The sequence below is a fragment of the Lathyrus oleraceus genome, chromosome 2, assembly GCF_024323335.1.
Source record: "Lathyrus oleraceus cultivar Zhongwan6 chromosome 2, CAAS_Psat_ZW6_1.0, whole genome shotgun sequence".
NCBI classification, from domain to species: domain Eukaryota; kingdom Viridiplantae; phylum Streptophyta; class Magnoliopsida; order Fabales; family Fabaceae; genus Lathyrus; species Lathyrus oleraceus.
The window spans coordinates 489880889-489952977 of record NC_066580.1 but is presented as its reverse complement, the minus strand read 5'-3'; the positions used below and the strand labels follow the sequence as shown (position 1 = coordinate 489952977).

At 35.7% G+C, this 72089-nt stretch overlaps 5 protein-coding genes across 5 annotated transcripts in view; 2 read left to right on the top strand and 3 right to left on the bottom strand.

Annotated features, from left to right (window-relative positions):
* Positions 1 to 18881: 18881 nt before the first annotated feature.
* On the top strand, positions 18882 to 30633 carry LOC127123921 (uncharacterized). The gene is made up of 19 exons (XM_051054096.1): positions 18882 to 18888; positions 19018 to 19494; positions 20109 to 20167; positions 20249 to 20380; positions 21743 to 21883; positions 22713 to 22769; positions 23317 to 23411; positions 23670 to 23802; positions 24292 to 24468; positions 25891 to 26081; positions 26256 to 26322; positions 27080 to 27213; positions 27630 to 27696; positions 27799 to 27861; positions 27946 to 28187; positions 28272 to 28401; positions 28671 to 28763; positions 29426 to 29611; positions 30094 to 30633. The coding sequence occupies exons 1-19, from the start codon at positions 18882 to 18884 to the stop codon at positions 30385 to 30387; spliced, it is 2745 nt and encodes a 914-aa protein (XP_050910053.1). The 3' UTR covers positions 30388 to 30633.
* Positions 30634 to 30907: 274 nt separating this feature from the next.
* LOC127120878 (ribonuclease MRP protein subunit POP4) lies at positions 30908 to 35378 on the bottom strand. The gene is made up of 9 exons (XM_051051460.1): positions 35215 to 35378; positions 34475 to 34710; positions 33734 to 33769; positions 33556 to 33629; positions 32954 to 33219; positions 32689 to 32757; positions 32516 to 32574; positions 32133 to 32234; positions 30908 to 31146 (listed from the first exon to the last, which is right to left on the bottom strand). Exons 2-9 carry the CDS (start codon positions 34698 to 34700, stop codon positions 31049 to 31051), a joined length of 930 nt encoding a protein of 309 aa, XP_050907417.1. The 5' UTR covers positions 34701 to 34710; positions 35215 to 35378; the 3' UTR covers positions 30908 to 31048.
* Positions 35379 to 46479: 11101 nt separating this feature from the next.
* Positions 46480 to 48114, bottom strand: LOC127120877 (uncharacterized). Its single transcript, XM_051051459.1, has one exon. The coding sequence runs from the start codon at positions 48029 to 48031 to the stop codon at positions 46637 to 46639; it is 1395 nt and encodes a 464-aa protein (XP_050907416.1). The 5' UTR covers positions 48032 to 48114; the 3' UTR covers positions 46480 to 46636.
* Positions 48115 to 64331: 16217 nt separating this feature from the next.
* On the top strand, positions 64332 to 64811 carry LOC127123920 (secreted RxLR effector protein 161-like). The gene has a single exon (XM_051054095.1). The coding sequence runs from the start codon at positions 64332 to 64334 to the stop codon at positions 64809 to 64811; it is 480 nt and encodes a 159-aa protein (XP_050910052.1).
* A 2904-nt stretch (positions 64812 to 67715) lies between these two features.
* LOC127120876 (uncharacterized) overlaps positions 67716 to 72089 on the bottom strand; it is a 4523-nt gene continuing 149 nt past the window's right edge. Inside the window, exons 1-4 of the mRNA XM_051051458.1 lie at positions 71816 to 72089; positions 71337 to 71530; positions 70711 to 70998; positions 67716 to 69157 (exon numbers count right to left, since the gene is read on the bottom strand). The exon at positions 71816 to 72089 is cut by the window's right edge and continues 149 nt beyond it. Of these exons, the coding sequence (XP_050907415.1) occupies positions 67944 to 69157; positions 70711 to 70998; positions 71337 to 71530; positions 71816 to 71991 (1872 nt within the window). The 5' untranslated portion in view covers positions 71992 to 72089 and the 3' untranslated portion in view covers positions 67716 to 67943. The remainder of the gene's footprint in view (positions 69158 to 70710; positions 70999 to 71336; positions 71531 to 71815) is intronic.

The following is a 72089-nucleotide window of genomic DNA, read 5'->3' as shown; positions in this document are numbered from 1 at the left end:
AAATGCCAGAAGATGAAGAGATACCTCTGATTCTGGGAAGACCGTTCTTAGAAACAGGTAGATGCATGATAGACATTGAGGGAGGTACCTTGACCCTAAAGGTATATGATGAAGAGCTCAGAATTGATGTCCGGGATACTATGAAACATAAAGAGGAAATGTGTACAAACCACTCTGTTGAAGTAATTGATCAAATAGTGACTAGCACAATGCAAAGAAAGTTTCCTGAATTACCATTGGAAAGAGTTCTGAGTATGTCAGTCAGAGAGATTGAAGAGAATGATGATGAAAAAGAAAAAGAAGTGCTTGCCATGCTGGATACACAACCTCTTTGGATGAAATCCAAACCACGTCGGTGGGAGGATCTGAGATCTTCACCAGAATTAGAAAATGAAAAGGTAAGTAAACCAGGTATAAATTTTGAATTAAAACAATTGCCTGTAAATCTTAAATATGTCTTTCTAGGATCTGGGACAAATCATCCTGCTATTATCAGTTCTGAGCTAAATGCCATAGATGAGGAAAAGTTAATACAGGTACTAAAGAAGCATAAGAGTGCTATTGGGTGGACTATTGAGGATTTAAAAGGTATTAGCCCCACAGTATGCATGCATAAGATACTGATGGAGGATAATCAGAAACCGGTAGTGCAACCACAGAGGAGGTTAAACCCAGCAATGAAAGAAGTGGTAAGGAAAGAGGTTGTAAAGTTGTTAGATTCGGGAATGATTTACCCCATTTCTGACAGCTCGTGGGTGAGTCCAGTGCATGTGGTACCTAAGAAAGGAGGAACCACAGTAATTCTAAATGAAAAGAATGAATTGATCCTAACTCGCACAGTGACAGGGTGGCGAGTATGCATCGATTACAGAAGACTGAACACTGCAACAAGAAAGGACCATTTTCCTCTCCCGTTTATTGATCAAATGTTAGAAAGACTTGCAGGTCATGAGTATTATTGCTTTCTGGATGGATATTCGGGATACAACCAAATTGCTGTAGCCCCGGAAGATCAAGAAAAAACTGCATTTACATGTCCTTATGGTATTTTCGCTTACAGACGGATGCCATTTGGGCTGTGCAATGCCCCAGCTACTTTTCAGAGATGTATGACATCTATATTCTCCGACATGCTTGAGAAGTATATGGAGGTGTTTATGGATGATTTCTCTGTGTTTGGTTCTTCTTTTGATAATTGTTTAGCTAACTTGTCTCTTGTTTTGCAAAGATGTCAGGAAACTAACCTTATTCTCAATTGGGAGAAATGTCATTTCATGGTGCAGGAAGGAATTGTGCTAGGACACAAAATTTCCCACAAAGGAATTGAAGTGGATAAAGCCAAGGTGGAGGTGATAGCTAACCTCCCACCTCCTGTGAATGAAAAAGGGATAAGGAGTTTCTTGGGTCATGCAGGTTTTTATCGCAGGTTTATCAGAGACTTCTCAAAAGTCGCAAAACTGTTGACTGATTTGCTAGTCAAAGACAAGCAATTTAATTTTGATAAAAACTGCATGGTAGCTTTCGAAACTTTAAAGAGTAAGTTGATCAGTGCACCTGTTGTAATCGCCCCCGATTGGTCCTTGCCTTTCGAAATAATGTGTGATGCAAGTGACCTTGCTGTGGGGGCTGTCCTAGGACAGAGAAAGGACAAATTATTGCATGTGATTTATTATGCTAGTCATGTCCTTAACCCGGCCCAAATGAATTATGCAACTACCGAAAAGGAGTTGTTGGCCGTGGTTTACGCTTTTGACAAATTTAGATCATATTTGCTTGGTTCAAAAGTCATTGTGTATACTGACCATGCTGCTTTAAAGTATTTGTTTGCTAAGCAGGAATCAAAGCCGAGACTTTTGAGATGGATCCTCCTCCTTCAGGAGTTTGATTTGGAAATCAAAGACAAAAAGGGGTGCGAGAACACGGTCGCGGATCACTTATCTCGCATGTCCCCAATCAAAGAAACTGAGGAGGAACATCCTATTCAGGACACATTCGTTGATGAGAAAATACTTGTTGTTCAAGAGATACCATGGTTTGCTGATTATGCAAATTATGTGGTAGGTGGGGTTATACCTGATGACTTTAATTCTCACCAAAAGAAAAAGTTTCTTTATGATTGCAGGTTATACTTATGGGATGATCCATTTCTTTACAAAAAGGGAGTGGATGGTTTGATCAGAAGATGTGTTCCAGAAAGAGAGCAAGCCGACATTCTGAAAGCTTGTCATAATTCTGAGTATGGTGGACATTTCAGTGGAGATAGAACTGCAGCAAAAGTTCTCCAATCAGGTTTGTATTGGCCGTCACTATTCAAGGATGCAAATTCTATAGTCCGAGAATGTGACAGGTGCCAACGAATGGGTAACATTACAAAACGGAATCAGATGCCGCAAAACTCCATGCTAGAAGTGGAGCTGTTTGATGTTTGGGGAATTGATTTTATGGGACCCTTTCCGCCCTCATCTGGTAAGAATTACATATTGGTTGCGGTCGATTATGTGTCAAAGTGGGTAGAAGCTGTGGCATTACCAACAAATGATGCTAAAGTGGTGGTGAAGTTCTTGAGGCATAACATATTCTCTAGGTTTGGGGTACCACGGGCTTTAATTAGTGACCAAGGTACGCATTTTATAAATAAACTCTTGGAGAATCTGTTGAAGAAGTATAATGTCAAACATAAGATAGCCACACCATATCACCCCCAGACGAGTGGGCAAGTGGAAGTATCCAACCGTCAAATAAAGCAAATCTTAGAAAAGACGGTAAGTGCTTCTCGGAAAGATTGGTCAGTAAAGCTGGATGATGCATTGTGGGCATACAGGACTGCATTTAAAACACCAATAGGTATGTCCCCCTATCAATTAGTTTACGGTAAGGCTTGTCATTTACCACTCGAACTCGAGCACAGAGCTTTCTGGGCCTCCAAATTCCTAAACTGTGATCTTTTTAAAGCTGGTGAATCCCGAATTCTTCAACTTCATGAGTTGGAAGAATTCAGGAATCAAGCTTATGAAAATGCCAAAATTTACAAAGAACAAACAAAAAAATGGCATGATCAAAAGATACAGAAGAGGGAATTTCGGGAGGGACAACTTGTACTGCTATTTAATTCCAGGTTGAAGCTGTTCCAAGGAAAATTGAGGTCAAGATGGTCAGGACCATTCGTCATTAACAAAGTACTTCCTTATGGAGCAATAGAACTTAAAAATGAGAAGAATGGCGACACTTTCAAAGTTAATGGTCAGAGGTTAAAGCCATACAACCCCGGCGAAGGGGGGACAATTGAATCCGTTAAACTCCTCTGAGTATGAGGTGTCCCGTCGAGCCATGCGACGTTAAACGAAGCGCTGCTTGGGAGGCAACCCAAGGGAGGTTTGATTCTTTCTTTCGTTTTATTTTTGCCGAGTCAGTTAGTATGTAGAAAAGAAAAAAATTTTAATAGAAAACAAAAAGAAAAAAATTTTGAAAATGAACCTGCCAATACGCGTATGGGTTTATGATACGCGTATTGGTCATCAAAAGTGCATGCCTCTGGTGAAACGCGTAAGATACGCGTATAGACGAAGCATACGCGTATGATACGCGTAAGGGACCAGGCCATACGCGTATCACCTTATGATACGTGATCTGTTACGCAGATCACTTTTTACACGTGTTTTTGCAGCGTATGATACGCGTATGCCAAAGTGATACGCGTAAGGTACGCGTAAGGCAGTCTGATACGCGTATCTGCAGCGTATCTTACGCGTATCTGTTTTATGGGGCTGTATATATATTTTTTGTCCGTACGGACTTCATTTTCTCACTTTTTCATTACGTATTTTCTGCGTATTACTGTGAATTTTCTCTGTTTTCTTCTTTTTCATTCAGTCCACAGAGCAACATCATGTCTCAATCACCGTCCGAGATCAACAACTTCCGTACCACCCACCATGCAGAGCGTTATGAACAAATAAAGGGACGAAACATGGTTGAAGAAAAACATTGGATGTATCAGAATGATACGTATCCAGAGGTCACGAATATCCTAAAGAAGCAGAAGTTGATCTATTTTAATGACAAAATCCAATCTGTTTCACTGGATTTGATCTGGGAGTTTTACGCGAATGCGTTAAGGGTAACATCTGACGAAGACGATCCCACAGGTAATGCAGCATTCGTATCATGGGTCAGGGGCACAGCGATCAAATTTGATGGCAGAACGATCAATAGTGTGCTGAAATGCAAGTTTTATGATTCCGTTTGTCCGTTTAATGAGATGAAACGGTCGGACAAAAACCATTGGCCTTACGCTGACATGAAGAATTCACTGATTAGGCCAGGCCACGATTGGGCACCCACGTCCAAAATCTCTCCTGCAAAGGTTATGGTGGTTGATCTAGCACCGATTCCGAAGGCTTTGGCCTATTTCATTCATCACAATCTGAGTACTAATCGAAGCGGGTCAGAATTAATAGCCGAACGTGCCTTACTGCTCCATCAGATCCTGCGTCAGAAACAAGTGAACATTGGACAAATCATAGCTGCTGATATGGATGACATAGCTCAGTCGCCTAAGAAATCCTTAGGCCATGCGACTGTGATTTACCTGCTGTGCAAAAAAGCGGGTGTCCCAGACTTCTCTGATTCGCTGATGTTGCGACCAGCTGCACCGCTGAACGCCCACTGGATGAAAGAGAGGACGGTCACAGATGATCAGCCCCGACCTCTGAGGCAACCACGAGACAGGGAGGGAAGCACCAGTGCTCCGCAGCAGGAGGCTCAGCCAACTGCAGCAGATACACAGCCACCTCAGCCTCCTCCGATTGATGAGAACTCCAGAGAGTATCGGATGCAGATGTCCCAGTTTTGTTTGATGCAGGACTTCTGTTTTCAGTATGGGCTGTCAGGGAGAGTTCTGACTCATCAGACGGATCTGTGGGGGGAGGCACAGCGCTTCAGAGATAGATTCTCGGGACCGCCTCCAGCCCCTCATTTTGGCCAGTTCACCTATCCTTGGTGGAACCAGCCAGTGCAGATAGGGGGAGAGATTCCGCAGCAGCCACCGCAGCAACAACCGCATCAGACACCACCTCAGCAGCAGCAGTCTCCGTCGGGCCACACAGAGACATTGACGCCTATCTCGGCATTCGCACGAGGGCAGACTATTTTGGACCCGACAGATATGATTAATTTTGATACACACATGCAGGACGGTGGACAGAGTGATTGACTTTGATTGTTGTTTCTGTACTTTTGGTTTTATTTGTGTAATTTTTGTTTTTTTTAGTTATGCAGTTTAATTTCTGGTGCTTTGATGTAACCACCTATTATGGGTTGGCGAATTCTAATGAATGTGATTTGGTTTATCTCAATTTTCCTGTTTATTTCCTTAGATACGTGACTATGTCTGGCTATTGGTTTCGCGATCACTTACACCAACTACTTGGGCATCCTCCCTTTCAGTCCCCTGACGGTAGATACTGTTGTTTATGATTGGACGCACTGGTTAAGATTAACATCAGAACCACGAGCATGAGCTTTGAATTCAGAGGTATGATAGAACAAGTCAGCTTAACCCGTCCTGGTGAGTTCATAAAAAGCCAAACACTTATTATCATATGAGCGATATCAGGTATGTCTTTATCAATCTTGGTTTGCGTACGTTCTTTTGTTATTATTAGCTGTACGAATACACACACTGAGGCATGTTTTTTGTTATCACCTAGAGCCTTTCTAGCCATCCCATTATTATCATTATTATCCATTATTTTACCCCGTTGAGCCTTTAATCATTTATTGTTGATATACCCGTTTTTTTTTTCTAAACCCATGACCCTGGACCTATCTTACCCTGTTCAGAGTATGTGAGAAGTGATTTCATATCTACGTTTCTATCTAAGTTTGGGGTTGCTGTTGGTATAGCAACCTTTAAGTTTGGGGTAGCTTTGCAGTCAATGAATAATAAGTGAATGTCGTAGGAAAAAAAAAAAAAAAAAAAAAAAAAAAAAAGAAAGAAAAAGAAAAAAAAAGTAATAATAACCAGAAGAAAGAAAGAGAAAAGCGAAGAACAGCTTTTGAAAGATGCTACATTCACTAGAAATAAAAGGAAAAGAGGATTGCATAACCCTACAGGAATAATAACAAAGAAACGTAGTAAGAGAATGATTTCATGTACTCTGAACCAAAAAAAAAAAAAAGAAAAAAAAATATAATAAACATAAACCTTAGGTTCCACCTTCATAGCCTACCTAAACCCAAGCCCCGTTACAACCCTAAAAGACCTCAAAAAGTGTGTGTGATTGTACATGTTGATAGGATGAGAGAATTTATTCAAACTGTTGATTTGATATTGCATATTGTGATTTGAGAGTGATAAAACTTTAACCCAGAGAGACTTGGTGAGAGTGTGATATAAGCTGACAGGTGAAGTCATATCTCTGAGGGAAAGAGTTTCTAGCTCGTTGGCTATGTGGAAGAATCAGAAAACCTGAAAAACATCAAGAGGTCCAGTGCGAAAGATTTCAGCAGTATTGTGGTAAGAACTGTTTTACAGTAAGTTTGGGGTGACATGATTTTTGAAGCTAATAAGATGTTACTTGAGGACAAGCAACAAGCTAAGTTTGGGGTTGTGATCAGTCACCATTTATGCTAGACATTCCACTATTTAACCGTAAATAAATCAGGTAAACTGTGTAAACTGAAGCATTTTTCGTTAGAAATAAGCTCAATTCCATGATATTAAGTGTGTTGTTACTGATGAGTTTCTTGAGGATATTTTACACTTTTTGGTATGTCAGCAGGTAAAAAGCTAGTTTGGAAGCTCAGGGGATCAAACGTCAGATGAGAAATCGAGCCCGAGCAAGAAAACGGAAGAAAAAGTCATTTTTTGGAGAACCTGCTGTCCATACGCGTATGACCTTACATGATACGCGTATGGACCTTCCCAGTACGCGTACCATACGTGAATGACCAGAGGGAAGGAAAATTCAGCCAAAATACAAGCTTCTGGTGATACGCGTAACAACTTGGGCAATACGCGTAACAGTCTGGGCAATACGCGTACCAGATGCTGTGTTACGTCCAATACGCGTTTCCTACTAGGCAGTACGCGTATGGGACAGCGCAGTACGCGTATGGAGCACAAATTCAGGGAAAATCCAACTGAATAGCTATTAAGTAGCCAGACCACGATTTTCCGGGGGTTGGACATTTTGGAGAGAAAAGATACGCGTTTTGAGAGCTGGAGACTCAAGGAAGATCACGGGATTCATATGTTCAAGAGTTTTCCGACTATTGAAGATTGATTCCTCACGAAATTCTGTAATGACAACAATATTAATCTTTGTTTTTACTTTTATTATGAGTAGCTAAACCCCCCATTGCTAGGGGGGTGACCCTGATTCTGAATGTGACAGTATTGATGTTTATGAAAGTATTGCTTATTTCTTCTTTTCCATTAATTTGTTCTTATCACCGTTCTTTATGCGTTATTTGTCGGACCAACGAATGATGATTCTTATGAATAGTGTAAGCGGGACAGCAATTATTCATTGACCTGGATAAGAACTTTGGATAGTAAAAATAACCTAGGACTAGGGATTTTCTATCTGACCGGTAATTCTTGATATATGAATGCTTGAGTATGAACCTAATTGTTTATGGACATAGTAATTAGGTTACATAATCAAAGGTCTATTACTAAGGACTTAAGAATAGATACCCTTGAGGACCGGAATTAATTTGACAGGAATAGCTCTACGCCTTCATAAATTATATCTGTTACAAGAAGTTTCATTCACCGAACCCTAGCAATCTTCTCTCATTTGTATCTCGTTCAACCTTTTTACTTGTTTTATTTATTTGCAATTGGTAGTATAATTACACCACAACACAAAAAAACCAAAGGCTTTTGTCTAATTGAAACAATCTATAAACTCTGTATCGTCAAGCAGTCCTTGAGATCGACAAACGGGGAATTTCCCTTTTATTACTACAGTGAGAAAAATAGTACACTTGCTATTTTCACATCAAATCCTCATAGGTGATGTTTCAACAGTCAGGTTATCTCTCACCTGTACATCATCTATTTGGACTACATGCGACGGATCATGAATGTATCTCCTCAACTGAGACACATGAAAAACATCATGCAAATTCGCAAGCGACGGCGGTAAAGCGATACGATAGGCTACCTCTCCTATCCTTTCTAAAATCTGATAGGGACCAATAAATCGAGGTGTCAACTTCTTTGACTTCAAAGCTCGACCAACACCAGTTATCGGAGTAACACGAAGAAACACATGATCTCCCTCTTGGAACTCAAGTGCCTTCCTCCTCTTATCATGATAACTCTTCAGTCGACTCTGAGCAATTCTCATCTTCTCCTGAATCATCTTAATCTTGTCCGTAGTTTGTTGAACAATCTCCGGTCCAACCACAGCACTCTCACCGGACTCATACCAACATAAAGGTGTCCGACATCTCCTACCATACAAAGCTTCAAACGGTGCCATACCAATACTCGAATGAAAACTATTGTTGTAGGTAAACTCAATCAACGGTAAATAACAATCCCACGCACCTCTCTTTTCTAAAACACAAGCTCTCAAAAGATCCTCTAGTGACTGAATCGTCCTCTCAGTCTGACCATCAGTCTGCGGATGATATGCAGAACTCAATCTCAGCTTAGTTCCCAAAGCCTTCTGCAAACCTTCCCAAAACTTCGATGTAAATCTAGGATCTCTGTCCGAAACAATACTCGACGGAATACCATGCAAACTTACAATCTTCTCAATATACAACTCGGCTAATCTCTCTAACGGATAATCCATTCTGATCGGAATGAAATGAGCCGATTTTGTCAATCTATCAATAATCACCCAAATAGCCTCAAAATTCTTATTTGTCCTCGGCAAACCAGAAACAAAATCCATACTGATACTATCCCACTTCCACTCTGGAATAGCCAACGGTTGCATTAGCCCAGACGGCTTCTGATGCTCAATCTTTGACTTCTGACAAGTCAAACAAGAATAAACAAAACTCGCGATTTCTCTTTTCATTCTCGGCCACCAAAATAACCTTTTCAAATCATGATACATCTTCGTAGCTCCAGGATGAATACTCAGGCCACTACGATGTCCTTCCTCAAGAATACTCTTCTTAAATTCGATAACATCCGGAATACACACCCGATTACTAAATTTCAAAACACCATTCTCATCAATTCTGAATTCACCACCTTGACCTTGATTCACTAGAGTCAACTTATCAACCAAAAGCACATCGGATTTTTGACCCTTTCTAATCTCATCCAGAATACCACTCGTTAACTTCAACATTCCCAATTTAACACTATTGTGAGTACTCTCACACACCAAACTCAAGTCTCTAAACTGCTCAATTAAATCCAATTCCTTAACCATTAACATAGACATATTCAATGATTTCCGACTCAACGCATCAGCCACTACGTTTTCTTTACCCGGATGGTAGTTCAAACCAAAGTCATAATCCTCCAGAACTCCAACCATCTCCTCTGTCTCATATTCAGCTCTTTCTGATCAAACAAATACTTTAAACTTTTATGGTCACTGAAAACCTCGAATCTTGACCCGTACAAGTAATGCCTCCACAACTTCAGAACAAAAACCACAGCTGCCAACTCTAAATCGTGCGTCGGATAGTTCCTCTCATGAACCCTCAGTTGTCTCGAAGCATAAGCTATAACCTGCTTATTCTGCATTAACACACCACCCAAACCCAACAATGACGCATCACAGAAACCTCAATGGTTCCGGCGGACTCGGTAATATCAGAATAGGAGCAGTAGTCAACCTTCTCTTTAACTCTTGGAAACCTTCTTCACATTTGAGTCCCAAACAAACGCTTGCCCCTTTCTAGTCAACATTGTCAACGGTAACGCCAACTTAGAAAATCCCTCAATGAACTTCCTATAATAACCAGCCAAACCAAGGAAACTTCGAATCTCAGCAACAGACTTCAGAGCTTCTCACTGAGATACCGCTTCTATCTTAGAAGGATCAACAACAACACCACCTCTTGAAATCACATGATCAGGAAACTAACTTCTTCTAACCAACCACACCGGTGCACCCCACGGTGACACCCTCGGACGAATAAATTTCTTATCCAACAGATCTTCCAACTGACTCTTCAATTCAGTTAACTCAACAGCAGACATACGGTATGGAGCCATCGACGTCGGCCTAGTACCAGGTACCAAATCAAACGAGAACTCAACTTCACGCTCTGGCGGTAATTTGTTCACTTCTTCAGGAAACACATCAGGAAAATCACACACCACGGCTAGATCGCAAATCACCAATTTATCTTTAGCCTCCAAAGTCGCTAACAGCATAAACAACTCTGCCCCATCTGCTACTTCCTCGTTCACCTGCCTAGCTGATAGAAACAAACTCTTTCCTTCCTCAATCTCAGGAAAGATCACAGTCTTATCAAAACAGTTGATATAAACTCGGTTAGACACCAACCAGTTCATACCCAGGATAACATCAATTTGCACTATTGGAAGACACACTAGGTCCAATCCAAAGTCTCTACCAAAAATACTCAAAGGACAATTTAAACAAACTGAAGTAGTAGTCACTGAACCCTTCGCAGGAGTATCAATCACCATACTTCCATGCATTCAGATATCTCTAATTTAAGTTGCACAGCACAATCCAAAGATATAAAGGAATGGGTCTCACCAGTGTCAATAATAGCTACGAAAGAAAAGCCATTAATATAACACGTACCTCGGGTCAAACGATCATCTGCAGAAGTCTCAGAACCCGATAAAGCAAAGACCTTGCCTTCTGACTGATTCTCTTTCTTCGGCTTAGGACACCGTGGACTGATATGACCCACCTCTCCACAGTTGAAACAAGTCGCAGTCTTCAACCGGCACTCTGCCGCCAAGTGACCACCTTTTCCACACTTGAAACACTTCTTCTCAGCACTGGTACACTCATAGAAACGATGTCCAGCCTGACCACATCTATAACATTTGGCAGGGACACTGGAGTCTCCCCCACTAGGTCTCCTCATCCCACTCTGTCTCTGGAAACCTTTGCCAGCTGCATACGGTTTCCCACGATCATTCTGATTCTTGCCTTTCCTATCAACCCTCTGCTGATAGCTTTCCGCTCTGGCCTTGGTATCCCGTTCAAACATTCGGCAACAGTCGACCAAATTAGAAAACACTCTAATCCGCTGATACCCAATAGCCTGCTTGATCTCGGGACGTAACCCGTTCTCAAACCTCACGCATTTTGAAAATTCTCCAGTAGCCTCATCATAGGGAATGTAATACTTCGACAGCTCTGTGAACTTAGCAGCATACTCAGTAACAGACCGATTGCCCTGCTTCAATTCTACGAACTCTTTCTCTCTCCTTCCTCTGACCTCCTCTGGAAGGTACTTCCTCAGAAATCTCTCTCTGAACACCGCCCAAGTGACCTCAGCACTTCCGGCAGCTTCCAACTCAGTGCGGGTAGCAACCCACCAATCATCTGCTTCCTCTGTCAGCATATGCGTACCGAGCCTGACCTTCTGGTTATCGGCACACTCAGTCACTCGGAAGATCCTCTCGATCTCCTTCAACCACTTCTGAGCACCATCTGGATCGTATGCTCCCTTGAACATTGGAGGATTGTTCTTCTGGAACTCACTCAGTTGACGAGCAGCTCCCATTCCCACAACATTCGGATTTCCCCCAAGTACTCCAGCTAGCATACCCAGAGCCTCAGCAATCACAGCATCGTCTCTACTTCTTCCAGCCATCTCTATTCTGAGAACCTAACAAGATGAAACAATAAGTACTGATAGGGTTACACAACACCTATCCCGTACAGGGGAAACAAAATAATTACGACTCGACACGACCGACTATGCTCTGATACCACTAATGTAACACCCTTCTAAATACCCCAAAATATTTCAATTAAAATAACAACATATTAATCAGAGTAATTATGCACCAAGGGTGTCACACAATAATTCGCACCAAAATACTTAGTCATGCTCATTATTTAATTCAAAACGTAAAATACTTGCACAAAACGCAGCGGATAGAGGTCAACTCAATCATGCAAAACATGTAGCATATTACATGTAAAATGGTTCAACAACCAACCACAAAACAATTAAAACATTCCCTCCCGATGTTACATCTACCAGAGCATGACCCACTAAGGAGACTACACTAGACTCCATAGCACTAGCTTCTATTCAACTCACTGCTCGTTACCTGAAAAATAGTTGTAAGGGTGAGTTCCTCAATCAATATAATAAGTATTATACAACAGCATGTAATGTTAAGTAATTAACACATTAATTCACCCTAACCAGACTACACGCTCAGCAACGGCAGTATCCATTCAAACATCATATTCAACAGTAACATATAACGTATGTATAACCTCAACCATACTCAACATCAACAACACAACACACAACACACATATAATACTGGAATACATCCATTCATATTATATGTCATACATTCATTATGCAATGAGACTCTATGCATGCGGTATCGACTATTTGTGAACATATAGTTCACCTCACCGTCCAAATCCAGGCACGGCTACCAAGTCCAACTAGTCCCACTCATTTGAGACCTAGTGACTCACTCACTAATTCCTCACCACGGGAATTAGCTACCACCCCTCAAGGGCCATGCTATGCACGCTAATCACCTAGCATGCAAACAATCAACAACAGTCCAATAATGACTAACTCACTAATTCCTCACCATGGGAATTAGCTACCTAGCAAATGCAACATCAACAACAATTTCAAGAATAGACACATGCTCACACTCTAAGCCACAAAGCAGTCTATTCACAATGCATACATAATTGATACATTCACAGCATCATGCATAGCATCACACATCATTAACACATTTTATCACAACGGCATATCATATCATGCCACATAATCAAAAACAGTATTAGCACACTCTACTAATATCTATACTACTCAAGACCCAACAAAACAACAACAACATTACCACGATATCACATCTGGGAGTTTAAAACGCGAAATCTGTCCTTCAAACTGATATGGCGAACGCCATTAGGCTAATGGCGAACGCCATTAGCGTTAAACGCTCTCATTCTGGAAAAACTGTCTGTCAAACTGATATGGCGAACGCCATTAGGCTAATGGCGAACGCCATTAGCGTTAAACGCTCTTATTCTGAAAAAAAAACCCAAACGGCGAACGCCGAAGGCATAATGGCGAACGTCATTTGGCTGTTATGTGCATAGATGTTAAATTTCTACGAATTCCTTTTCAATTATCGTCCAATTTCATTCATCCACTGGCTGTTATGTGCATAGATGTTAAATTTCTACGAATTCCTTTCAATTATCATCCAATTTCATTCATCCACTATTTCACAATTTTATCATACATCAATCTAATCAGAGATAAAACAATGGTTATCACTACCCAGTACATATTATCATATAATACCCTTTAACCGATGATAAACCCCCCTTACCTGAATAATCCGGCGAATCTCAAGCTTCAAGCTCTTCCCTTCTCCAACCTTCTTCCTCTTGCTCTGCCTTTGCCCTTTTCCTCTTTCACGATCGCTTCTCTGTTTTTCACGTAAAAACCTTTTTACTCCAAATGGGACTTTTTCCTTAATTCCAACTTATATATTTCCAATAAATAATTATCCCAATAATTATTATTCCAAAATAATAGTAATAATAATCCAAAATTCCAATTATTCAATTAAATTAATAAAAAAAAATATTAATTTAAATTAAATAATTATCTTATTTTAATTGGGGTGTTACACACATCACATCAGGTGGAAAGGGAGACATCCCTGTTGTTGGAGAAGATGGTCGAAAAGCTAGCATCACTGACGTGTTGTATGTACCTTCGATGACAAGTAACTTGATAAACATATGGCAATTACTTGCAAAAAGCTACAACATGAAGATGGAAAAGAATCATATGAAGGTGTATCGTCATGATGGAAGGTTGATTCTGAAGGCACCATTGGCAGACAACGGGACCTCCAAAGTAGAGATCAACCTAGTTGATCACAAGTGTCTTGCTTCTACTGCAAAAGAAGTTAGGAACCGGCTATGGCCTCACAGGTATGGACATCTAAACTTCACAAGTTTATGTATGCTCAACCAGAAGAAGATGATGCATGGCTTACCTCAGGTTAAAGAACCAAGTCATGTGTGTGAGGAATGTTGCTAAGCAAAGCAGGTTATGAAAGAATTCAAGCATGACTTACCAATGGGGTCAAAAAAAATCTATAGTTAGTTCACTCTGATGCTTGTGGATCTTTTGAAGTAAGGTTGAATGGAGGTAACTATTATTTTCTAATTTTCATAGATGAATTCACCATATATATGTAGATTTACCTTATTGAAATAAAGAGTGAGGTATTCACACAGTTCAAGAAGTTCAAATTGCTTGTTGAAAAATAAATTGGATGCAAGTTTAAGAAAATGAAAATGGATGGTGGTGGTGAATACATCTCCGGAGATTTGCTAGATTTTGTAATAAGGAAGGTATAGAGAATGAGGTCATTGCACCCTATACACTTCATCATAATGGCATAGTTGAGAGGAAGAATCTAAGTATATTGAACATGACTAGTAGCATTTTGAAAGATAAAGATATGCCAAAGAGATTTTGGGGTGATAGTCGAGAGGACTCCTTATGATGCTTGGAAAGGTGCGAAGCCAAATGTTATTCATCTTAAAGGGTTTTGATCAATGTGCTTCAAGCATGTATCTGAACAATTAAGGAAGGAACCAGATGATTAAAGTCGGACTATGATGCCCATAGGTTATCATTTGACTGGTGCATACAAGTTGTATTCACCAAATGATGATAAACTGGTGATCAGTTGAGATGTTTTAGTAGATGAAAGCAAAGGGTGGAATTGAAGTCACATGTCAGTTCGAAAGGAGTTAGATACAATCACAAATGTGTTTGAAGACCAACAAAATGAAGTTTAATCTAACTAAAATGAAGAGCCACTTGAGCAGAATGTCAGAAGATCGATTAGAGCAAGAACTGATTCAACAAGGCTAGTTAAATATGAGAGATTTCCAGATTAAGTAGTCGATGCAAATGGTGACTTAATAGAATAAACAATGATGATGAATGAAGCAAAACCAATCAATTTTGATAAATCCATTAATGATTTGAATTGGTTAGTAGTTATGAAAGAAAAACTAATGGCAATCAAGAAGAACAAGACCTGGGGGTTTGTCGAAGATTCAATCAAGAAGCCAATTGAATGTAAAGTGGGTTTACAAGCTGAAATGAAGGGCAAATGGTGAAATTTATAAGCATAAGGGAAACTAGTGCCAGGAGGTTTTTTGCAAAAACCTCGTATTGATTTTGACGAAGTATATGTACCTGTCGCAAGGTTGGAAACAATCAGAATTGTTGTATCAACGACAACATGCAGAAGGCAAATGATACATCAGTTGGATGTATAATCAAAATTTCTGAATGGGTCTTTGGAAGAAGAAGTCTATGCCAGTCAACCACTAGGATTTGAAATCAATTGCCAAAAATTGAAGGTGTATAGATTAAGGAAGGCTCTATATGGTTTGAAGCAAGCCTAAGAGCATGGAATAAGAGAATAAATAGCTTCCTAATCGAAGAAGGTCTCACAAAGTGAGTCTCTGAACATGAAGTGTATGTGAATGATACAAATAGTGTTAGTCGAATCATCATATGCTTGTATTTTGATTACAGGTGCATATAAAGTAGAGATAATAAGAGTCAAGTCGAAACTGATGCAAGAGTTTGAAATGTCCGACCTAGGAAATTTGACATATTTCTTAGGGATGGAGTTCAAAGACATAGGTAAATGTGTGTTCCTGCATCAAAAGAAGTATGCTCAATATTTCTTGAAGAGATTCAAGACGAACAATTATAATGCAACTGCTACACCATTAGAAACTAGAGCAAAGTTGAAGAATGAGACATATGAAAAATTTGTAAGTGCGACACTGTACAAACAAATCATTGGATATTTGAGGTATCTTTGTGATAAAAGGCCATACATTTGTCAAAGTGTCGGATTGTTGAGAAGATTCATAGAGAAACCCTAAGAATGTCATCTCAATGCAGTTGAAAGGGTGTTGAGATACATCAAAGGCATAATTGATCTTGATGTGTTGATGCCAAGGCAGAAGAAGATCAACACAAATGTGGAAGTATATGGACACAATGATTCAGGTTTCAGTGGAGATCATGACGATAAGAAAAGTATTGCAGGCTACTTATTCATGATCAAAGGCGGTCCAATCTAAAAAGTATGAAATGTTTGAATATGTTATAACATGATTATATATTGTTTGGATGGTTAGAGGTTAAAAAAGATGTGTTTAAAATGAGTTTTCTAGAAAAATTGTATAGGGAAATTGATTTACCTTTTAGGGAAACTCATTTACCTGCATAATTTTCAATTTTTTGATTGGCGGGGAGGAGGGAAATCAATTTACCTCATAGGAAAATCGATTTACCTGTTTATTTTTCTCAAAACTTATTAGCAGAGAGGCAGTAAATTGATTTACTCTTAATGTCAATTGGTTTCCTCCCATGTTTTATGACTGCTCTCATATGTTTGAAGCCTCTAAGCTACCATGAATTCCCTATAACTTACATTATATATATATATATATATATATATATATATATATATATATATATATATATATATATATATATATATATATATATATATATATATATATATATATATATATATATATATATATATATATATATATATATATATATATATATATATATATATATATATCAAATTTTATGATAATGAACTAGTTTAAACCTAGGATCTTAATTAGGTTAATATTGTAAGAAAAGTTGAACTTAGGTCATAATGAATAACTTAGGTTGTGATACTCGATTGTGAAAGGTACCTCGGTGTGTATCCATGAGGGATTAGTCACTTGAGATGAACCGTTTCATCTACGAGAATGCCTGAATGATATGGATGGTGAACGATAGTCTAGTTGTAAGTTTAGTTAGCTTTGTATGGAAAGATACTATGATAATGTGACTAATGAGAATAATCACGTAGAGATGTGTGAGTATAATCACGTAGTAAATGATGAGAATAATCATGTATTAAAGAATAACCCATATTCGTGCTTGTCATGAGTTCTAGACTTGTGTAGAGTAGTAACAAGAAATTATGAATCATTGAGATGGATACCATGACCCGTGTATTAACCTATGTATGAGATGCTTACCAGGAAATTTTCCAATTAATGCAGGAAGACCGTGACCTGTATCTTGACCCATGCAAGATGTGCTTGTCTGAGAAATTTTTTTATTATTGTGGGAATTCTTGACACGTGTCTTGACCTATGTGAGAGACGCTTACTGGGGAAAAACATTTTTCACTGAGCGAACATTTGTGACCCATGTCCATTTTCCTAGACGTAGGATAGGTCGGGGAAACATGTCTGACTTGACAGAGATTTGTGACTTGTGTCCATAGTCCCAGACGTGGGATCGGACAGTGAAAGATACATTGTTGTTTTCATTTCCCAAGTAGTGGTTTGTTGGGTTATTTGGACTCGAGTTTATATGTTTCCATACGATGTGAAATCTCATAGATACCTAAGTTTTTGTTCTATTGTGTGATTTTATACACTTAGGATAAAATCGAATGGCTTAAATTAGAATATATTATAGTAACCCTTTAGACCGAATAGACCCATAAGATAAGAAAACTCTTATTTATATGTGCATATAAAATCAGTACTCATGTATAAGTACGAATATTTTACTATTATTTTGTGTCTTTTATATCATAAAGTTATTATTACAATATTGATGAGTTTTTTACTATTATTTTGTGTCTTTTATATCATAAAGTTATTATTACAATATTGATGAATTTTATTACTCTTCATTGTTTGATATGTTTTGCTATACTTAATTGCTTCTACACTTCTCTAAATTTATGGATTATTTTTCTAATGTAGGTACAAAATTAGAAAATAATAAAGAATGATATTCAAAATATTTGTTTAGGGCACAAAATAATAAAGAATAATATTCAAAATATGTTTTTTTTCTAATATTTTTCAATTTATAAATATACTAAAAAAATCATAGGATTTATAATTTTAAAAACCTTTTTATAATAAATAAGAAATAAATGAATGATTAAAAATATGTATACTTAAAAATATATCTTTATTAGAGATCTAAGAAAATAAATTTTATCTAATATATTTTAATTTTTTAAAATTATAAATATCCAATAATTTAATATAATATTAAATTGGATTGTGGTGGTTATTAAAACAATTGTTATTATTATTTTGAATTAAAATAATTATTACAACACAATAATTTTAATAAATTTAATGAGGTTTTGCTTTGCTTTGAAATGTTATTATCAAAAAAGTTATATGTTTTAATTGCATATGTTATTTAATATATAATTTTTATTTATCAATTTAAATTTTTTATTATTAATAATATTTTTGATGATGTTGATCAATTAAAAAAAATTAATCAAGCTATAATTTATTATTTTTTAAAATAATGAATTTAAATCATTATTACGGGAACATATAATTACCAACCAAAATAATGTATATTAACAAAAACAAATTTATTATTGATTTAAATATTTTTGTATATAATATCAAAATAAAAATGTTTATATATAAAAAATATATTATTAATTTAAATATTTTAACATATAAAAAAATTATAAACACCAATTTATTATTTATCTTAAAAATAATAATTTTTTTAATTAAATGATTTTGTTTTGTTTCTATTATATTTTAATAATAAATACGCCTAAGGATACGTGGATAGACATGGAAGGTTATTTTACCCGTAGTTTACAAAAATGATAGCTCTTGCTGATGTCATCGTGGAGGTGTTCTATCCATCAAATAGAATAGCGGTTAGAAATCAAGTGATAATGAATGCATTAAACGACAAAATAATGAGATTTCAATGAGAAAATCAACACCCGCCACTATAGATTCCTTTTTTCGTCTTCTTTCTTTGGGTACTTTCTCTTCTCCATTTTCCAACCACTCATTTTCTCTCTCACTCATTTTCCCGGGAAAATAACCGTATTTCATCACTCACTAATTACTATCGGCATCACTATGAGCATGAGAACGAACTTGCTCTCGTGCGAACGCTCTACAATGTTACTTCATCTAAAAGCCTCACCACTTCTTCGCAGATTTCGGCACTTGAAATTGAAACCTCACCGTTCACGATTTCGATGTTTGCTTGACCAAATCGCTATTCAATCGTCGGCGAATGTAATCGCCGCTGCCGCCAAGGCCGCCTCAGCTCACAGCGCCGTCTATTCCGCCATCAATCAGGTCGCCGTCACTGCCGTTGCTATTGCTTCCGGTGCTTGTCTTTCTACTAAGGTTGATTTCTTGTGGCCAAAACCAGATCAACAAGCAGGTTCTGTTCCGCTTCTTGTTTTTCTGTTCATACTTCTATATATGTTAGGTGTTCAGTCATAGACTTGAACTAGAGAAGTTGCTACTTGCTACGCCGATTCGGAATCGAGAGACTTCACTTTCAGTTTATGATTCCAAATGAAAGAATGCTTATAATAGCTTTTCCTTCAACGATTTGATTTCTCTGAACCTCAAGTTAAATCAAGTAAATTTGAGATTGATTGAGTGTATAATCTGTAGTTCTTTCATTGCACGTGTTAAAAATTGTCTGTTGCTGATTATGTTATTACATGATAGGATTGTTCTATTAATCATTGGCTCGTTAATAATGTTAATTGTGAATAGGATTAGTTTGTTACAATAGTTTGGAATTATAATTACAACAGCTGCAGGTAATTGCTTGTTAATAATGTGCTTAACCATTGTAATTTAAACAAACATTTACGAGTTTATGAGTCGAGTGTACGGAGGCTCCCCGAGTTTGATAAACTTGATTATATCATTTCATTTTCTGCATTTTATTCATAATGAAACCTCTTGAGTTTTACTCTTTTACAACCTTTCAAGCTTTACTCTGATCCCTAATATTAATAGAAGGGAATTAATAACATGCAGGCACCATTATGCAGGATGGAGTAGATGTTGCTGGCTATCCTATATTTAATGATGCAAAGGTTTAATATCTTGATTCGCGTTATGACTTGCACACTCTCTTGTTGCATCATTAAAATACCTTATGCTATGTGTGAAGGCAGGTACAGAAGGCTATAGCTTTTGCAAAGAAGGCACATGGTGGCCAGATGCGGAAGACAGGAGATCCTTATTTAACACATTGTATTCATACAGGAAGAATTTTGGCTGCGTTGGTCCCATCAAGTGGTAAACGAGTATGTTCTCTGATTTGTTTTTCCTTTTGTGCTTAATGACATAATACTGCTTTCAAAATTTCCAACCACTTGGAAGGTTTTTCTTCTTTTTTTCCCCTTCAACATACTCTGCAGAATGCATACCATGATGCAACAAGTGAATTTTCCGAATACATGCCATTTAATAAACTTGTGCTCACACCTTAAAATTACACAAACATCTGTATGCGGTCATCTCTTATAATGTCACAACAATTCTGAAGAATCACATTATTGAAATATTCAACTTAACATAACATTATCAATTAAATTGATACATACCAATGTCATTTAACCTAATATGTGCATAACTTTTACTTTGATATATTAGTTATCTAACACAATGTATGTGGTGCAAATATTTGATACATTAGTGTGAGAAAGCTAAGTGGAAATATTGAAGTTTCCGGGTAACTATAGATATATATATATATATTAAGGGTCGGCTTTAGCCTTTAGCCTTTATCTGTATATATTTGTTGTGGGCGTACTTATTGAATATGTCCAAGAGATGGTGCCATAGATCTTAGTTAGAGAAACCGAGAGAAGAAATAAATGAAAAGCTCGAGATATGGAAATAAGCCTTAGAAACTCATGGTTTCCGCTTAAGTAGAAGTAGAACAAAATATATGAAATGGAGAGACACAAACGTAGAGATAAAATTTGGAAAACAACAATGTCTCAAATCACACATTTTAAGTATCTTGGGTTCATCATACAAAGTAATTCAATGTAGAGGGAGATGTCAATCGTAGGTTCCAAGCAGTGTGGATAAAAATAGAGTAATGCTTCACATGTGATCTGCGATGGAAAACTATCACTTACATTAAAGAAAATTTTGTTACTTAACAATAACACCTACAACAGGGTTTGAAACTGAATTCAGGCGGTAAAAACTAAAAAGCCAGCATGAAAGTAAGCTTTGTGTCACAATGACAAGAACACTTTGACAGACAGTGGTTGCACAAGAAAAGCAGAATTAGAAATACAATTAGTATAGCAAAAGACGTCTAGACTCTAGAAGACCTATTGAAACACTGTTGAGGAGAATTTACCCAATGAAAAATAGTCCAATTACTCGAAATGGAGGAAGACCAAGGAAAACTATTGGTCAAATCATTAAGAGCAATTTAAAAATAAATGATCTATAGTTGGATCCAATGCACAACAAGAATTTATGGCATTGAGTGATTGTAACCAACTCTACTTCTAGGAAAAGGCATAGTTATTTTGTTCTTATATAATACTATATCTTATTATGTTTTGAGAGGCTATACAAGTATACCTAAATAAACATGTTTTTTTTGTTGTTCATTTGTTTGAGATCTTGACATTGCGTTGCAGGCTGTTGAAACAATTGTGGCTGGTATTTTACATGACGTAGTTGATGACACTTGCCAAAGTCTACATGACATTGAGACAGAGTTTGGGGATGATGTGGCCGAGTTGGTAGCCAGTGTTTCTAAGCTGAGTTATATAAATCAGGTATCATAAAGAAGAAGAAAAGATTAATTTTTCTAATACTTTTTAATCTTGGAGTGGGGCTTTACATCATGGTTGTCAAACTCTATGATTAACACATAAATTCACAAGAGCTTAAGGGATCAAAATTGAGTTAACTAACTTTAAAAATCTTGTGTGCACACAGATCGCTTTTATAGAAATCATGACTTTGAAGACGATTAAACGAGTCTATAATATAATTGAGAGAAATTCCGCTTTATAATAAGTGCATGTATTGTTAGAAGTGCAAGTGTGAGAAGTTGCATGTTGGGTAAAAATAAGTTTGGTATAACTGAAAATGGCAACATACTTATTCCTGAAAGGTTTTGTATGAAGACATAATGTCAGACACATTATTCCATTTTGGTTTAAAGAATGGGATGTGTGACCATCGCGATTTGGAGAGCATACTAGTTTTGGAACTCACATTTGAAGGGGAGAATATTGAAGATTCAAATGTCAGGGATGAAGTTCTACACTTGTTTATAATGGATCAAGTCAGGACCATAAAAGTAAAAAAAAAAACCTATATACTGGTTGACTTGATGTTTCAATTCAAGATTTGATCTCAAGCTCTATATTGTGGGTTTTCCACTGATGGTGGATATTGTCCAGCTTTTAGGATTCCCAAAACATCCTAACATAACTATAGTGCAATACCTTAAGAATTTAGTGATGCCATGTATTATACTGTTTCATCGTATGTATCTATATATTAGAGGCCTGAATTTCAAAACTCTCAACAACTTTGATGAGTATCACTGTTTTCTTTTATTACCCTATTATATAATAACTACATTATCTTTTGCAGCTGTTACGCAGACATCGAAGGGTAAATGTGAACCAGGGTGTCCTCGGCCAAGAAGAGGTACAGAACCTGCATTTGACACATATAGCAGTTAGCTATTTGGGCTCTAAGTATATTTTGGTGTTATGTTAATGATCAATAACTAAATATAATGATAGTTACACCTACCCACCATAGGTTTGAAACAATGCAAAGATTAATATCAATATGCCAATTGAAAAGTGTATCCTATTTTCATCTTTTAATATAATGGATATTTGGTACTTTTCTTGTAGAAATTTGAGATTGGATCAATATTTTTAGACAAGGGAAGGGGAATATTATTATTCCCCCAATGCGGATTCAAATTCACTCCATTTGGATTACAAAACTAGGCATTCATCGTTGCACCTAAGCTCATGGAATTCATGATGTTTTATTTTATGAAACTAATCTTCTACAAAAAGTTTGATCTGACAAGTTTTTGTATCTTCCATTGTAATGTGTCTGCTGGTTGGTAAAGATATTATTGAAACTGTGCCTTTTTAGGTTTGTACAACGTAAGTATATTGGGAAGTGGAATTGGTATCAGAAAGTTTTCTGATGTGTTTCATTCTTAATCTACTAGGCAAGTAATTTACGAGTCATGCTTTTGGGAATGATTGATGATCCACGTGCTGTGCTCATCAAGCTTGCTGATCGTCTTCACAACATGAGAACAATGTACCAGTTCCGAGCTTCTATGTTTTTTCCCTTTATTCCCAATTATTGTTTGTCTCTTTGTTTTACCCATTTTTTCTCATTTACCTCATACTTGTCATTCTTTCAAGATGACATAAAGATTACTTCCTCACAATAGAAGCTAGTTCAAATCATTGACCTTAAGCCATACAATATGTTCAACTTTTTTGGATAAATAGATTAGAATTTATAAGCATGCCATATAGGTCGTTTTATTGAGTGAGAATATTTACTTTGCAGTTATGCTCTACCATTACATAAGGCTCAAGCTGTTGCAGAGGAGACATTAATTATTTGGTGTTCACTTGCTTCAAGATTGGGTCTGTGGGCATTGAAAGCTGAACTTGAAGATCTATGCTTTGCTGTTCTACAGGTCTAATAATAATTTTAATGTTTCTTGCAACTTGAGAGTCATCAATTATATTGATTTATTTATAACAAGACACAGAATAAAGCTGACAGACGAAGGTCCCCAATCACTGTGAACATCTGGCCACCCGTTAAAGGGTTTGTATCATTGTATGTGATGCATCAATGAGAAGCACCCAAAAGAATATATTGTTTGAAAGTGAAAGTGCTTTAATTTTTTTTCTTTTCATAAAGCATTTAATCATCATTTAGGAAAACAGTAATTAGCTCCTTTTCTTTATTTAAAAACGAGTACTAGGTATAGCTCCGCAGACAAAAAAGTAGTTCTAGATTTTATCTTTTTGTTGTTAACTTAAAAGAGAATGATCATCATTAGTTGTGAAAATTCATTCATGCTTCTGGATAGGAACAGCAATCTAATAGTACCATTGAGATGACATGATTTTTACAGTATTATAATTTATCACCACTTGTAATTTGTACCTCATTTCAGCCTCAAATATTTCAAAACATGCGAGCAGATCTGGCTTCCATGTGGAGCCCTTCGTCTAGAACAGGAAGCTCGAGGAGATTATATGTGAAAGGCAGCTTGATACCTTTGGATGAGAAAAGTTCAACTTCTTTCCACAATAAATCTTTGACATTCAATGAGGGTGTCTGTAGTATGAAGGTAAGAATTTGTAAGTGCAGAGTTCATTCTACTTGTTTGTATGCATATCATTAGATTTTATTAAATGGTGTTTTATGGTTTCCATAGGTAGTTTCTTTTTGGTTCAGGCTGATACTTATTGCAACAGTAACAACTCACACCTAAATGCTTTCTGTTGTGCCTGGCTATATAGCATCAAAGAGAAAAATTGTTGTTTGTTTGTTTTGTTTTTTGTTTTTTGTTTGTGCTCAATGAAGTTCAGAAAATGGTAAGCTGAAACTTTCCAGTGAAATAGGTATGGGGCAGGGGGGAAGGGAAACTAGGGGAAGGGAGAAGAGCGTGTGTTTTTCCCCATCTGATACACCATTTTCAAGTTTCAGCAGCATGCAATAATATCCATGCTGAATACTGCTGTTCAACTTAGAGCGTATATCTCCATTATTGAGAGGTTGAGTTGCATTCCACTCTTCCATGAACTTAGTTTCTTACCAATTGTTGTCGAAAATTCTAAAGGATGATAATACTAATAATTTCTGCCTTTCGGTATTACATTCTGGATTTCCCTGCTACAGAAGGCCATGATTTGATAAGCCACTCTAATTTGTATCTTATCTTTTAGTGCATATACGGCCATTCTTCTTGATGGTGGAGTCACGTTGAGGCAGGAATTTGGGTTTTTAGGGAGGACTCCGGTAGGACTCCGGTAAACCCAATACTCTATCGGAGAACTTAATGGATGAATAAGTTCTGGTACAAATGAGTGATTAATTTCAGAGAAAGCATTCTGAGTTAAGAGAGAAGAAGAATTAGTTTCCGAAATGTGTCAACTCCTTCATTAGACCCTTGGTCATGATATAGGCATGAGCCCAAACTATATGGAGAATATTCTAACAACTTACCAGTACCACTACAAACTCATAAACTCAGCACATAAAACTATATGGATAAGTGTTGACATCACATGACCACCTTGAATGACCAACTACATAAATTTTTTTAATGAAAATATTAACAGTATGCAGATATTGTAACGAACATTATTATTGATAACAGTTCAAGTGAGACCTAAGGTAGTTATGAGATCTTAAAGGAAATGTAACTGACAACCATAAACTGTACTATGCCAAATATAGCATAGCATTAATGTGGCCACTAAAGAGAGTTTTATGTGGTGTATCAATCACATCTCACACACTTTAGATTTTATTAATTATAAATTATTTACATAGATTAGTTGCAAGTATTTTATAGTAACAAAACTTTACAATGATAATGTTATCTGGCTATCTCATATCTGAAGTTACGTTTCATAAGCCTTTTTCTTGATGTCATAGACTCTGATGCTTGATAACTGAGGCAGTATTCTATCTTCATTGCTTCAACGAGTCCTGTGAAAGGGTGAGAACAATTTTTTTCATTCTGATTATGTCACCTTGTTTTCAGGATCTGTTGGAAGCTGTAGTCCCATTTGATGTACTGTTGGATCGAAGAAAACGAGCTAATTTTCTCTACAGTATTGCTAATAATCTGGAAACATGCACAATACCGAAGGTTGTCCAGGATGCTGGATTAGCTTTGGCTTCATTGGTAATTTGTGAGGAAGCCCTTGAGCGAGAATTGGTTATGTCGGCTTCGTATGTTCTTGTACCCATTATCACTACCACTTCTACATTCTGATATTGTCCAAAGCACATGCCTGCTTTACCCAATGCTTAGTGTTTTATGTAGCACGATTTATGTGCTGACTGCTATAATACTATGGTCTAATCAATTTTGTAGTTCTCAAAAGTTTCCTTCTGTATTTGCAGTTATGTTCCAGGAATGGAAGTTACATTATCAAGCCGACTAAAAAGCCTGTATAGTATATACAGTAAGGTATCGGCAAATTCACTTATGACATTTGAATTAAGAATTATGTCCATTGTGTTTTACCTATGCTGGCTGTATAATTGTGTAGAACCATGGCATTATTTAAAGAGTTAATTATGATTGTCCAAGGGAAGTTTTGTAATAAACCTTGAACATAAAAAGAAAAGTTAAGTTTCATGGTTCCCATTTAATTAGTCCATGATATTGTAAATTAGTGCCGACTTAGTTAATCACACTAATTATTTCTTTACTATGGAGCAAGAAATATTGTAGGAAGAACTGGGGACTTACTGGTGGAAAATGTCCATCCATGGCTCCTCCCTTCCCCAAAACACTCGCACAAACAGTAGTATCTAGGTTTTTGGTGTTCGTTGCTGTTTCTATGTTCTTGTGCTTGTGAACATGATAAAAAACATTGAACCAAATTACTCTTTAGCACAGATTCTACACATCCTAATGGAATTGCTTGACCAATTTACTTCAGAATTGTTTGTCTCATCTGAAACTGAAAAAGCTTAATGAAAGCAACGAGTGTCTGGAAGAGACTAATGGTGCTGCATTTCTGATTATTAGTTTTGATGTCTATTTTACTATTACTACATTAATCTTGATCCTCATTTAGCATAATAAAATAATTTTATACAACTGGCTGTAAACCTTTTCCCCCCATCGAGTGATGTTGGTACAACTGGTCTCAATCTTTGTTAACTTCACTTTGTGTAAATTAAAATAATGGTCAAAGTCATGGTTTCATGTTGTACAGATGAAACGAAAGGATACAAGCATCGGAAAAGTATATGATGCACGTGCATTAAGAGTAGTTGTAGGAGACAAAAATGGAACTTTACATGGACCTGCAGTTCAGTGTTGCTATAGTCTTCTTGACATTGTACACAGGTAAAAGGTCAAATTTCAGTCATCTATCAATCATATAACCTATACACACATAAGTCATTCAATACAATAATTTGTATGAAAATATAGATTTAAACTTAATTTACCTTTTTACAGTGTTATGTATTGGTAGAACTTTTTCTAATTTTAAGGGAAGAACTCTATAGAAGATAACCTTCTAAGAAAGAAAATAAGGGGAAAAAAACGTATCAAATCCAAATATTTTCTTTTATATTTTCCATTCTTTTTTTCCTTTTCAAATACTTTGGACTGTCTGTTATGTGGTATAAACATGTGTGCTCATAATTGTCCTCAGTCTATAGTGGAATTTTAGATCTGTATATCTTATTTACATCAGGTGTACCCTATTGTTGGTTCCAAATATTGAGTCATACTATTATGTATATTTTACTGTATAGGCTTTGGACACCGATAGATGGTGAATTTGATGACTACATCCTTAATCCCAAGCCTAGTGGCTATCAGGTTAGGCTTTCTGTTTTTAATGAAATAAATTTAAAATGATTATTTTGTTATTTGAATCTTAAGGATTATGCTTATTTCTGTCTTAACTTGCTAAAATTGCAGTCCTTGCACACTGCAGTCGAAGGTCCTGATAACTCACCTTTAGAAGTACAAATAAGAACACAGGTGCTAGATTCTTCCTCACATGCTTCAGAGATTGCTTTGTTTGTAGTTTAGTTGCTAATTTCCAGTTATCATTTTGCTTACCAGAGGATGCATGAGGATGCTGAACATGGACTTGCTGCACATTGGCTTTATAAAGAAAATGGAAATCCTTTTTCATCCGTAGATGGAATGGATACACCTGTAACAGATGCATCCTCCTATTTTAGCAAAGGTATAGAAGAAAAAAATTCTTCAGATATTTTATTGAGCGAGTACAAGTCACTGAAGGCTGGACATCCAGTCCTTAGAGTAGAAGGAAGTCACCTATTTGCTGCTGTTATCATCGGGTATACAACACTTCCATTTCTAATGGATGTTATGTTATAAAGCTATCCACATTGACTGTAGCTCTTCTTTATTACCTTTTTCAGTGTAGAAAATGAAGAAAGAGAATTGCTAGTTGCTGTAAGCTTTGGGCTAGCAGCTTCTGAAGCAGTAGCTGACAGAAGATCTTTTTTCCAGAATAAGCGATGGGAAGCTTATGCACGGCTATACAAAAAGGTTTGCTGATTAGCTTAAACAATTGTTGATATTGATTTCGAATATAGATTGCTCGTGGTGAATGGTTTGTGGACAATGAAACAATTACACTTACTTAGAAGGCAGTAATTAGAATGGATCATTATGGGGTAGTTAAGTTTACCAATAAGCTTCCTACATGCTGCATTGTCCTCTCGGACACCAGTTTCTTCTGTTGTGTCATCATTTCTTTTTTATTTTATTTTATTTTACATCACATTGTCAATTTACTTACTGGTGACTTGCTTCAGGTGTCTGATGAATGGTGGTTTGAACCAGGACATGGGGATTGGTGTACTTGTCTAGAGAAGTACACGCTATGTCAAGATGGTATGTATCACAAGGTAAGTTTTCACGAGCAGTAAAGCATTTAAAAATTGCACTTTTCCCTTTTTTCATTATTTTTGCTACCCTGCAATTAAAAGACAATGGCATATATACACTGTAAAGCTTTAATTTTATTTTCCTTGTTTAGTTATGCACATTTGTCCTACCCCACTGTCCTTATTCTAGTTCGATTAATCAAAGTTGTGTTAGAAATGTATGTGCTGCCTAGTAGTTACTCCTACTACAAACAAATATATTTTAGACTGCCTTTTGCTGAGTCAACTTTTGAAGGCTTAAAGTTGACTATTTAACCCTAAATCCATCGTATTGATTTGACTTATTGATTTTCTTGCTCTCTACTTCTCAGTAATGGACAATTGTTTTGGCATGTCATATGAAATTAATTTGTATATTTATTAAACCCGTAAGTGACGTCAGGGAATAACTTTGGTTCACAAACTAATAGTGTAAAAACTATTTGTTTCGGCAATGAAACAAAATTAACTTTATTATAAACATTAAATGATGTACTTGGACATGTATAATTAATACAAATAAATGACGTTGAATGCTTTTTTTAGTTACTGATTTGCCTTTTCTTAGATCCAAAGGGGTTTGTAAATAATTGGATTGTTTTACTATAGAAGTTCATATATATAATTGTTTGCATCTTTTGCAGCAAGACCAATTTGGGCGCCTGCTGCCAACATTCATTCAGCTTATCAATTTTACCGAGCAAGAAGAGTCTGAATACTGGGCTGTTGTATCTGCTGTTTTTGAGGGCAAGCAAGTGGATAGTATTGCATCCCAGTCAAAATTTGACTTGATTCCATCAACTTCTGTAGATGCTCACATCAATAATAAGGTTTTTAGTTAACCAACTTATGTTTCTTACACATATTCTCCGAGTGAAATTTGCTAATCATTGCCCTCATCTGTTTATTGTATTGTTAGATTATAAAATTGCCAATCAAATTTGTAACTCCATCCTATGTAACTGGTTATAGTCGAACCATGAGAATATCTTTATTCTCATCCTTCTTCTCTCTTATATTGGCCAGAGTTCTAGACCAAGTAGGCCAAAGTTTGACCTTCCAACATCAAACTATATTACATTATGCATTCCCTATTTATCTTTCTGGCAATGATTAGAAAGTTTTAAAGTGTAAATGCAACTGTGATGGTAGAAATCGGTTTGTCTAATAGCACTATGCATAATTAGCTAGAATGTAGGTATAAATGAACAGATTCTCTCTGCTGCCGTGCAAATTGAAAGTTGACATTTAATATCCCAGGTTTAAAATTTTTTGATGATTGTTTCACTTATTCTATATATTAATCTTTTAGGTGCATCTTTTGAGAACAATGCTTTCCTGGGAAGAGCAATTGTGGTCTGAAGTTAGTATCAACCAAGCAAAGCATGATGCAAAGTTTGACGATGCTCGGGGTCCTCTTAACCTTGGTGAAGTGGTAATTATATGTTGGCCTCATGGTGAAATAATGAGGTTAAAAGCTGGTAGCAGTGCTGTTGATGCTGCGCAAAGAACTGGTTTGGAGGGGAAGCTAGTTTTGATTAACGGACACTTAGTATTACCTAATACAAAGCTCAAAGATGGCGATGTTCTTGAAGTAAGAATCTAAAACATTTGTTCGTGATTAAAAAAATACTGATGTAAATAATTGTTCATAGGATGAATGCAGATAAATTAGACGGGGCAGTAATGTGCAGATTTCAAAAAATTGAAGGTTGGGATTCTTGATAGAATGATGTACCGTTTTACAAATTTAAAATGTAATGTATTCCCAATAATATGCTAGTATTTATATATACTTCCTTTTAATTTAACATGTAATTATTTACTATAATGAAGATTGGAAATTGTATTACCTTCCACCGTCCTCTTAAACCCTTAGATGGTAGTAGTTAAGACATTCATGGCAGTTGAGTTTGAATCCAATTGACAGTTTAACAGAGTCGACAAATTTTACGACATATTCATAATTTCAAATGCTTGTTCATTTTAATGTCATCATCTTACAAAATTAGATACCAGTAATTTGGTGGTTTGCTCATTACACATTACCACCATTCGTTGCGGATGATTAGTCATTGTTTTACTGGATTAAGAATTTGTCAGAGCATCTACATTTTAAAAATAAATAAAAGGATAAAAATTGCTTTACATAAATATTATGTTAAGTATAATTGTAAGATAATCATCATAAAATTCTTAGAGTAATCAAGAAAAAGGCATCGGGCGAGGCGAAGATGCCACCTACAATTGAAGGATGGCAACTAATATCATAATCCAACTTTTCTTGAATCAAGTTTATCTCCATGTAGTGTGACTTTCCAGCAATCAACTTGGAGTCTAAATACAGAACCCTTCTTCGGAACAACTGCAATTAACAAATCAAAGTTTGAAATGGACACATTATAGAAGAAAGATAAAATCATCAAAACCTCGTCTAATTTGAGATGCTCAAGGTTCCTAATTCTTAATCAATTCATCCACAATATTGCAGCAGTCACAGTCAAACTTATTAACAACTCTCAGGTACAAGAAAGTTGAAATCAGGGCAAAGGTAAAAAAATCCACAAATAAAATTTTTTTATTTAAAAAAATAATAGAATCATTAATTATGAACTTTATTAAATTCATTGAGCATTATCCTTTATTTTTTTAAGTAAAAGTAGAAATTTGCCTTCAAACAGAATTTCACTCGAATACACCCCAAGAATATTAATTGACTATTGAAAGAGAAAACGAGTTTTTGAACTAAAGTAAAACGTTGGAGCATTCTACTGCATAAAAGCTACAGCTCATCATGGAAATGTAAATTAGAAACAAGTATGAGATTAATCGCTAAAACAAATTCAGATTTTACAAAATCTATTATATGTAGTAAATCTGGTTTCTATACAAAAGATATATAATTTAAAGGGATAATCTAACAATGCCGAACAAGAATCTCAGCCAAATTGCATTTCATAAGAACAGATATCATATCGGTTTGTCACATAATACATTCTAAGTTAAGCAAAACAGAAAATTTTCAAACTTATAAGTTGGATTTTTATTTCTTCACAACAAAATTCAATTTTAAAAATAACCGAACAAATTGCCTGTTTGTTATTAGTCTCTATCTAAACAAAAATTCAAAAACAATCACAGTTCAAGTTATGCTAAACTTTCAAAATGGAAGTGCAAATTCCTAATAATTAATTAATTATCACATTTGCACAGAAATCACTGGTAACATTTAAGAAAAGCAAACACAAACAACTGTGTATATTCATATAAGCATTAACACTTGAGATATACAGGAAGAACAACTCTGATAATGCTAGAACAGATTCTACTCTTAAACAGATAAAGGATTACCTCGGAATTTATTATGTTCAGTAATTATCCCAAAAGCTTCTGCAGTTTCACGAATCATAATGCCACCGGTTCCAGTAAAATGGGTTAGTTTACACTCCACAACTGCAAGATATAAATGGACATAGTGCAGTCAGTGATAACCAGCAGCCAAATAATAGGCTTTGCCGGTTCGAATACAGCAACAGCAACAATTTTAACACAATTTCCAATGAATATAAAATAATTACACATCATGACATAAGTATATGTAGGGAAATGATTAACATCTAATCAATGGCAAGATAACTTCCTTTTGATACACAGTAATACGTTAATAAAATAAAGAGAATGGTTTAGCATTTTCTTGTGTAGATCTGCAAAAAAGAAAAAGAGTATGCTCGAACCTAAAATAATAGCACCGTGTAGATCTGCGCCGAGGAGACATTGAGCCAATTGATTTTTCCTGGAACATTAAACAGGTTTGTTGTCATAAAAGCCATGAGAGAAGAACAGTGGTAGAAAATCTCAAGATAAGAAGCTGTGAAATTCATCAAGAGCAAAGATACAAAAACAATACCCAGTGGATTTAAGCAACAACATTATATAGTCTTTCCACATTTTATGCATTGGCTTGAAAATATCAAATCTGTAATCAAAATTAATGGTGATTAGGGAATAAAAAGAATATCACTTGTTCATAGCTTGAATCAAAGAGTTCCCCAATGAACGAGGAAATGAAAATTACTCATGACACTACACTAACAGAAACTGCAGGGCTATAGCAGTAATGGTAAGGATCAACAGATTCATCGAGATTAGAAGTTTAGAGACTTTAAACTTACTTATGGAACTCTTGAGGAAGAGTGAATGATCCATGTTTTTTATGTTGTTTCATGGACAAGTGCTTCTTAGAACGTTTTGAATGAATTTGCAAAGCTCTAGTTTGAGAAGATGAAGAAAGTGCACGTCCTTGTACATAATTATCAAGAAGAATCCAGTTGTCGATTTTCATACTTCTAGATCCTTGCATATACTTTTGGGCTGCATCTCCCTTCTTAAGAAGTTCATGCAATATTCCTGAAACTGAACATCCTCTTTCAAAAGAAGACTGCAGAATAGAAGTCAAATTAGAAATATAGAACAAACAAGAACAATGCAATCTTAAACATCAACGGATAAAGAAATTCAACTATTTATTTAGTTATGTTAAAATATACATCTTTCAAATGGAAGATAACGAAACTATAACATTTAGGTTAGATTGGGAGCTAAGACCTTTACACTGACACAACCTTGATTGCGGCTTTCCAGGGTTAAGGAGTTGGTTTTGAGATCAATAAATTACTCATTCCATTAATTAGTTTTTAGAGTTCTAACTCCAAAGGAGGTTGACTTTATGGAACTATAAAGAGAAGTTGATCATGAAATGTTGAAAATAAAATACCTCCCCATTAGTTGTGAGCAGATTTTCATCTACAGTCACAGAAAGTTGGGCATATTCCGGACCATCTTCATTGTCTGCATATCAATAGTCAGGTCATTTATCCACTCAAAACCCTCAAAGATCAAGTTGAAGAAACGATAGAAGAAAGAATCTTAGTGTTACATAGAAAGTACATTACCTTGTGAAATGGCACGACCAAAAAGACTGAAATTCGCTAAAAAGGAAAATAAGAAAAATCAGTTTACAGTAAAACTATCAATAAAAAACTCACACTTTAGCCCCAAAAAAATGCATTTGGGTATTACTATCATCTTATGACAACAACACTTACATGACGGTTTGGAAGAACTTACAAACATAGTTTATGATATATCCACAGCCTATTTTCATAAGTTCCTCTACATACCTTATTTTCATAAGTTGTCTTGTTTTCAGCTAACTCATTCTTAACTTGTAGAAACATTTATACATAAGCTTATTTATAACAAATTCCGAATAAGAGCGTGTTTGTATAAACAACTTATTTGCAGCTTATAGCACAAGTGCTTATCAAAATAAGTTTATGATATATCTCACGCAGAATTGATTATGTTTTCTAGAATTGATTCTACTTGAAGTTAGGGTTTGCAGCTTTTGAGTCTAAATGTGATTTTTACACAAAATTCATTGTTCAACTCACTTTGGCAAAAACGTATCCAAACATAAATCACTTTACCTTCAAATTACTTTTAGCTAAAATCAATTTTACACAATCAATTCACTTAAAATCCCTTTTCTTTACCACAGAACCAAACATACGCTAAGTTGTATATCAAAATACCTCCTAAGGAAAAATAAAATCTTTGGGCAAATCATTCTACTTTATAGTTTATACCAAACTAAGAAGTACAAAACACATAACAAAAGAAAGTAGAATTACCTTTGTTGGGGGGATCTGATGATGGACGAGATGAATGGGAGGAAGAATCATTAGGAGTGGAAGGTGCAAGAATAGGTGATTTAACATGTTCAATTTTAGGCTTTTTGTTATTTGATTTGACATGTTCAACTTTCGTCTTTTGGCTTTTGTTTTCTTCTAGTATGTGTTCGGTTTGAATTCTTCTCTCCAAAGCCTCCAATGTACGTTTTCTTGAATCTGAAGCCATTGATACTTACCTTCATACCAAAAATAAAAGGGAAGACAAGGCAGTGAATAAGTAATGGAAGAAACCAAAATATAAAAACACTGGCGAACTTAGTTCTTCAAATTAGTTAAGAGTCTAAACACCCCAAATTCAACTTCAAACACAACCTTAATCATGCTCCTTACGAATCACCTTCCCCGGTAATAGCGGCAACCTTGGAAGCAAACATTGCGTTGCCACCATAAATAAATTATAAACCCTAAATCAAATACTCCAACAACAATGAAACTATGTCACTTTTGAGAGATGGTTTTCCAGATGCTATCAATTGAGAATGGGTAATTAGGTCTCTGATTTAATGTTCATCAAGGAAAAATAACAGTTAATCATGTTAGCATTCATACATAAATCACTTTAATTTTAAGCAGAAGCAATTAATTAGAAATCAATTATGATGACGGTAGAACGAATTAGACAAAATTGATTTTGGAACCGTAATTGAGGAATGAGGAACGAACAGAGAGATTGAACTTACAATACAAAGTGTCCAACGGTGGCGACACAGATGAACGGTGGAGTAGGGGCTGCGCGGGACAGAGAATAGGGTTTAAAACAGATTTTTACATTCTTTAATGGTAATGCAGTTGTTCATTTTCTCATCTTATACAAGTATTTTAAAATTTTCCGTGGATTACTTAGTCGCCATTGATTATTTTATTTCTATTTTAAAATAATTTGATCATATTTTGTACTATTTTAATGTTAATCAAAATTTAAATATTACCCTTTAATTACTAAGTTTCACGGGGTCTGAATTCAACTTATTCAGAATTAAAAGTTTTCAATTTTGATAAGTTATGGAAATCCAATTCTTCAAATTAGAAAAAGGCAAAATATATTTTTGGTCCCTTCAAGATATCCTTGGATTCAAATTAGTGGATTTTTCACTCAAAAAATCTAATTTTAAAAAAAAATAATCTAAAATAACTCATTTTTCAGATTATTTCACAAAATACTCCCCTTTGAAGAGGTGACGTCAGATGCTGTCAATCCAATTGGTGTCTGTGTGTTAATTTATAAAGGAGACGTCAATTGGTCTGACACATGTGTGTGTTTCGTAATTTTTTTTGAAAAACATTGTACATTTTAGATAAAAGTCAAAATCGGACCAATTGATATTAATATTAATACACGTTCACACAAAAAGACCAATGTTGTTGACTAGGATGACCTAACTGATCTCCGGTCCCACATCTCGTAACTACCCGAACGTGTGGCCCCAATCCACGTTGATGATTCACACCAGGTGTTTGAGTATCTAAGGGCCCAGGAACATCACCACCAACTATAGGAGATTACCTGAGATATTTAGACAAATTCATGTAGTCTTGTGTATGCATTGAAAGGCTACCGCCATAGTTGAGTTCATGATCCATGCCAGAGTAGTTGGGTTGGGTTTGAGTTATTGGAGGGCGACCAAGACGATTGAAGGGAGACATTGGTGTGAATGATGCGTCGAGGAAATGTTGAAATGATTGTTATGGTGTTTGGTAGCCATATGATTGTTGCATGTTTTGTTTTTGTGATGTTTGGGCTTCTTGGCTATAGTAGGAGGAAGGACGATTGGTGTTAAATGATCGCTGAGTGTTTTGGCTAAGGCGACTATGGTAGGGTGATGTGTTGGGTGCATAACGATGTTGGGTGTCTTGATGATGATCTACTTGTTGGTGGTGGTACGGGGTATGCTCTTGGTATTGTGGTTGGGGGTTTGGCATGTTAGGATCGTAGGTTTGTGTGTTTGTGGATCGTAAATTTTGATGGATATGGGGTTGTGAGTAACTGGTCTAAGAATGTTGTTAGGGGTTAGATGTTGAACCTTCTTGTGTGTAAGTTGCCTAGCGTGGGTCGTATAGGTACATATCATCGGCGATAAACTCAAATCTAATCGATTTGTACCAAGCCATATAATTACGAGTTGGTTTTTTTTCGGTTGGCATCACAACGTTAGTTAAGACATGGTCTTGTCGGTGCTTCCATTTTCGACACTCAAATCTAACGAAGCTTTGCCATGGGTTAAAGTTCCATTGGTCGTTAACTTTTCGTAGATGTCATTATCTGAGGTTCGTCAGGGGATCTGGGATGTGTTGAAGCATATCGAACTGCAATTTAACACGATCACTATTGTGCATCTCCACAGTGGTGAATCTTATGATCAGTGTGCATGCAGTCCAAACAGTTGCGTCTTGTTCGTTGATTTCATGGTCATGATCCAAATTTAGATATGGACGCCAAATAAACTGAAATGTGAACATATATTAGATTATAAATTTGTTAGAAGAAATTAAAAAATTATTACGAATTAATTAGGTTAATGGCAATACATCTGTCGATCGAAGTGATCCAAGAGATTGCGATATTGGGTAATACAGTGTATAGGACATATGTTATAACTCATACCATGTGCCGACCATCTGCACCATAAAATTAAATATATTATTTAGAGATAATAATCAGTAAAGTAAGTAAATATAGTCGTTTGTTAGGAACTTACTTCTGCGCGTACGAGAATGTGAACGGGTTATGGTTGACGGGCGCTAGGGACGGTAGTGTGGACCAACCCCATACTTGGAGCAAAACAACACATCCAGAAAATGTAGATGTGTCTTTATGTGCATTTTTATACAAATAGCTATAAAGATAAGCCAAACAAGCAGATCCTCAACTGTAACTTCTTATTCTATCTACATGTCTTAGTAAAAGTAAATACATAACATGCATACTAGAACCACTACCTTCGGGAAATAAAAATAAACCAATTAAAAGCATAATATAACACCTAGTTTTTATTATTCGAGCGTCTTCGATAGAATGTTCATCTAACAGTAAGTTGTTGTAATATGCCTTAAGGCGTGAAAGGATTATACCTTGACATCTCGAGTTATCATCTAACAAGTCAGCATCCAAGATGTCCATGCAAATTGAATTCGTATAGTTGGTTTTACCATTTACCGCCTTACCTTCGATAGGCAGGCCCAATAACATGTAAACATCTTCTAACGTCACGATACATTCACCGGTTGGAAACCAGAATCTGTGTGTCTCGGGACGTCATCTTTCACATGATGCAAGAATAAATTTAGTATAAACCGATCAAGACATTATTTTGCTTACATGTTCAAAATCGGCGAGTTCGACATAAGGTTGAATCATCGCGTCCATGTGAACAAATTCATGGACACGAGTTTGAAACCTAGAAACATCCTAAAAAATAAACAACAAAATAAGTTACTTTATAAAAAATTGTGTTAGAAAAATAATACAAGAAGTAAACGCTTACATAAGTTGCTATGTTTGCAACTGTGTCTCTATGCGATTCACCCATAATGAGAAGAGACATCTTGTCGTAGTGTTGTTGAAACAGTGGTTGTTGCATATGAGAGAGTGGTTGTTGCAGATGTAGAAGTGATTGTTGGTGATGAAGAAGTCATTATTGCATGTCTATTTATAATGAGAGACATACAAAGGTTTGCATGCATTAAGAAATGGGCATGCAAGCTAGCCCCAATTGGTTTGGCATGCACATGCAAAATTCCATAGCTAGCGCCATATGGAGTGGCCTCCTAGGTCGTGGCAGCTTGCATGCATGGTCTTGACATAGGTTGCATGGCTATTTGCATGCAATACAAAATCTCAAGATCTACACATACAAGGCGCCATATGGGTTGGCGCCATATGGGTTGGCGCCCATGTACAAATAATGCATGCAGGCGCCAAATGGAATGACGCTAGGTCTTGCATGCATGCCATGTCACCTTCTATATAAGTGTCTTCTTATGTCATCCTCAAACCAACACAAATTCATCTGCACCAAACAATTTACTATTCACCTTCACCCAAATATTACAATGTCATCTGCATCCAAATATATTATCAATGCTCAATGCAACAGTGAGACATCTGAGTGTGATGTATACAGGTTTTGTTTTTGAAACACTGATACTATCCGACTTACGATCAAGAGAAATTAACATTTTTTGCATTTGAAAAAATGAATAGAAACTTGCATAGGATCTGGTCTTGTGTCACAAATCACGTATGAAAATCCAATTTATTTTGAGAACAATCAATGTAAATTTTACTCGCTAAAGGTACGGGACGATGAAGATGTTGAATATATGTTTGTTAGTCACGAACATTCTAGTTGCAACTCTATTGAGTTATATATTACTTTTTAACAAAGAATATCATCTCAACAATATCATATAACTAATCAAGCTGAATCTAATGAATTTGATTTAGAAAACTCAGATGAAGCCGACCTAGAAGTAGAAGTCAACGTCGTTGATGAAGAAGAAGAAGAAACCAAGACACATGTCGATCATATGTTGAACAATAACATTGAAGATGACGATCATCCAACGCCATTACCTCCAAGTCATGTATATAATCCGCCTCAACATATGACAAACATGGATCTGCATGACGAAGAAACATCCAATCGTGTTTTTATAACCCGTATCCACGATCAGAGGGTGAGTTAAAAGTGGGAGACATGTTCCACACTAAAGAAGAATGTGTGCGAGCTATCAAAAATTTTTCACATGAATAACTCTTCTGATTTCACCGTGAAACGCACTGATTCGAGAAGGTATGTCATTGAATCTCGTAGCATCCTTTGCAAGTTTTGGTTGGCTGTAACTCATAAAAAGAGAAGCGATTCTTGGGAGATAGCTTCTATAGACCCACCTCATAGTTGCATTGTCAGTAATGTTGTACAAGATCACCGTAAATTAAGCGCTGGATTGATATGTCAAGACATTTTGCCGCTTGTTAACAAAGACTCATCAGTGAAGGTGAGTATAATAATATCTCATATCGTCACAAGATATAATTATACTCCATCTTACAAGAAAGCATGGATTGCAAGGACAAAGGTTGTTGAACAGGTATTCGACAACTGAGAGGATTCATACAAAGAATTGCCATAGTTTTTATGGGTACTTAAAACATACGCACCAGGAACTGTTGCAATTATGGAGACATTGCCAGCATTTATGTCAGACGGAACTTAAGTTGTTGGAAATAGAATCTTTCACCACCTCTTTTGGGAGTTTCAACCATGCATCAAAGGTTTTGCATTTTGCAAATCTATTATTCAAATTGATGGAACATGGTTATACGATAAATACAAGGGTACTTTGTTTATGGTTGTTGCACAAGACGACAATAATGTCTTTCCCATTGCCTTTGCTCTGGTTAAAGGTGAAACCGCTGGTGGTTGGGGTTTCTTCCTTCCTCATCTCAGAACACATGTCGCTCCACAGGTCAACCTCTGCTTGATTTCAGATAGACATGTTGCCATTGAGAGTGCTTACAATAACCATGATAACGGATGACATGATCCTCATTCTACCCATGGTTATTGCATTAGACATATCGCACAAAACTTCATGCGTGCAATCAAAGACAAGAGCCTTCGCAAAAAAGTGGCGAATGCAGGGTATGCTCTAACTCAGCCATCATTTCAGCATTACCGTGACGAAATTAGATTGTCTAATGCATATGCAGGAAGGTGGGTGGATAACATCCCATTAGAGCAATGGACAAAGGCATTTGACAAAGGCTACCGATGGGGTCACATGACAACAAACCTTGTGGAATGCATGAACGGCGTATTCAAAGGCATTAGAAATCTACCAATAACCGCATTGGTCAAAAGAACCTATTTTAGGTTGACATCTACCTTCGCAGCCAGAGGTGAAAGATGGAGTGCAATGTTAATGTCCGGTCAATTATTCAATGAATGTTGTATGAAAGTGATGAAAGAGAAAACTATTAAAGCTAGCACACACACGGTTAAGATATTTGACCGTCATAGGTAAAATTTCAGTGTACAGAAAATAATAGACCACAACGAGGGGAGGCCAAATTTATCATATGTTGTCAGACTAAACAGAAGTTGGTGCGACTGTGAAATGTTCCAGGCCTTCCGTATTCCTTGCTCCTATGTCATTGCGACATGCACACATACCCGTTAGGATGCTTACAACCATCTATCTGGTATTTACAAGGTCATTACCGTCATGAATGTCTATAACGAAAGCTTCTTAGTGCTAGCAATGGAGGAATACTGGCCTCCATATGAAGGGGACATAGGTTGGCACAACGATGAGATGCGAAGAAAGAAAAAAGGACGGCCAAACAGTACGCGTATTAGAACAGAAATGAATACGACTGATAAAATGATAATATTATGTAATATATGTCGTCAACCCGGACACAATAAGAACAAATGTCTCAATCTAGGAGCAACCTCTGCATCATAATTTAGTATCTCCTTTCAATTTTTGTAACCTTGAATTTTTATATAACATTAACTTTTTGTTAGAATAAGGTTAACAACAAACATCACTCCAAGATAAGCACACTTCAAATATAACAAGTATAAATAAACAACAACAAAAAAAATATCGAATACAAATGAAAATACTTAACTACAATATTTAAAAACAACATTTCTAACTGATTACAACAATCAAACTGATGTCATTTGGTCTAAACATCATTTTCCTAAAATCCTTATTAGTTTTTACTCGCATCCAACCAAATATACTATCGAGTCTCTCAACACTTCTAATTTTTCTCCCTTCTGATATTTTTCCATCTAACCAACGAACCAACTCCCTCTTTAGTTGATCGAAACGACAAATATTCAAGAAGAGCATCAACATCGGAGGCTTGTCTATCGAATAAATCATTTCCATAGCGGTGACAAACACCAAACATATTTGCAATATGACGAAAAGAGATGTGAAAAAATGAATCACACAACACCTCTATTTATAAAAAAACGCACATTACACTGAGGCGTTATACCAATTGGCATCTTCTCTCACTTTATACACATGGACGTCAATTGGATTGGCAGCACCATATGTTGTTGTCAATTCAATTGGCGTCCCCTCTTAAAAATTAAGGGTAAACATCAGTTGGTCTGACGCCTATGCCTTAAGATTTTCTTTTTAAAACTGAGATAGATTGGGTATTTGTTTGAAAATTGAGTTTTTTTTTTATAAATATGGGGTATTTGAGTAAAAAAATTCAAATTAATCACTTAATTATTTTTTAATAGACTAGTTTCTTACTTCTTAAAACGTTATATTCTTTTTATCTCATTAATGACGAAATTTTTTAATAATTAAAAAATCAATCTAACATAAAATATAATTAAAAGATTAATCTAAATTCAATAATATAGTTAAAAGATTAAAAAAAATATTTAACCTTAAAAAAAACTATACAGTATCAGTTTAGGAAATAATAAATATATTTGTTACAAAGAGTAATTATAAATTTAAACCAACTTAAAACAATTATAAATTATTTTTCAAAATTATATCAATAAATGATTTAATTGTATTCTTTATATGCTTTTGAACTTATATTGTATGATGACAATTTAAAAGTTAATAAGAAAGTTCCACATTTATTTGATATATCTTTTAAGGACTCAATTTGTATATTTGTTGTATATTTATTTATTAGTTGAATTTAATTGAAATATACTGATAATGTAAAAGAATTTTATACTGTCAGTTAATCATAGTCATTGGATGTTGAAATAAATTTGATTTTTATTTTAAAAATCTATAAAATAATGTAAATGGGTGATGATGATAAATTAATTGTGTAAAACATTTTACACTGACAATGCATAGTAATTAATCTCTTATTAGTTTTCTTTCTTCTTTTTTTGATATTCATATCAACTATCATATTTATTTTCCAAATATTATTAGAATATTAGCCGCAAGAGAGCTCACAAGAATAAAAAAACGTCGTTTTTATGCCACATTTACTTTTATATTGTTTAAGAAAATATTGATTTTATATTTTGTTTATAATACACATGCGTACATGTTAACATTTTTTAAAAATTAAAAACTAATTTTTAATGTTGATAAATCTCCCATAAAATATTAGTGTCAGTTCTCTTTTAAATATCATGATTAATATTGTAACGAAAAAATATTTTAAAATTCTATATAGAAAAATAAGTCTTAATTATTTTAAATATGATAAAAATAAGTGGATCACTCTCTTTTAAGTCCAATCAAAATTGGAGTAAGACCGACTATTTTAGATGTTGAAATCTAAATTTTCACTTAACTTTTGTTGACATAAATGTGATTTATGGATCGGCCTCCTAAATAGAATTCTTTTTACAATTGAATTACAAAATTTATGATATTATTTTGTTAAAAAAAATAAACGTATGAGACAAGAGGATGATGGAAAAAATTACAACTCACAAACCCTAGCAAGCTAAGCCGCCCCTCACATGGTTATTTAATTAGCAGATTAGGAAATATTTTAGGCCATTCAGAAAGTTCAATACATAAAGCTCACAATTGAATGCTAAGGATACATATTCGCGGAGCAGGTGAACCCTCACTATCAATGAGGATATGTGATTTTGAACTCTTATGTATCATGCACCGTCTAAATCGATCAGACCTGCCGCACAACATGTCGCATTTCACGTGAACAGTTTAACCACCCTGTTATAATGCATCAATTTTTATATTCTTAATAATTTAGGCATCAGAGTGCTAACCTTACAGGTACGTCTTGCGACACCGTACTAGAAGTCCAGAACATTGTTCTTTATGTCAACTCTGTATTGTCACCAACAAATGTGGTTCCTTATGTCCATCGAAGATCCAAATCTTTGATCTTTGTTCTTCGAATCATCAATCTCTTTTTAGAGAACATGATATCGACTTCTTAAGACTATGAAAATATCAAGAAACACTTGATTTTCAAAAGCAGTTGCAATTGCTATTACTATCGGAGCTTAGCCACTTCCTCAAAAATGGAATCCACTCCTTGTGGCTTCTCCAACTGGTCCAACGGTGCAAGATCTGTCTCCGTCAAGAATCCTCTAAGGAACAGCCCAAGGAGAGACGCCAAATCTCTCTTTCTTACAACCTCTAACACCTAGACAAAATGCATTTTCAGCCTCCAACTGTTGCAACCTAGCCTAGGTGTGCAAGGAGGAGTTGACATGTTGAATAACATGTATAACATGGTCCATCAACAAAATTCTTAAGTCTTAGCTGATACGATCTTGAGAATTGAAGAGAATTTACAATTTGCTCCTCCAAGAAATAACATAGGGTAGGGAGCAACCTCACACGACCAATAGGCTAAAATCTATGAGTCAGTCTCGATAAGAACTATCACACCATGTGAAGAATCTCCACAATCCCCATTCATACACTGGAACGAGATACACATATCTCCTTCGTCATAATTTTTAGAAAGAAGTGGAAATCATGCTCAGGTCAAATTTCATTGTCCCCGAAGAAGGGAAAGACTTAAAGTATACGCTTCTCTCCGAAGAGGAAAAGGAACCCGATATCCATGAATATCCTAGATGTTAGAATACCAAGATCTTTTGAGAAACCTCTGAAGTTGTCCAGCTATGATGAGACCGGGGATCTTGGTGAAAGACTCAATTCTACACTCCTCTAAACACTCAAGGGAAGAAGATATGGTAGGAGTGAAACAACACTAATTTTAAATAAAAAGGGATTAGGAATACCTACATAATTAAGGAATCTCAAATGGCGTCTGTATCTAAATATTATAGTTTTCATAAGTGTCACAGCCACAACACGAACGGTTGCTTTTAGTTGAAGGATGCAATCTAAGAATTGATTAAGAAAGGTTGTTTATCTAAATATGCCTAAGAAAATGGCAGAGGAAAGGAACAAAGAAAATGATCGGGGGCGTGGGGTTCATTTAGGCAGAAATGGTCCTCTCGAAGGGAGAAGTCATTCTCTTAGAGAATGAGCCTCTTTGTTTTGACTTTTTTTTAAAAATAAATTTTATGTATTACATATTTTAGTGTAAAAAAAATTTACAAATTTTTTTTTCATAAAAGTCTCAAATGAAAATTGGTTTAAATAGTTATTCTTAAAATGTTATTTTAAATATTCAGAATTTTATAAAAACTTTTTTTGAATATCAAAATTTCAAAAAATCACTTAATTTTGAAGCTATTTCAAATAGTTTTTCTTAAAAATCATTTTTAAAATACAACTTTTAAAAAAATTATAATTTTCACTATGTTTTAATCTTCAATAATTTATATTTATATTAAAAAATATTTTAATTTATAAAAAACAAATTAAAAAAAACGTATAATATTTTGAATTTTTTTTACATAATTGATTTTCAAAAGAAAAAATTCATTCTTTTAAAACTGACTCAATGTCACATCAAATTTCACTTTTCATTTTTTTTCCAAATTCAACTTTCATCAATCTCAATAAAAAATTGACTCATGTCGTTGTCGTGAAAAGTGAGTTAAACTTTCCTCCTCAATTTTAATGGATAATTTGTAATTATAGGTGTTCATCGATGCAGGTCGATCCACGAATTTACTTATCCAAATCAACTCAACCCATAAATTACCAGAACTTATTTATTTATGGGTATACCTAATTCAACTCATAACAACCCGTATAATTTTGGTTTAGGTATCGAGTTTGAGTTCTGTAACGCAGACCCGTTGATCCAACCTATTGATCTGACTTTAATAAATTATTATTATTTTTATTATTATTTTAAATAAAAATAAAAAATTAATATCGGACTAATAATCATAATTTTTTTTCAAAAAAAATTATTCTTCAACAATAATACTATTAGACAAATATGTTTATGTAATTTTAAGATTAAATGTTATTTCTTTTTTTTTTGGTATCATTTTCAACTTAATGTATTTTATAGAAATAATATATTTGAATTTTATACTATTATAAAATATTATGTCGTGTTAATGAATTTTATTAGATATTTTATAAAAATAATTTATCTGATATAAAGTATTATGTAATGGTAATGAATTTTATTAGATATTATATGATGTGTTTCATTAAATTTGAATGTTATAAATGAATATGATTGTATTGAGTTGTGTTATATTTTTTTTAAATCGACAAAAAGAATCGTAAAAAATATATTTTTTATTTGAAATATAAAAAATAAAAAAAGTGTCTCCACAACATTCAAAAAAAATTGTTTACCTAAAAAATTGTCTCACACAACATTCAAAAAAACAAAATTATATTATAAAAATAACATTTAATTTATATAAAATAATAATTTTAATCCATCAAAATAATAATTTTTGATTATATTGTAGTTGCTCGTGGTGGTTCATATTGTACACATTCTAGGCATATTTATCAATTATTTTTAGGTCTTCATCATCAAGGTTGACATGTTCTTGAGATGTTATATCTGCATAAAAATAAACAAGATATAAATTTAAATAATATATAAAGAATAACTAACAGCATGCAAAAATATTATAGCCCAATCTTTTAATGCACCTGCCAATATTTAATTACTCAATAAAAGATGTTAAGCTAAAGCACAAGTAGTACCAAAGTACAGCAATATAGAGCTAATTCCTCAACACTTTGTTTCAGTAAACTATAGTACAAACCAACCACACTCTCTTCATAAACAGTAATGCATTTGAAGATACCAAAACAACAACAAAAAATGACAAATCTAATTTCTCGAATCGTTCTCAAGCTAATGCAGCACATAAGCAGGGGAAGCCAGAAACAAAGCACTAGTTAAATGCAGAAACAAAAAAAATGAATTTATGTATTCTGTACCTTAGTTCCTTTGATGACAAGCACGATTGCAGAACCAAGTTCGTGAGGATGGTTTGCATGAATGCAACATGTGCTTGACTATAGTGACTTCACACGGCTCATTTACCCTTTATAGCAGAATATCTTATAAACAAAGAATAGGCAACATTGTCTACATGTCAAAAATGGCTAAGCTAATAACAAAACAATAAGCCATTGAATCAACTTTTGGAGCAAAATTATAAAAGTATTACAATAAAAAACTAGGCAAATTTAAGACTATTGAGAAATGACACTGTTAGCAACAGAAGTTACAGAAATTTTCCGAGCAGGACGACTAGACTTTTTCACATAAGAGGAATTCCAATCTCCTCCTTCTTGAGCATAATAGTCCATGGGATAATCTCCACCAAAATCATTGGTCCCCTTTGCATCTCCGCAGCTACCTTTAGAGCAACAATCGCTTTTATTGCAACCCGGAACATCTTCACAACCCTGTTTTTGCACCTCAGTTTTCTCCCACCAACCAGGTATCAATCCCAATGCTATCTCAGCCTCAAAAGGAGTAAGAACCGGCTTAAGAAAAGCCTCTCCCCAATCAATAGAGAGTCTAGGACAAGCAATCTGAATCCAAGCATCCACAGAATCCTCAAACAGAGCGATCCTCGTGGGGCTTAACTCCGACATCAAAACCACAGTATAATCAAACCCTTTATCACTCATTTTCTTTTCCAATCTCTCCAAAATCTTAGGATTCCCTTGCCTTCCCAAAGTCCCTAAAACAACACCCCAGTTCCTCGCTTCCCCCGCTTTCAAAATCGCGTTTTTCCTCGACCCCTTCATACCAACATGATCATATTCCTCCAAAATCAACTTCCCCACATAAGGATCATATCTAAAAGCCTTAAGCCCCGGATTTGCTATCATAAACGCTTCAAGATGAAACCTCCCATCTGAAACAAACACCAAAACACTCTCCTCATAATCCTCCAACACCTTCTTCCCTATCCTCGGCGCAGTACATCCAAGAACCTCACCAGCAGACAACGGCTTCGACTGCGGAATCAAAACCCTAAACCCTAATTTCTCCAATTCAGGCTTCACCGCACGAATCCCAGACGCAAACTGAATTGTCCCAGCAAGAATTATACTTTTACCGAGAAACCCTAAATTCAATCTAACAGTATCAACAAAATGATCAACATCAATCTTAATATCCACAAAAATATAAAGACAAGGAATAGTAGTTGAATCAATAGGTACTAAACAACTATGACCGTAATGAATAAGAAGATCAGCACCAAGGGCGAGAGCTGAGAAATCGTCGATGCAACAAGCACCGTAGGTCACATCTCCGAGGACGTAACAGTGAGAGACATTGGCGAATTTGGTGAAGATATCGGAGAGGATGAGGGAGTACATGAGAAGACCTTCAGGGAATTGAAGTGCGACGCGCTTAGCGCCGGTGGAGAGGACGCGCCAAACGCATTTGTGAACTTCGAAATTGTAGTTTGATGGAAGAATTGATATGGCAGCGTTGAGAAGAGGGTCGTTGAGGATTGAATCTGGGATTTGGCTTTTGATGAATCGTTTAGGTTTTGGTTTTTCTTTGTTTGTGGTTGTTGTGACAGTGTTTGCGTTGTTGGGTTTATTAGGTTGTTCCAACGACTCCATGGTTTGTTTGAAGCTTTTGTTTCTGTTTTTCTCACTTTCTCTGTAATTGAATTGAATAGTGTTTATGTGTGCAACTCATATAAACCCTAATAAATCCCTAAGTCTTTGTTTTTACCTTTAAAAAAAGATTTATCTTATTTTATTTTTAAAAATAATTTTTATAATAATAGTTTTTAAATAAATTTTAAATTATTAATTTTAACATCTTATAATATAAATATAATCAAAACATAATTAATTTTTTTTTTTAAAGTTGTATTTTAAAAATGCTTTTTATAAAAAATTATTTGAAATATCTTTTAAGATAAAGTGATTTTTTATAATTTTGATATTCAAAATTTTTTAATAAAAAATGAAACATGTAAAATAATATTTTAATAATAATTATTTAAAAGAAACTTTGGTTTGAAATTTTTATGAAAAAATTCTTTAGTAATTTGTTTAAAACAAAAATAATTTAATACTATAAAATTCATTTTTTTTAAATTAAAACAAATTGACTTTTTATTTTATGTTACGAAACAAAGTAATTTTTTTTTAGAGATTTAATTTGATTCCTTTTTTTATGAAAAGTTTTTATAAACGTAAAAATTTAATACTATAAAGTTCCTTTTTTTTAAAAAAAACGACTTATTATCTTATGAAACAAAGTAATTTGTTTTTGGAATGACTCCATCAGAATTGATTTGTTTTTAGAATGATTCCATCAAAATTTATTTGTTTTTAAAATGATTCCATCAAAATTAATTTGTTTTGATAAAAAAAAGTACAAACAATTGTTACATATGAAAATTTATGAAATATTTTTTAAATTTATGAAATTTCAAATTATACAAAAAAATAAAAAATTTGAAATTGTTTATTTATTTATATAGTGTGAGTGATAAAAATTTTATTATTAATTTTTTAAATTTTACAAAATAGTCTTATATTTTCTAAAATTTTCAAATTTATTTTCAAAATATTGCAAATAAGTTACTTATAAGAAAATTAAAACCATAAACCTCATTTGTGCAGAATTATTAATACAAAATTATAAGAAAAATCTTAAAAAAAGGTAACTAAAGTTTGATATCAAAGAAAGGTATCACTATGAATTAAAAGGTTATGGTTTTCCAATAAAATTGTGCTTTTCTCTATTTGGTTTTTTTTTAAAAAGTATTGAAAAATTAAGATGAAGAAATAAAAACAAACAAAACTAATATATAAAGTGATATGAGAGGGTCTTTAAATGTTTTTGAAAGTATATTTTTGAATTTATTTCGAAAGTATATTTTAAATTTTTTTTCTTACAAAACGATTGTGTGATTCATTTACGTATAAATTTAATATAAATGGTTATATGATCTTCAACCTAAATTTTGGAAAAGAAATGGGGTTAGTCTCACTTAAAATGTGTTTTGGTTTAAAAAATATGCGTTTGAAAGTGCACTTTTAAATTCTAAAGGGCATTTTAGAATTTTTTAAGATGTTTTTCCACCACTTAGAGTGGGATAAACAATTCCCAAATATTGAATCATGAGATAAATTTGTAATTGGTGTATTTTGAGTAGAAAATTATTTTTAACATAGTTAATTAAATTGATTCAGTTGATAAGGAGTCAGTTCATATACCGAGAGTTTATAGGTTTAACTTTCGCTGCTGATATAAGAATCTTTTTTATGGATGATCTATAAATACGTTGAGTCATGAGATCTGATTCTAATCCTGATGAGCCTCTGAAACTCAACTCATCTAAATTTCCGTTGTACAATTTTTTTTAAACATAGTTTATTTCAAATTATTATATTTTCACAGTGAAATCATCATTATAACCTCATGATACATCTAACATAACTACATAAGAGGATTTAAATCTTGTTTTATTGATTAAATCCATGTTAATGACTCTTTTTATTACAATACGATTTATCCATTACAATATATTTGCATCAAGATTCAACCCTTAAGTCTCTATCTTTTTACTTTAATTTTGCATGTCTTTAAAGAACACATCCAAAAACTTTCACTGAGATATATGTTTTTTTTTGCAGATGATATAGTCTTAATTAGAGAGTCGAAAAATGATTCAAATGAGAGGTTTGAGACTTGAAGACGAATCTTAGAAACACATAACTTACCTGAACAAAAATAAAACAAAGTATGCGGAATATAAGTTCAACAAAGGATAATGTTTCTAACCTAAATGAAAATTGAAGACTCTATCATCCCACAAATCGTTCCGCTTAAATATGTTGAATATGTAATACAAAATGATGGAAAAACAAAATGAAATATAAATCATCAAGATCAAACTGGGTGGCTAAAATGGATGAGGGCTTAATGAACACTATGTGATACGAAGGAACCACTCAAATTGAAGAAAAAATTGTATATAACCATAGAAAGACTTGCAATGAAGTACTAGATAGAATGTTGGATGTTTAAGAATAAACACAAGGATAAAATAAGTGTAGCATAAATGAGGATGATGCATTGAATGTGTTGTAAAATTAAGAGAAAAAATATAATTTGTGTGCATGTAATTGGTTGACATATAAGTGTAATCGGTTACACCCCCTTTCTATTTTGTCAAACATAACTTACAATAGCTAAATGCAACCGATTGACATTGTTAGAAGTTGTAATTTGATGTTCTGATTGAAAGTTAGCATTCGATTGTGTCGAAGCAGCTAGTCGAAGTTATAGTAGTCAGTTGTATTCGACAGAGTCGATTACATTATATAGTATTATCGAAATGTAACTTGTGATTTTGTATTTTATATTTTGTACGTTTTGGGCTTGCATCAGTTTTATAGTTTGGGTCTGGACTTTAGTTGCCTATATAAAGGATCTTGTATGATGTAAACTAAGAACTTCATTTAATCATAATTTCATAATTCAGTTTTTAGTTTCCTTTCTTTTCTCTCTTCTTCTTCTCCGTCTTTTATCTTTTTTGAAAATTTTTGTTCCAACAAATTGGTATCAAGGAGTCCGATTGCGATTTAGAAAGAATCTGTAATGGAAAACTGAACAACAACATCAATGCACTTTCCAGCCAATCTACCGGTTTTCAAATGGGAGAACTATGAACAGTAGGTTGTGCAGATGAAGGTCATTTTTAAACTTCAATATGTATCTGAAATCATGAATGATGGAGCACCGACATTGGAAGCAAATGCAGATGATGCTCGGCAAGCTACACACAAGGAACAAAGAAAGAAAGATGGAAAATGATTGTTCTTAATTCACCAATGTGTGGATTCTAACGTGTTTGAGAATATTATTAAACAAGAAACGGCGAAAGAAGCGTGGGACAATTTGAAAAGCTTGGCCGACAGAGCTGAAAAACTGAAAAGGGTGAAGTTGCAGACATTTAGAAAGCAATTTGATATTACTCAGATGAACGAAAATGAACTAGTCTCAGAATATCTTTCATGTGTGGTGCTGCTAACAAACCAGATGAATTCTCGTGGTGGATCAAACAACGATTTGCAGAAGATTGAGAAGGTATGGAGATCTTTGACTTTAAAATTTGATTACATTGTAGTATAAATTGAAGAGTCCAAGAACCTAGATGAAATGAGGTTAGGAGAACTTCAAGCTTCATTAGAGGCTCATAAGATGAGGCTGAAGCAGAGAAACTCAAAAAGAGGGAAGGTGGATGAACAAGCACTACAAGCAAGATTCATCAAGAAATATGGGAAAGAGAAGGGTAAGAACCTTGTTAATGATGAGAAATCAAGCAAGAACTCAAAGGATCACTCTGATTTGATCAAGAAAGTCATGGGCAACAAGTATTTTAGGAAGAAAGTTGACATGAAGGAGGTTGCAATGTTATAACTGTCAAGGATTTGGTCACTATGCTCGAGATAGTCGAAGAAAGAAGGAAGCACGAGTGAAAGATAGTGATGAAGTGCAGTATGCACATGCTGAAGATAATGATTATGATGATGTGTTACTCATGACCAACACTCAGTCGAACACTAAGCAAACCAACACGTGGTACCTGGATTCAGGATGCAGTAACCACATGACGCGTAATAAAACTTGGTTCACCGAGCTAGATGAATCAGTCGAGAAAGTGACAAAGTTTGCAGATGGCAGGCACATCACATCAGGTGGAAAAGGATATATTTCTGTTGTTAGGAAGGATGGTCGAAAAGCCATGAGCGCTAATGTGTTGTATGTATCATCGATGACAAGTAACTTGATAAGTGTAGGTCAACTACTTGCAAAAGGGTACATTATGAAGATAGAAAAGAATCATATGAAGGTAGCCATAGTGATGGCAAGATGATTTTGAAGGCACCCTTAGCAGACAACAAAACCTTTAAAGTAGAGATCAACCCAATTGATCACAAATGTGTTTCTTTGACTGTAAAAGAAGACAAGAATGGTTGTGGCATCATAGGTATGGACATCTAAACTTCAGAAGTTTAGGTATGTTCAACGAGAAAAATATGGGGTATGGTTTACCTCAAGTGAAAGAACCAAGTCAGGTGTGTTAGGAATGTTGCAAAGCAAAGCAGGCTAGGAAAGTGTTCAAGCATGACTTGCCAATAAGGTGTAAGGAAAAGCTAAAGTTAGTTTACTCTGATGTGTGTAGACCAAGAAGATGGTCGAGAAGACTCCTTATGAAGCTTGGACATGTGTGAATCCGAATGTTAGTCATCTTAGATTGTTTGGATCAATGTGCTTTGTAACACCCCGATAAAAATAAGATAATTATTTAATTTAAGTTAATATTATATTTATTAATTTAATTAAATAATTAGAATTATTGGATTATTATTATTATTATTATTGGAATAATAATTATTGGAAAATATATATAAGTTGGAAATAAGAAAAAGAGTCCCATTTTGTAAAGAAAGGGTTTCACGTGAAAAGCAGAGAAGCGGCTGAAAAGAGGAAAAGGGCAAAGAGACAGAGCAAGGGGAAGAAGGTTGGAGAAGAGAAAAGCTTGAAGCTTAAAGATTCGCCGGATTAACTCAGGTAAGGGGGGTTTATCGTCGTTTAATGGGTATTATGGGTTAACATGTAATGGGTAGTGATAAACCGTTGAATTGACCCTAATTGGGATGTTGAATGCTGAAAAATTGTGTTGGATAAGTTGTGTTAAAGCTGTAATTGAATCTGTATTTGTGTGAGTTGTGATTTCCCAAACGTATAGCTTTTTACGGAATCGGAATCGGAGGTCCGGAAGTCCTCCAACGGCGGAAAATGCGGAGAATTCTGCATTCTGCTTCGTGTTAGCGCAGGAACAACTTTCTGTCTTGCGTTAACCGGTTAACCCAGGGTGTTAACCGGTTAACACTGTTAGGAATTGTGAGGTATTGCTGTTTTGCTTGCGTTAACCGGTTAACCCAGGGCGTTAACCGGTTAACACTGTTGTGAGTTGTGAAAATATTGTTGTTCTGTCTGCGTTAACCGGTTAACCCAGGGCGTTAACCGGTTAACACTGTTGAGTTTTGCCAGAAAGCGTGTTCTGTGTTGCGTTAACCGGTTAACTGGTTAACCCAGGGCGTTAACCGGTTAACACTTTTGGAAATTGGAAAAAATCAATATTTGAATAATGTGTGCATAATTGCTGTTTGGCCTATATTGGCGTATGATGTAATAGGGATTAATTCCCGCTGTTTTGAGCAGTATAGGTATTAGAGGAGTGTGATAATACTGTGATTAATTATTTGACATGATATGATGTTTTGATACATGTGTTGATGAATGTATGATGGTATGCATAATGCTGTGAATGTATATGTTATGTATGCAATTATGAATGGACTGTTTATGGCTTAGAGTGTGAGCATATGTCCATTGTGGATTATTGTTGATGATTTTGCATTGCTAGGTGATTTAGCATGCATATTGTGGCCTTTATGGTGGTAGCTAATTCCCATAGTGAGGAATTAGTGAGTTAGTCATTATGGACTGTTGTTGATGTTTGCATGCTAGGTGAATTAGCGTGCATAGCATGGCCCTTGGGGTGGTAGCTAATTCCCGTGGTGAGGAATTAGTGAGTGAGTCACTAGGTCTCAAATGAGTGGGACTAGTGGGCTTGGTAGCCGTATCTGGATTTGATCGGTGAGGTGAACTATATGTTCACGAATAGTCGGTACCGCATGCATGGAGTCTCATTGCATAATGTATGTATTGTGTATAATATGAATGGATGTGTTCCAATATTATACGTGTGTTTTGATGTTTATGTTGAGCATGATTATGATGTTTGAGTGGAGGTTGCCGTTACCGAATGTGTGATATGATTAGGGTGATTAATGTGTTATTTACTTAGCATTACATGATGTTTTATAATGCTTATTATATCGATTGAGGAACTCACCCTTACAACTATGTTTTCAGGTAACGAGCAGTGATTGAGTAGAAGCTAGTCCTTGGAGTCTAGTGTAGTCTCCTTAGTGGGTCATGCTCTGATAGATGTAACATCGGGACGGGATGTTTTACCTTGTTGAATAATTTTACATGTAATGTGTTACATGTTTTGCATGATTGATTTGATTTCTATCCGCTGCGTATTGTGCAAATGCTTTATGTTTTGAATTAATAAAAGCGCATGACAGTTATTATGGTGAATGGTGTGAAGTGTTTGTGTGACACCCTTAATTGCACCTTTACTCTGATGTATATATTTGTTGTTTTAATTAAATATTTGGGGTAATTTAGAAGGGTGTTACATTAGTGGTATCAGAGCATAGTCGGTCGAGTCGAGTCGTAATTATTCTGTTCCCCTGTACGTGATAGGTGTTGTATAACCCTATAAGTACTTATTGTTTTATCTTGTTGGGTTCTCAGAATAGAGATGGCTGGAAGAAGTAGAGACGATGCTGTGATTGCTGAGGCTCTGGGTATGCTAGCTGGAGTACTTGGGGGAAATCCGAATGTTGTGGGAATGGGAGCTGCTCGTCAACTGAGTGAGTTCCAGAAGAACAATCCTCCAATGTTCAAGGGAGCATACGATCCAGATGGTGCTCAGAAGTGGTTGAAGGAGATCGAGAGGATCTTCCGAGTGACTGAGTGTGCCGATAACCAGAAGGTCAGGTTCGGTACGCATATGCTGTCAGAGGAAGCAGATGATTGGTGGGTTGCTGCCCGCACTGAGTTGGAAGCTGCTGGGAGTGCTGAGATCACTTGGGCTGTGTTCAGAGAGAGATTCCTGAGGAAGTACTTTCCAGAGGATGTCAGAGGAAAGAAAGAGATAGAGTTCTTAGAATTGAAGCAGGGCAACCGGTCTGTTACGGAGTATGCTGCTAAGTTCACAGAGCTGTCGAAGTATTACACTCCCTATGATGAGGCTACTGGGGAATTTTCGAAATGTGTGAAGTTTGAGAACGGGTTACGTCCCGAGATCAAGCAGGCTATTGGGTATCAGCGGATTAGAGTGTTTTCTAATTTGGTCGACTGTTGCAGAATGTTTGAACAGGATACCAAGGCCAGAGCGGAAAGCTATCAGCAGAGGGTTGATAGGAAAGGCAAGAATCAGAATGATCGTGGGAAACCGTATGCAGCTGGCAAAGGTTTCCAGAGACAGAGTGGGATGAGGAGACCTAGTGGGGGAGACTCCAGTGCCCCTGCTAAGTGTTACAGATGTGGTCAGGCTGGACATCGTTTCCATGAGTGTACCAGTAATGAGAAGAAGTGTTTCAAGTGTGGAAAAGGTGGTCATTTGGCTGCAGAGTGCCGGTCGAAGACTGTGACTTGTTTCAACTGTGGAGAAATGGGTCATATCAGTCCACAGTGTCCTAAGCCGAAGAAAGAGAACCAGTCGGGAGGCAAGGTCTTTGCTTTATCGGGTTCTGAGACTTTTGCAGATGATCGTTTGATCCGAGGTACGTGTTATATTAATGGCTTTCCTCTTGTAGCTATTATTGACACAGGTGCGACTCATTCCTTTATATCTTTGGATTGTGCTGTGAAACTTAAATTAGAGATATCTGAGATGCATGGTAGTATGGTGATTGATACTCCTGCGAAGGGTTCAGTGACTACTACTTCAGTTTGTTTAAATTGTCCTTTGAGTATTTTTGGTAGAGACTTTGGGATGGACCTAGTGTGTCTTCCACTAGTGCAGATTGACGTTATTCTGGGTATGAACTGGTTGGTGTGTAACCGAGTTTATATCAACTGTTTTGATAAGACTGTGATCTTTCCTGAGATTGAGGAAGGAAAGGATTTGTTTCTATCAGCGAGGCAGGTGAATGAGGCAGTAGCAGATGGGGCAGAGTTGTTTATGCTGTTAGCGACTTTGGAGGCTAAAGATAAACTGGTGATTTGCGATCTAGCCGTGGTGTGTGATTTTCCTGATGTGTTTCCCGAAGAAGTGAATGAATTACCGCCAGAGCGTGCAGTTGAGTTCTCGATTGATTTGGTACCTGGTACTAGGCCGGTGTCGATAGCTCCGTACCGTATGTCTGCTGTTGAGTTAACTGAATTGAAGAGTCAGTTGGAAGATCTGTTGGATAAGAAATTTATTCGCCCGAGTGTGTCACCGTGGGGTGTACCAGTGGTATTGGTTAAGAAGAAAGAAGGTACTATGAGGTTGTGTGTGGACTACAGGCAACTGAATAAAGTGACGATCAAGAATCGGTATCCTTTGCCGAGGATTGATGATTTGATGGATCAGTTGGTTGGTGCGAGTGTGTTCAGCAAAATAGATTTGAGATCGGGTTATCATCAGATACGTGTGAAAACTGAGGATATTCAGAAGACTGCTTTCAGAACAAGGTATGGACATTATGAGTATTCTGTAATGCCTTTTGGTGTGACTAATGCGCCTGGAGTATTCATGGAGTATATGAATAGGATTTTCCATCCGTACCTAGACAAGTTTGTTGTGGTGTTTATTGACGATATTTTGGTGTATTCGAAATCTGAAGAAGAGCATGCTGAACATTTGAGAGTGGTTTTGGGAGTTCTACGAGAAAAGAAGTTATTTGCTAAACTGTCTAAGTGTGAATTTTGGTTAGAAGAGGTTAGTTTTCTTGGTCATGTGATTTCAAGAGGTGGTGTTGCTGTTGATCCTTCTAAGATAGAAGCGGTATCTAAGTGGGAAGCTCCAAAGTCTGTTGCTGAGATTCGAAGTTTCCTTGGTTTGGCTGGTTATTATAGGAAGTTCATTGAGGGATTTTCTAAGTTGGCGTTACCGTTAACGATGTTGACTAGAAAGGGGCAAGCGTTTGTTTGGGACTCAAAATGTGAAGAAGGTTTCCAAGAGTTAAAGAGAAGGTTAACTACTGCTCCTATTCTGATATTACTGAGTCCATCGGAACCGTTTGAGGTTTACTGTGATGCTTCGTTGTTGGGTTTGGGTGGTGTTTTGATGCAGAATAAGCAGGTTGTAGCTTATGCTTCGAGACAACTGAAGGTTCATGAGAGGAACTATCCGACACACGATTTAGAGTTGGCAGCTGTGGTTTTTGTTCTGAAGTTGTGGAGGCATTACTTGTATGGGTCAAGATTTGAGGTTTTTAGTGACCATAAAAGTTTAAAGTATTTGTTTGATCAGAAAGAGCTGAATATGAGACAGAGGAGATGGTTAGAGTTTCTGAAGGATTATGACTTTGGTTTGAATTACCATCCGGGTAAAGCAAACGTGGTGGCTGATGCATTGAGTCGGAAATCATTGCATATGTCTATGTTAATGGTTAAGGAATTGGATTTAATTTAGCAGTTTAGAGACTTGAGTTTGGTGTGTGAGAGTACTCACAATAGTGTTAAATTGGGAATGTTGAAGTTAACGAGTGGTATTCTGGATGAGATTGGAGAGGGTCAGAAATCCGATGTGCTTTTGGTTGATAAGTTGACTCTCGTGAGTCAAGGTCAAGGTGGTGAATTCAGAGTTGATAAGAATGGTGTTTTGAAATTTGGTAATCGGGTGTGTATTCCGGATGTTATCGAACTTAAGAAGAGTATTCTTGAGGAAGGACATCGTAGTGGCCTGAGTATTCATCCTGGAGCTACGAAGATGTATCATGATTTGAAAAAGTTATTTTGGTGGCCGGGAATGAAAAGAGAAATTGCGAGTTTTGTTTATTCTTGTTTGACTTGTCAGAAGTCAAAGATTGAGCATCAGAAGCCGTCTGGGCTAATGCAACCGTTGGCTATTCCAGAGTGGAAGTGGGATAGTATCAGTATGGATTTTGTTTCTGGTTTACCGAGGACAATTAAGAATTTTGAAGCTATTTGGGTGATTGTTGACAGATTGACAAAATCGGCTCATTTCATTCCGATCAGAATGGATTATCCGTTAGAGAGATTAGCCGAGTTGTATATTGAGAAGATTGTAAGTTTGCATGGTATTCCGTCGAGTATTGTTTCGGACAGAGATCCTAGATTTACATCAAAGTTCTGGGAAGGTTTGCAGAGGGCTTTGGGAACTAAGCTGAGATTGAGTTCTGCATATCATCCGCAGACTGATGGTCAGACTGAGAGGACGATTCAGTCACTGGAGGACCTTTTGAGGGCTTGTGTTTTGGAAAAGGTAGGTGCTTGGGATTGTTATTTACCTTTGATTGAGTTTACCTACAACAATAGTTTTCATTCGAGCATTGGTATGGCACCGTTTGAAGCTTTGTATGGTAGGAGATGTCGGACACCTTTGTGTTGGTATGAGTCCGGTGAGAGTGTTGTGGTTGGACCGGAGATTGTTCAACAAACTACGGAAAAGATTAAGATGATTCAGAAGAAGATGAAGATTGCTCAGAGTCGTCAGAAGAGTTATCGCGACAAGAGGAGGAAGTCACTTGAGTTCCAAGAGGGAGATCATGTGTTTCTTCGCGTTACTCCGATAACTGGGGTTGGTCGAGCTTTGAAGTCGAAGAAGTTGACACCTCGATTTATTGGTCCTTATCAGATTTTGGAGAGGATAGGGGAGGTAGCCTATCGTATCGCTTTACCGCCGTCACTTGCGAATTTGCATGAGGTTTTTTTCATGTGTCTCAGTTGAGGAGGTACATTTCTGATCCGTCGCATGTGGTCAAAGTAGATGATGTACAGGTGAGAGATAACCTGACTGTTGAAACATCACCTATGAGGATCGAGGATCGAGAGTTGAAGCAGTTGCGGGGTAAAGAGATTGCTTTGGTAAAGGTAGCTTGGGGAGGACCAGCAGGTGGCAATGTAACTTGGGAACTTGAGAGTCAGATGAAGGAGTCTTATCCTGAGTTATTCGCTTGAGGTATGTTTTCGAGGACGAAAACTCTTTTAGTGGGGGAGAGTTGTAACACCCCGATAAAAATAAGATAATTATTTAATTTAAGTTAATATTATATTTATTAATTTAATTAAATAATTGGAATTATTGGATTATTATTATTATTATTGGAATAATAATTATTGGAAAATATATATAAGTTGGAAATAAGAAAAAGAGTCCCATTTTGTAAAGAAAGGGTTTCACGTGAAAAGCAGAGAAGCGGCTGAAAAGAGGAAAAGGGCAAAGAGACAGAGCAAGGGGAAGAAGGTTGGAGAAGAGAAAAGCTTGAAGCTTAAAGATTCGCCGGATTAACTCAGGTAAGGGGGGTTTATCGTCGTTTAATGGGTATTATGGGTTAACATGTAATGGGTAGTGATAAACCGTTGAATTGACCCTAATTGGGATGTTGAATGCTGAAAAATTGTGTTGGATAAGTTGTGTTAAAGCTGTAATTGAATCTGTATTTGTGTGAGTTGTGATTTCCCAAACGTATAGCTTTTTACGGAATCGGAATCGGAGGTCCGGAAGTCCTCCAACGGCGGAAAATGCGGAGAATTCTGCATTCTGCTTCGTGTTAGCGCAGGAACAGCTTTCTGTCTTGCGTTAACCGGTTAACCCAGGGTGTTAACCGGTTAACACTGTTAGGAATTGTGAGGTATTGCTGTTTTGCTTGCATTAACCGGTTAACCCAGGGCGTTAACCGATTAACACTGTTGTGAGTTGTGAAAATATTGCTGTTCTGTCTGCGTTAACCGGTTAACCCAGGGCGTTAACCGGTTAACACTGTTGAGTTTTGCCAGAAAGCGTGTTTTGTGTTGCGTTAACCGGTTAACCCAGGGCGTTAACCGGTTAACACTGTTGGAAATTGGAAAAAATCAATATTTGAATAATGTGTGCATAATTGGTGTTTGGCCTATATTGGCGTATGATGTAATAGGGATTAATTCCCGCTGTTTTGAGCAGTATAGGTATTAGAGGAGTGTGCTAATACTGTGATTAATTATTTGACATGATATGATGTTTTGATACATGTGTTGATGAATGTATGATGGTATGCATAATGCTGTGAATGTATATGTTATGTATGCAATTATGAATGGACTGTTTATGGCTTAGAGTGTGAGCATATGTCCATTGTGGATTATTGTTGATGATTTTGCATTGCTAGGTGATTTAGCATGCATATTGTGGCCTTTATGGTGGTAGCTAATTCCCATAGTGAGGAATTAGTGAGTTAGTCATTATGGACTGTTGTTGATGTTTGCATGCTAGGTGAATTAGCGTGCATAGCATGGCCCTTGGGGTGGTAGCTAATTCCCGTGGTGAGGAATTAGTGAGTGAGTCACTAGGTCTCAAATGAGTGGGACTAGTGGGCTTGGTAGCCGTATCTGGATTTGATCGGTGAGGTGAACTATATGTTCACGAATAGTCGGCACCGCATGCATGGAGTCTCATTGCATAATGTATGTATTGTGTATAATATGAATGGATGTGTTCCAATATTATACGTGTGTTTTGATGTTTATGTTGAGCATGATTATGATGTTTGAGTGGAGGTTGCCGTTACCGAATGTGTGATATGATTAGGGTGATTAATGTGTTATTTACTTAGCATTACATGATATTTTATAATGCTTATTATATCGATTGAGGAACTCACCCTTACAACTATGTTTTCAGGTAACGAGCAGTGATTGAGTAGAAGCTAGTCCTTGGAGTCTAGTGTAGTCTCCTTAGTGGGTCATGCTCTGATAGATGTAACATCGGGACGGGATGTTTTACCTTGTTGAATAATTTTACATGTAATGTGTTACATGTTTTGCATGATTGATTTGATTTCTATCCGCTGCGTATTGTGCAAATGCTTTATGTTTTGAATTAATAAAAGCGCATGACAATTATTATGGTGAATGGTGTGAAGTGTTTGTGTGACACCCTTAATTGCACCTTTACTCTGATGTATATATTTGTTGTTTTAATTAAATATTTGGGGTAATTTAGAAGGGTGTTACACTTCAGGCATGTACCTAAACAACTAAGGAAGAAACTAGATGATTGAAGTCATACTATGGTGCTCATAGGTTCTCATTTGACTGGTGCATACAAGTTGTATTAACCAGATGATGATAAACTAGTGATCAATCGAGATGTTCTAGTGGATGAAAGTAAAGGGTGGGATTAAAGTCAAGGGTCAGTTAAACAGGAGTCAGATACAATCACAACTGCGTTCGAAGAAGACCAACAAAATGAAGTCCCAATAAATCGAAATGAAGAACTACCCGAGTGAAATGTTAGAAGATCGACTAGAGTAAGAACTGAGTCGACAAGGCTAACTGGATATGTGATATTTTTAAATCAAGTTGTCGTTGCAGATGTGACTTAATAGAAGAAATGTAATGATGGTTGAAGTAGAACCAATCAATTTGGATCGAGCCATGAACAATTTAAATTGGTTGGCAGCCATGAAAGAAGAACCCAAGTCAATTGAGAAGAACAAGACCCGAGAGCTTATCGAAAAGCCAGTCAAGAAGCCAGTCAAGAAGCCAATTGATGTGAAGCGGGTTTACAAGCTGAAACAAAGGCTGAATGGAGAAATCACCAAGTATAAGGCAAGATTACTGGAGAGGTTTTCTGAAAAAACCTGATATTGATTTCGACGAAGTCTATGCACCTGTTGCTAGGCTAGCTTGATATGAAAGATTTTCAAATCAAGCATTCAATGCAGATGGTGACTTAATAGGAGAAGTGATGATGATGGATGAAGCAAAACCAGTAAATTTAGATCAAGCCATGAATAATTCAAATTGGTTAGCAGCCATGAAAGAAGAACTCGGGTCAATCGAGAAGAACAATACCTGGGAGCTTGTCGAAAAGCCATTCAAGAAGCCAATTGATGTGAAGTGGGTTTGCAAGTTGAAAAAGTGAAGGTCGAATGGAGAAATTTCTAAGTATAAGGCAAGACTTATGGTGAGGGTTTTCATGCAAAAACCTGGTATTGATTTCGACGAAGTCTACGCACCTGTTGCAAGGCTGGCTGGATATGAAAGATTTCCATATCAAGCAGTCGATGAAGATGGCAACTTAATAGATGAAGTGACAATGATGGATGGAGAAGAATCAATCATATTGGATCAAGACATGAATGATTTGAATTGGTTGACAGCCGTGAAAGAAGAACTCGTGTCAATCGAGAAGAACAAAACCTGGGAGCTTGTTGAAAAGTCAATCAAGAAGCCAATTGATGTGAAGTGGGTTTACAAGTTGAAACGAAGGATGAATGGAGAAATTGCCAAGTATAAGACAAGCCTAGTGGCAAGAGGTTTTCTGTAAAAACCTGGTATTGATTTCAACAAAGTCTACGCACATGTTGAAAGGCTAGCTTGATATGAAAGATTTCAAGATCAAGCAGTCAATGTAGATGGTGACTTAATAAAAGAAGAGATAGTGATAGTTGAAGCAAACCAGTAAATTTGGATCAAGCCATGAACGATTCAAATTGGTTGGCAGCCATGAAAGAAGAACTCAGGTCAATCGAGAAGAACAATACCTAGGAGCTTGTCGAAAACTTAGTCAAGAAGCCAATTGATGTGAAGTGGGTTTACTAGCTGAAAAAGTGAAGGCCGAATGGAGAAACTTATAAGTATAAGGAAAGACTTGTGGTGAAAGGTTTTCTGTAGAAACCTCGTATTGATTTCGACGAAGTCTACGCACATGTTGCAAGTCTAGCTGGATATGAGAGATTTCCAGATCAAGTAGTCGATGAAGATGGTGACTTAACAGATGAAGTGATGATGATGAGTGAAGAAGAAATAATCAATTTGGATCAAGACATGAATGATTTGAATTGGTTGGCAGCCATGAAAGAAGAACTCGTGTCAATCAAGAAGAACAATACCTGAGAGCTTGTCGAAAAGTCTGTCAAGAAGCCAATTGATGTGAAGTGGGTTTACAAGCTGAAAAAAATACTGAATGGAGAAATTGCCAACTATAAGGCAAGACTAGTGGCGAGATATTTTCTGCAAAAACCTGGTATTGATTTCGATGAAGTCTACGCACCTGTTGCAAGGCTAGCTGGATATGAGAGATTGCCGGATCAAGCAGTCGATGAAGATTGTGACTTAATAGAAGAAGTGATGATGATGGCTGAAGTAGAACCAATCAATTTGGATCAAGCCATGAACGATTCAAATTGGTTGGGAGCCATGAAATAAGAACTCGGGTCAATCGAAAAGAACAAGACCTAAGAGCTTATCGAAAAGTCAATCAAGAAGCCAATTTATTTGAAGTGGGTTTACAATCTAAAACGAAGGTTGGATGGAGAAATTTCCAAGTGTAAGGCAAGACTAATTGCGAGGGGTTTTCTGCAAAAACCTGGTATTGATTTCGATGAAGCCTACACACCTATTGCAAGGCTGGAGACAATCAGAATTATTGTGTCGACAACAACATACAAAGGGTGGAAGATACATCAGTTGGATGTAAAATCAACATTTCTGAATGGACCTCTGGAAGAAGAAGTCTATGTCAATCAACCACCAGGATTTGAAATAAAATGGCAGGAGCTGAAGGTGTACAAATTGAGAAAAGCTCTATATGGTTTGAAGCAAGCTCCAAGAGGTTAGAATAAGAGAATAAGTGGTTGCCTTATCGAAGCAGGTTTCATAAAGTGTGTATCTAAACATGGAGTGCATGTCAATGATGCAGACAGGGTCAGTCGAATCATTATATGCCTTTATGTAGATGATTTATTGATTACACGTATAGATAAAATCGAGATAAGAAAAGTCAAGTCGAAGTTGATGCAAGAGTTTGAAATACCCAACCTAAGGAATTTGTCATATTTCTTAGGAATGGAGTTCAAAGACACATGTGAAAGAGTGTTCCTGCACCAAAAGAAGTATGTGTAAGATATCTAAAAGAGATTCAAGATGAGCAGTTGTAATGCAGCTGCTACACCATTAAAAACTGGAGCAAAGTTAAGGAAGAAGACAAATGATGAGTTTGTCAGAGCATCATTGTACTAACAAATCATTGGATCCTTGAGGTATCTTTGCAATATCAGGCCAGACATTTGTCAAAGTGTCAGATTGTTAAGTAGATTCATGGAGAAACCCAAAGAATGTCATCTCATTACGATTAAGAGGGTGTTGGGATATATAAAGGGTACGATTGATCATGGCGTGTTGATGCCAAGGCAAAAGAGAACCAACACAGATGCAAAAGTATATGGCTACACTAATTTAGATTTTAGTGGAGATCAAGACGAAAAGAAGAGTAGTGTGGGATACATATTCATGGTTGAAGGCGCTCTAATCTCATGGAGCTCAAGGGAGAAAAGCATTATGGCTTTGTCATTGTGTGAAACTGAGTACGTGGTTGCATCCTATGTAGCATGTCAAGCGGCATGGATAGAGATGTTTCTCAAAGAGATCAAGATAATGGAACCTAGGAAAACAAAGTTGTTTGTCGATAAAAAGTTAGTTATCGATCTAGCAAACCATCCAGTGCGTCATGGTCGAAGTAAACATATAGAAAGAAGATATCATTTTTCCAATGGATCAAGTCAGCAAAGGAAAGCTTGAACTTGAGCATTGTAAGACAGAAGTACAACTAGATAACATACTCACTAAACCCCTAAAGAAAGTCAGATCCGATGAGTTGAAAAGAAGCATTAGGATGAGAAGTCTCGAGAACATGAATTAAGAAGTGTGTTAGAAGTTTTAATTCGATGTTCTAATTGAAAGCTAACATTCGACTGTGTCGAAGCAACTAACGAAGTTGTAGTAATTAGATGTATTCGACAGAGTTGAATACAACATATAATATTGTCGAAATGTAACTTGTGATTTTGTATTTTACATTATGTACATTTTAGGTTTGGTTCAGTTTGTATAGTTTGGGCCTAGGCTTTAGTTGCCTGGGTCTTGTATGATGTAAGCAAAAAACTTCACTCAATCCTAATTGCGTAATTCAGTTTTTAGTTTTCTTTCTTTTCTCTTTTCTTCCTCCCCGTCTTTTATCTTTCTTGAAAAATGTTGTTCCAACAGACATAATATGTCAATCGATTATACTTGTAGTATTTCCCCAGAAGTGTGTTAGAAGTTTTAATTCAATATTTTGAATGAAAGCTAACATTCGACAGTGTCGAATCAACTAACGAAGTTGTAGTAATTAGATGTATTCGACAGAGTTAAATACAACATATAATATTTTCGAAATATAACTTGTGATTTTGTATTTTACATTTTGTACATTTTAGGCTTGGGTCAGTTTGTATAGTTTGGGCATAGGCTTTAGTTGCCTGGGTCTTGTATGGTGTAAGTAAAAAACTTCACTCAATCCTAATTTCGTAATTCAGTTTTTAGTTTTCTTTCTTTTCTCTCTTATTCCTCTCCGTCTTTTATCTTTCTTAAAAAATGTTGTTCCAACAGACATAATATGTCAATCGGTTATACTTGTAGTATTTTCCCCAGAAACTAGCTCAGTAGCTGAATGTAACTGGTTGACATGATAGTGCAACCAGTTACATCTGAAAGATTTTATACTTTTATGTTTTGATTATTGTATCTCATTTGTTGTTGTATAAATACCATTTTGGATAGTTCATTAATGATTAATGCAATAAAATTTCACCTTCAATTATTCTCTCCCTCTCCACACTCAATTGTTCACCAACCTTGTGGTTTCAAATTCTAACATTTAGCATCAAGAGCCTGGTTCGATCCATCAAACACCTAGTGTGTGAAAATGAACTTTATTTCCCATGAACGAATCCCTACAAATCTCCCAATTTTCTAAGCGAAGAATTAAGACAAACGGTGTAAATAAATGAAGGTGTTGTTTGACTATTAAGATGTTCTTGAAGTGATCGAGAATGTGGTAACTACATTTGCAGAAGGTGCAACAAGTGAACAACGGTCTAAACATAAGAAAGAGAAGATGAAAGATTACAAGACGTTGTTTTTTATCTATCAATGTGTTGATGCAGATAATTTTGAAAAAGTTGATGATTACTCTAACACCCTGATTTAATTATTTATTTAACTTAAGTAAGTATTTTATTTAAATAATTATTTTTGTAAATGTGTGACATGTTTGATCGGTGACTGTAATTGTGGTGTTTTGTGTTAATTAATTAGTGAAAATTAATTAATTAATTAAAAATTGAAGAGAATGTCAAGAATTGAGCCTATTTTAAAAATAGATAAAATTTAGTGTAAGTGGAGAAAATCTGAACTTTGATTGGACAAAAAGTATAAATTAAAAATATTAAAATAAAATTGTATATATTCTAAAGTTAGACAAAAATTAAGTTATTCGAGACTATTCATCGTGTTAGAGAACGTATACTGACCTGCTGAGTTGGATTTTGAGGTTGACTTTGTCGCAATTAATGATGAGTTGTTGTTTGGTATATTTCGATGAGTATGAGATAATTAATTAAATTATATAATTAATTGAGTAGTATTATGATCCAATAGTGCAAATGATTACATTTAACATAATACTATTTTACCATAACCTTACTGAGTAGTTGGATGTACCCCGTTGGCATAATAATGCAATTATGCAACCGGTTACATTGAAAAGTTTTTTATTTTCTCTATGATAATTGTATCTCATTCTCTCTCTTCCTCTCCGCACTCAATTATTCATCAAGCTTTCTGATTCTAAGTTATAACAAATATAAAATTGAAATAATAATATTAGAAAAATTGTTAGTGTAACATCAATAATAGAAAAGATGATAAAAAATAGACTAGATCATACATGTGAAAGAAAACCTATAAAAACTATTGAAAAGATTATCAAAATTAGCCATTTGAACAGAAACAAGACTCAAAATAGAACATTATGACAACGGACCCCACTTATAATAAGTCTCGTTGTTATAATGAAAATGCTTCTCCTCTATGACCTCTCTTCAGAACATAAGATAAGTTTTTGTTAAAGAGACTGTGGTTAGAAAATAGAGATACAGAGAGGAGAAAGATAATTCAGATAATTCAAGAGAATGTTGTTAGAAAATAGAGATCCAGAGAGGGAAAAGATAATACAGATATAAAGAGAGTTCAAATTCACGGTTCAGTATGCATATTCTTCTCTCGGATTAGAATAGATATACTTAACCCTTGAGATTAAACTTTCACTAAAGAAAACCTCTTTTCAACTAATGATGCATTTTAGTAATCAGGTGTTTTCTTCAAAGTTTTGCTTGTAAATGATATCAATGGTGATATGAATCCTTCATCTGATCCAGTGTTACCAATGCCACAAATTTGAGATCCTGCAAATATACTTTTGACAGTTTCTCAATCTACCATATTCAAATATGTCAAAAACACACTTCTAAAAACTCCGCCGTGGATTGAGAACCGCCAAAGTTTAATCACCACAAAAACAAGATACAATACTGCAATAGCTAATTGTTAAATAGAAGCAGCATTTAGGGTCCAACAATAATGCTTTTTGCACAAGACATTACCTCAGAAAAAACAACATGCAAGAATTCTGCACTATAAGGGAGCAAAATGACTTCATGTATCTTCTGTTCATCTATCTACAGAATGAATTGGGGTCTATACATCAAGCTCATCCTCAAAATACCAAGAAAAAATTAAATAAAATTTATATTCAGTTGGAAATAAGAAAACCAACTTCTTGTGTCACCACTGCAAGATTATTATTCTAATTTATAACAATGTACATGTAACCTACGATTTTCCCTCCACACCGGTATTCAATGCATCCACATTTGTCGACACCTTCAAAGGTGGCCTATTAATTTTCTCAAGTAATCTACTAAATACTAATTTAACTGGTATGCAAGCTACAGTAGTGAGCCCGGAGACTTCTGGTTTACTCAACTTATCTATTTGATAAAAGCTTCTGGTAAGTGATTGTTTTCTGCTAAGATTATCTTCAATAGATAAAGAGGAAAGGGTTCTGGTTTTCTGACTAGATGACAAGCTCGCTTTTTTCACACTCTTTTTAAAGGACTTCTTGTCAATTGACGGCCCGACACCGTTAAGGCTATTCTTCTTCCAATGGCTTGCATTATGACTGGAATTTCCACCATTTAATCTCTTATATTCAATATTCCTTTCTTGTTCGATAGAGAAGTCTTCGTCAACATTTGATGACTGTATATGAGGACGAGGGACACGGAAGTTAGCTGTTCTCCTCGCAGTCCTCCAAGCTGGTGGAAGTACACTACTTCCCTCATAGCCAATCCCGTCATTACTGTAGTCATCAATTGCAGAAAATAGATTGTCAGTTGAACCATCCTTAAGGGATTCGATTTGGATTGGTCGTCCAAGTATAGACCTCCCGTTTAACTTACTCGTAATAGAAACAATAGGGACAGGCTCTTTCTTGTAACTTGTTTGAACCTTTAAGTCTACATCTACCAGCACTGACCTCTTCATCCCATCATACTGATAATGATCGCTATATAATGGAGCATATCCTTTAAAGTCCGAATATCCTTTCAAAGCAGGCTGATCCTCCCAAGGCCATTCATCCCAATCAACACCGCGAAATTTTTTATTTTGACCTTTTGCAACTGCTCTAGGAGTTGGAGAGTATTCATCTTCTGATCCAAACATTTGATCAGTATCTTCGGGAGCATCACTGTAATCATTTCTGTAGTAAGGGTAATTAACCCCCGGCTTCTGGTGATTTAAATGCCGTCTCTGTCCTTCAACATCTGCTCCATATAAAACAGCCCCTCTCCTATCAGAAGCAACAGCAGACCTTTTTACAAGGTTCCGGTTATTCCTCTTTCCTTTTAATTGCCATTTGGATACAGCTTCATTACATGTTCTAGGTTCCCGCGGGTAGAGATGAGGCATGTCACTGGAAAACGCTAACTCATCAGCCTCCTCGCTGCTAGTGCTTTCTAGTTCCTCGGCATCATGCCCAGTTTCTGCAGTTATAAAGTTACGTCAGAAGATAGAAAAATGATGTGATATAGAACTAAAACTAAACAGTTTAACACAAAACACGAAGAACAAGTTTAAAACAGAAATGTTCACCAAGAGCAATAAGAACCCAGAAGGTAAGTCATTCTAAAATCTAAATGATGGCCAAAATGAGGAATAGATCACTGCCATATGGATTTAAAATGGACTCACAAATATAAATTCCTAAAGACAAATTTATGGTCAATTCAATTACAAGTTATAAAGGAAACCGTGTATGAATTCAAACCACATAAATTATAGAATTGGGTAACTTTAAAGCATACTCCATTGTAAATCATGTCAAGTGTTTCAAAGCAGTGTCCCTTATGATTTTCAAATTGTCTGGAATATTAAGTGAGCCTATGTTTTCTAAGAGTACTCTTGATCCTCCAGCTACGTACTTATTTTCTATCATAAAAGATCCGTCTCAACAGAAAAACAATAATGGAATGAAAAAAGCCATTTTCTTAAAAGAAATTTGAAGGGGAAAAAACAGAGAATCTTCACAACTTTGTTACCTAAAATTTTCATTGCATACAACTATCCTTATTTTAACCTCTAATAAAAAAATTGGAAAAGAGCCTATCCTACATTGACTAGAAAATATTGTTGAAGTATCACTATATGATGTCACAAGAAGCATGCAACCATCATCCACGAGTACACATGTAACATTTGAAAGATGGATGGATTAATATATAATATCCTGTTGCAAGTCCACCTGTAACATTTGTCGACCATTTCTTTAAAATTTTATAGTTGACAACACACAGCAGAAACTAGAAATAATCATAAATGGGTTTGACATGCATCCTGTCTAGTTAAAAGTAAAAGATGCATGATGGTCACAATTACACCTCTATATCTCAGTTTCCTCTGTTCTCAGACTAATGCCTTAGGCCTTAGCAAATTACATCCGTACAGCACATTTAATTTAGCCCCCCGGCACTTTGATCACGTATATAATGTAAAAAGTATTTTCCAAAGGAACAAAAAAATCTAAAAACACTATCTTTAGGGTACATTGGCCAATCCAGGACACATATCTAATACCAACTTTAAAACCTTGACGATAAATATTGCAAACTTATTTGTTTATTTCATCAGAAAAGGTGAAATAGAGAGAGGGAAGGGAGGTATTGTGGGCACTGGCAGGAATTTTCATATTGTGCTCTGGCAATTGTAAGCAATTTGCAATGATACAGTCACTGCTCAAATTTACAATTTTTTAAAGGAAAAGAAGTGAGCAATAGTACGAGAATGTAGAATGACGAATAAGAAATTCAACTTTCACATATATAATTTATTATCAATACCCGTGCAATAGTGCAAAAAGGAAAACTAACGTAAGTTTCAGCAAAGAAATATACTAGTGTGAAGGAAGTAAATAGCTGCAAATAAACAGATATTGGCAGAATATGAGTCTTATTCTTTTTCAAGTTGTGACCATTTGATCATAATATCATTTTGTTAAGACAAAAGCTTAAGGATAGCAGAAGTATAGTAGAAGACAAACCTGAATATATAATCATTTCTTCGTCATTGTCTAGTTCTGTTTCAGAAGAATCTGATTCAGAATTTATAGAAGCAGTTTCAGAAGAGTCCGATTCAACATCATTCAGAAAAGCAGATTCACTCTCCTCAGCAAATGGACTTCCATACAGATACTCCCCTCCAAGTTGGGAAGATGATACGGGAACATGGGTTAGAGTTTCATTGAAATCTAGAGAATCACTGGACTCAGCTGGCAAGTACACACATCTGCTCCTCTTCGCTCGGAACGCTGCACCTGTTTGCCCAGTGCCTAAAAAGAAAACACAGCTGGTTATAAGACATCCCAAATTGTTACCAGTTTAAAATTCAATACACACACCGCTTTTTTAAATATTTCTCACTCAATTCCTCATCTAATTTTTCTTTTATCCAAGACAGAATTTTACAATTAGCTTGGATTGTGATTCCCATGTAAAGAACATCACTTGTTCAACTACAAGTTTTTGAAAAACAATTGGATCATATGCGATTATGTTTTCCCCATTTTCCCCTAATAATTTCTTAAAGTTTCTGAAGATGTGTAACTAAGCCCTTCTTTACAGTTTACAGTATTATATGATCATAAATTGGTTTAATCAGAAGCAATACCTAACTTATCTTGTTTCTTTGCTATTTTCTTCTCGAGTTCGAGAGCATGGAGAATAGCATCTTCTCTGCGTGCGTATTTCTCTCTTTTCTTCAACGGCATACCCTGGGCAGACTCCGCCCTCTCAATGCATGCATCAAATTCACCACAACGGAACGGCTTCACACGCTTGGATTTCTCCAAATTATACCAATCTCTGTTACAAAAACATATAAACACAACCAAGTGCAAATCAATAAAAACATTACTATAAGCCATGACACAATCACTTCATTGAATATGCCCAGACAGCAAGTCTTCTTGATTTTATCACACAAAATATCTACTCTGCAGAAAAGCTTTCTGTTAACGTGATTCCAAGTTGCTAAATTAAGCACAAAAACAATCTAAAAAACACGAATTTAACTAGAGGTAGAAACAAAGAACAAAAACCTTGACTTTGAGAAAAACTAGTAAACAGATTGGATGCAAAGTCACTTACACGCTAGCATCTTCTCTTCCAAGGAGCTTAACCGGAGTTCCAGAACGAGGCGAGGTCAGATGAGAGACGGAGAGGTCATCGGAGCACAGTATTTGACCCGGCCACCAAGAACCATTCCTTCGTCGGACCCATACAATGGATCCAACGGCGCAATCCTCAGGAGCTAAACCCTCCATCTCTTCCCCTCTCCTCTTCACTTTCTTTGGCTTCCCCAGATTTTCGCTTTCTTCTAAGCTAAGAAGATGAAATGATACGGTGGCTCAGCCGCCTCCGG

What these genes read in the sequence shown, in the direction of transcription:
- LOC127123921 (XM_051054096.1), top strand. An exon ending in CTTCACAACATGAGAACAAT is followed by an intron (nt 23,412 to 23,669) that starts GTACCAGTTCCG and finishes TTTACTTTGCAG; the next exon opens with TTATGCTCTACCATTACATA. An exon ending in ATGCACGGCTATACAAAAAG is followed by an intron (nt 28,402 to 28,670) that starts GTTTGCTGATTA and finishes GACTTGCTTCAG; the next exon opens with GTGTCTGATGAATGGTGGTT.
- LOC127120878 (XM_051051460.1), bottom strand. Translation starts at nt 34,700, where the DNA reads ATGGCTTCAGATTCAAGAAAACGTACATTGGAGGCTTTGGAGAGAAGA. An exon ending in ATCAGATCCCCCCAACAAAG is followed by an intron (nt 33,770 to 34,474) that starts GTAATTCTACTT and finishes TTTCCTTTTTAG; the next exon opens with CGAATTTCAGTCTTTTTGGT. An exon ending in CTTCCTCAAGAGTTCCATAA is followed by an intron (nt 32,758 to 32,953) that starts GTAAGTTTAAAG and finishes TTTTGATTACAG; the next exon opens with ATTTGATATTTTCAAGCCAA.
- LOC127120877 (XM_051051459.1), bottom strand. Translation starts at nt 48,031, where the DNA reads ATGGAGTCGTTGGAACAACCTAATAAACCCAACAACGCAAACACTGTC.
- LOC127123920 (XM_051054095.1), top strand. Translation starts at nt 64,332, where the DNA reads ATGGAGAAACCCAAAGAATGTCATCTCATTACGATTAAGAGGGTGTTG.